This window comes from Sipha flava, unplaced genomic scaffold (assembly GCF_003268045.1).
Source record: "Sipha flava isolate LNK unplaced genomic scaffold, YSA_version1 79_pilon_pilon, whole genome shotgun sequence".
Lineage (NCBI taxonomy): Eukaryota > Metazoa > Arthropoda > Insecta > Hemiptera > Aphididae > Sipha > Sipha flava.
Window position 1 is genome coordinate 1,692,762 of NW_020273620.1, and position 63,059 is coordinate 1,755,820.

The 63,059-nt window shown below is 27.8% G+C and overlaps 5 protein-coding genes and 1 pseudogene across 7 annotated transcripts; 4 read left to right on the forward strand and 2 right to left on the reverse strand.

Moving 5' to 3' along the window:
- Positions 1-7,989: 7,989 nt before the first annotated feature.
- Positions 7,990-11,957, reverse strand: LOC112692961. The gene is made up of 2 exons (XM_025567803.1): positions 11,680-11,957; positions 7,990-8,736 (listed from the first exon to the last, which is right to left on the reverse strand). The coding sequence occupies exon 2, from the start codon at positions 8,729-8,731 to the stop codon at positions 7,997-7,999; it is 735 nt and encodes a 244-aa protein (XP_025423588.1). The 5' UTR covers positions 8,732-8,736; positions 11,680-11,957; the 3' UTR covers positions 7,990-7,996.
- Positions 11,958-12,056: 99 nt separating this feature from the next.
- Positions 12,057-17,266, forward strand: LOC112692960 (aftiphilin). 3 transcript variants are annotated; one of them, XM_025567800.1, is made up of 8 exons: positions 12,058-12,338; positions 12,395-12,529; positions 12,595-14,012; positions 14,117-14,287; positions 14,380-14,520; positions 14,614-14,674; positions 16,217-16,282; positions 16,851-17,266. In XM_025567800.1, exons 2-8 carry the CDS (start codon positions 12,400-12,402, stop codon positions 17,132-17,134), a joined length of 2,271 nt encoding a protein of 756 aa, XP_025423585.1. In that variant the 5' UTR covers positions 12,058-12,338; positions 12,395-12,399; the 3' UTR covers positions 17,135-17,266. The 3 variants fall into 3 exon arrangements, with proteins under 3 accessions (XP_025423586.1, XP_025423585.1, XP_025423587.1); XM_025567801.1 differs by having other exon boundaries at positions 12,057-12,529; XM_025567802.1 differs by lacking the exon at positions 16,217-16,282 and having other exon boundaries at positions 12,059-12,338.
- Positions 17,267-22,758: 5,492 nt separating this feature from the next.
- On the forward strand, positions 22,759-24,289 carry LOC112692933. Its single transcript, XM_025567755.1, has 2 exons — positions 22,759-22,993; positions 23,921-24,289. Exons 1-2 carry the CDS (start codon positions 22,910-22,912, stop codon positions 24,287-24,289), a joined length of 453 nt encoding a protein of 150 aa, XP_025423540.1. The 5' UTR covers positions 22,759-22,909.
- A 338-nt stretch (positions 24,290-24,627) lies between these two features.
- LOC112692934 (zinc finger MYM-type protein 1-like) lies at positions 24,628-26,430 on the forward strand. Its single transcript, XM_025567756.1, has 2 exons — positions 24,628-25,474; positions 25,607-26,430. The coding sequence occupies exons 1-2, from the start codon at positions 24,628-24,630 to the stop codon at positions 26,428-26,430; spliced, it is 1,671 nt and encodes a 556-aa protein (XP_025423541.1).
- A 7,573-nt stretch (positions 26,431-34,003) lies between these two features.
- On the reverse strand, positions 34,004-37,147 carry LOC112692935 (annotated as a pseudogene).
- Positions 37,148-49,902: 12,755 nt separating this feature from the next.
- On the forward strand, positions 49,903-50,751 carry LOC112692937 (tigger transposable element-derived protein 4-like). The gene is made up of 2 exons (XM_025567757.1): positions 49,903-50,098; positions 50,414-50,751. The coding sequence occupies exons 1-2, from the start codon at positions 49,903-49,905 to the stop codon at positions 50,749-50,751; spliced, it is 534 nt and encodes a 177-aa protein (XP_025423542.1).
- The last annotated feature ends 12,308 nt before the right edge of the window (positions 50,752-63,059 follow it).

The following is a 63,059-nucleotide window of genomic DNA, read 5'->3' on the forward strand; positions in this document are numbered from 1 at the left end:
TAATTTTTTAAAAGACCTAATAATCAATGTTCTTTTCAAACAGTATGAACTAAATCCAAAATACTTTGTTGGCCAAGCATATGATGGGGCTGCGGTAATGAGTGGCGTTCATGGAGGCCTCCAAAAAAAAATTAATGATTACTTAAAAGAGAATTGTAATAATGAAAAAGCCTATGCTCCATATATTCATTGCCCTAGTCACCAAATAAATTTAGTTTTACAAAATGTAGTGGAGGAAAAATCCAGTGCTAATGTTAAATTTTTTTTTGCTTGTCTCCAAAATATTTATGACTATTTCGCTCATTCTCATAGACAGTGGAACTTACTTTTAGAATAATCAAAATCTGCCGAAAGTTTTACAAGTTTAGTAAATGAAGATCAAAATTTATATGAACGTGAATTAGAAGACACTAATGATATTTCATTACATACTGATAGTGAAAATGAAATAGAAAATTATGACCACAAAAATGAAAATACATCAAAAATGACAAGTTTGAAAAAAAATATTTCAAATAAAGTAAAACATCCTCTTCGTTTAAAAGGTTTATGTAAAACAAGGTGGTCTGCTAGAGTTAAAGCAACTGAAGCTTTACTTTCAAATTTTCAATCCATTGTAGAATGTTTAGAAGAAGAATCTGATAATTCAGAAACTAATTCTGAAAGTGTATTCCGAGCTAGGGGTTTAATAAAATCATTAAATTGGGTATTTTTTTTAAATTTAATGTGGTGGAATAAAATACTATAAATTATTGATGTAGTATCCCGATTATTGCAGTCAAAAAGTAATGACTTATTTTTGGTGGTACAAAGTTTTCAATCTGTAGTAGACAAATTAAGTGTTTTAAGAACTCATGATCAATATAATGCTTTTGTTATAGAGGCAAAAACTGTTTGGTCAAGTTTTGATATCTTTACGGATGTTTTAGGACCATCAGAATTTCCAAAGAAGAGGACAAAAAAAATGCCATTACAAATTGATGAAAATACTAGAGGCATAATTTTAACAGAAGAAGAAAAGCATAGACAAATTTATTTTGAAACATTAGACAACATGATTGGCGAATTAAATGAGAGAATGAATGGATTTTCCAAAGTCTTAGATTTGTTTCATTTTTTAAATCCAGATGTACTGAAAAAAATAAATATAGAAGATGTGAAGAAAAAGTGCGAAGCTCTTGTGTTACAATATAGTTACTTTACTGTAAACGAATTGTCTCTTGAAATAACGTCGTTTCAGAGTTATTATTTTAATTCAAAAGAATCAGAAAGCACAAATAATAATATATTATGTTATTTGGCATTCATTATTAAACATTCATTGTCTGATGTATTGCCCCAAGTGGAAACTCTTTTAAAAAATTTTTTAACACTACCCATTGGAAGTGCGAGTGCTGAAAGAGCTATGAGCGTACTAAGAAGATTAAAAAATTATCTTCGTTCAACTATGGTTCAAAATCGAACAAGCAATCTAACCTTACTTTCAATGGAGTATGAAGCAGCACAAGACATCGATATGACTGAATTTATCGACAAGTTTTCCAAGGCAAAAGTTCGCAGAGGTTCTCAGCTATAATTTTTCTAAATTAAATTTTATATATCTATTATACATTTTGTTTTATTTGTAAAAAATAAATAAATTTTTAACATTTTCTATTACTTTTATAAAAAGAATGTTGGTTGGTCATAGTTTTCGCGAGCGAAGCGAGCGGTTTTGTAAAATAAGTTTGAGTATTATGTTACTGACATTTTTTAAGAGGCCCCTCATATGGATTTGCCTACTTTATTTGAACCCTTAAATCCGCCGCTGATTATAAATATTTTTTTTTTCTCTTTTGAATCGACGGCACCACGGGAACGGCTTTCGCATTGCTTCCGTGACGTCGCCATCTTTTATTGAGATAATAACAATTTTATACATAAGTGAATCCCATCCTCAAGCGTGCGCTGCTGGTTTACAAGGAGAAAGCTTAAAAATGGGATTCGCGACCGCGCTACAATTTTTCGTGTACGTTTGACGGTGTAAACACACACAACGGGCGTGCTTCCGTGTGTCTGGTGTGGTTCGTGGTTAATTATATATATCTACTTATAGCTATAACTAATTTAGATGTATACTGTTTAATAAAAGCAATTACCAATTTTGAAAAATAATGTTTTATTATTTTTAGTAAAAGAATATATGTACATAAATATAAGCATTTATCTTTAGGGGATCGTATAAATATATCATTATATTAAAAAAAAGTAATAAAAAGTAATAAAAAGTAATAAAAAAGTAAGAAAACTCAGAACTTTTCAGAACAAAATATAGAGGGTAATATGTGGACCAGTGTATGATAACGAAAAAGAAACATAGAGGAGAAAATATAATAAAGAACTGCAGGAAGAAATGGAAATAGTACCAGTAGTAAGTTTTATCAAGGGACAAAGGATCCAATGACTGGGCCACATGTGGCGGTGTAGTGAGGACGATATAAGCAGAGTAGTCCTGGAATGGAAGCCTACGGGAAAAAAACCTCGAGGACGACCAAGGAAAAGATGGTTAGATGTAGTGGAAGAGGACCTGTACAGAATGGGAGTTTAAGATTGGAGAGAATTAGTCCAGGATAGAGACAAATGGAGGGATTTAGTGATGGCGGTGAAAACTCTTAAAGAGTACTAGGGCCATATAAAGAAGAAGAAGAATATAAAAGTAATAAAAAATAAATATCTACAAATTAATTATAATTAAAATTTTTCCATGTATATAATTTTAAGAATTATATGAGCTCTATATCGATACTTGGCTGTTCTTAAATATTTTAATAATTCATCATCATATTGGGTAAGATTAGCCGGTACCATGGACGTAGTATGCATGGGACTGTGGGTGCTGTAGCCCCTATAGAAATTTCTGTAGCTCACTCATTTTATCTAAAATTAATAAATTCTAGTTTTTAATGTTTTTATAATTTTTATAATTTTTCCTAAAATTCATCAAGCTTTAAATATTAATAGTCTATTGTGTATTAACAATTATTGTACTAACATACATAAGACTACTTATTTTTATTACAAACATGTTTATTTATAGATCAACACTGTATTAATTTTTTGGATTTACTCTGTGCGATCGTCGGGCCATGCATTGTCGCTTCGTCCATCAATATTATAACGATAACGGATAATAATTTGTATGGAACAGACACATAATAATTATTTATTTATCGGTATTTTTCTCGAAATTGGTGACTGGTTTGTATTTGTTGTTTGCTCGTATACTGCTAATCACATACACACGCCTGTCTTATATTTTACTATAAAAAAAAAAAAAAATATATATATATTGTGTACAAGTTCCTAACAACAGAACGCTCTGGTGGACAACTTTTACACTTATTGAACGTTCAAATAATATTGTGCTGTACGGCCATTTGATGTTTTTATAAATTAAACTATTAATAAATCTTCCAATTGATGTCTGTAATTAATAATGTATTATTACAATATTTTATTATATATTTATTACTATTTTTATTAATATTAATACTTAATTATTAATATATTATACATTTTTAGATTCTGAGTTTCTCTTAAAATTGTTTACCCACTTATTGTGTTTTAAATATTTTGATTGTAACAAAGCTGTTAACATACAACACTCAATAATTATTCTTAAAGAGTCGTAGCTCGCAAGTATTTGATACTTAATAAGTAGGAATAATTTTTATAATTCTCTTTTTATACTGCAGTCTCTATTTATTACAAAACCTAATGAACAACCAAAACAAGAAGTCATGTAAAAAAATATATTGTGTTGTGGACTGTCATAGTATTTACCAAAAGGGATATAAATTATACAGTTTTCCAAATAGAAATTATGAAAAAGAACTAAAAGCTAAATGAATTAATACTAATAGGCGAATTAAGTATGTTTATATTTGTCTAATTAATTAAATAAACTTTAAAATATTTAACTTAATATGTTGATGTTAACAGTGCTGATGGATCTTCATGGCAACCTAAAACCCATAATTTTGTGTGCAGCGCTCATTTTGTTGTAAACATTTCGTATAAAAAACCCCGTAGCCCTGCCTACATTCCAACAATGTTTCCTGAGTCTTTCAATAAGACATCAATTAATGAACTTCAGCAGAATTATAGGCATAGTCGATATATGGCCAAACAGAAAAAATTAAATAGTGAACATCATTTACTATGGAATTAAATAATACAAATTTACCATCAAATAATTATTTATTTACAAACAAACATGATATAGGGACTCAAGTAGCATTTGATGTTTCTGATGCTGAATATTTTTCATTTCAATGTATATTTGATGAAATATTAAACTGAAATAATTTTTATATTTATTTCACTTTTGTAGATTAATTCTTCAATGCCTCCTGTTAAATGGGAATATTACAGTAGTGTTCAACATTGAATGCAACTCTCTAACTAAAGTTTGTCCACGATTAACAAAAAAACATTTTGAATTAAATATCATAATATAATAATTTCTCTAAAATGAAAGTAAAATATGCTGACAAGTTATGTATCTTTTAACTCAATTAAATTAAATTAATTTCTAATAAATTAATAATTAATAATTATTGCTTTCTTTTGTATTTTTATGGAGTTTAGGTTTTTAGTAGATCATTAGCAATAGGTATTGATTTTTATAAACAAAAACATTATGAATTTTTCAAAGACTCAGAAGAAACTATAAATTTAAATATATAATTAATGACATTTTTGATGTTTTAAATAGAAAATACCCATTAGAAGGAATCAAAAAAAAAAAAATAAATAAGATGTACAGGTTTTTTATGTGTTGAATGAAAATTGAGAATGTTTGTGTATTAACTTTACTGTTTGAGTGTCTATATGGTGTAATGGTGTAATTAATAACTTGTCCTGGGAGACATATGTTTTGTTTACATCTAGGTACTAAATTGTTCTGTTTTCATTTATGTATATTTAATAGCTGTATGGTATACTTAAGTATACATCTAAAAGTTTATTATTGTAAATTATAAATTAATATTTTATATATATTTTAATTATACTTTGTTTTAAAAGGTTTTGATTAATGTTGGATACAAACATTAAATGTTAATTATCCATCTGCCACTGGAGAAAATTGATTGATTTAGTTGTTCTAGGTGTTACGTCAAGCCATAGTTCGGTTAGATGAGTGGGAAAGTAATGTATCACAAGGATTAAACCATGAAAGATATTTTTTAACACGATAGACTTAGGATAACCATACAGTCGAAAATAGAGTTGGTTGAATATCTTTTGGATAAATGTGAATTTTCGTATGTTTTAACAGTCAAATGTGTTAAACTAAATGTGAAATATGTGTAAGAGGATTAAAAACACTTAACACTTCACAAGATTGTATTGGTAAGGAAGCAGATTTGACTAGAGCAAAATCCAAAGGCTACCTTACTTATCCTGACAGCTATTTATTTATAATTATTAAACACATTATTGCTTTGCAATACATGCAAATTCAATCAATGTATTTGAAGAAACTTTTAATGAATTTTTTAAACTCAATATAAAATTGAAATTTGCATGCACTAACTTTCAACATCAATCGGATATGTTAACAAATATTTTTACTTATTATATCACGATGCGTATGAGACAATACAGCTACATGCAAAATCAAAAAATTAATAAAACAAAAAAAAAAGTTATCTAAATTAGTAAAAACTTGAATTACCAATATAGTTAATAAAATAATCTGAATTAAATATTTGTAATTTTAAAATATTATACCTATTTAAATTGTAAATTATTATTATTAAACTGATTAACTCATTAGTCATTACTGTGAAATGTGAGTTGTCTGCTACTTAATTACATATATATTAATATATTTAATATTATCCATAGGTATTCTATTTCTATATTCTATAGTTAACTTAGAATTTATTCAATTTTATTGTATCATACTTATTGTACATACATTACATTAGTTATTAGTATAAAATTTTCTCGTTTGGAGCGCCTCGTTTATTTGTGGTACAGTAGGAAGTTAGTAACATATTATTCCATCATGAAACGATAGTAATATTCTTTATAAGCTGCTGCACATTTTCAAATGTTACTAATAGTAGTATTATTTTTCAAGGTATTAGGTGCAATAAGAGTTTGAGATTTGGGGGCTTATATGTCTTATACTATGGTATGACCATGGGTCAACCCCTAACCTTCCATCATAACCAAAAAAATATAAATTGTGGTTTTGTAAATGTATTACAATTGTATTTGTAAATTTACTACAACAATGAATTACATTTTCTAGTATTATATCGATATATCCGTTTTTAATATACTTATATATAATTTTTATATAAATACCTGTATAATACTATTTAATCACCGATGAATCTATTTTATATATATATTTTTTTTAAATACTTCCCATTCTGAAATTCTGCCCATGGGCCTGTATTATGGTAGACATATTATCTAAAAAATGATACAAAAGAAAAAACTTCTTGGTACCCAGTAGGTCACCATGTTTCACACTGTTTGATAGATTACATATTGAACAATTACCTTAATTGAAATTACAATTAATAACGAATATCAGTTATCACTGATAATAATTTGATAACAAAAGTAACTCAATTAAAATGGCCGCTGATTTCGTTGCCGCCGTGTTGTGCCCACCCCCTGCAGACTCTAAATATGCATGTAATATAAGGGGTTACCAACCAATATTTGAAATGTATAGGGAGAGTAAGAACTCGCAGGGGGGCAGCCGCCTACCTTGCCCCTAACGTAAACCTATAATAATCATTATAAGTACATAATAATAATAATAATCATAGAAGTATAGATAGAGTATAAAGATAGACTCATACAGACTCCATATGGCATATACATTATTATTTAATATACAAACCTTTTTATTTTATACCTAAATTAGGTTGCAATTAAATACAATCATTTTTTCCCCATTACTAATCGTTGGTGGACATGACTGCTATAGCATTCGCCAACTAAATACCATTTTTTAGATCAATGTGATTTAATATGTTCTACGTGTCCAACACTGATAAAATTTATACACAAATAATTAGTATTCAAAATAAAACCTTTTTTGAAAAAACAAACACGCGACTGTTATAGTATGCTATTGCTAACATGACTTAATTTTTTTTTTTGTTGTACATTTTTATGAATGCTATAGCATGTCATTACTTTTTTTTTACCAAATTCAGTAGTGATGAGAAACTATATTCCCTAATTTTATGAAGGAGACCCAAGATCATAGCTAGAAATATTTGAAAGGGGGAAAACCTTTTTTTTATACATAAAATTATATATTTTAAGTGAATTATGGAAATATAATAGACATTTTATGTATTAACTTACTAGCTGATAACTGTTATTTCCAACAAATAAATAGTAAAAAAAAATTTTCAAATGTTTTATAAATCAAAAATATTAATTTAATATCTTGTATCACATTTAAAGTATTCACTCTTAGTTAGACATTTTTAAGTAATTTTCTTGAAACTTTTGAAAAAAAAAAATTACTTAAGCTTCGCGGAACCCTAAAGTGATCTTCATAGAACCCTGTGGTTCCGCGGAAAACAGTTTAAGAACTATGTACCAGACAAACTAAAAATGACAACTGTTTATTGACTACAAGAAAACGTCATCTGATCACAACGATTAGCTCCAATTACCAAATTGACATCATTGTTTTTTTATATGAATTTATTTTTAATACTGTTTGACACTTGTCACTAAATACCTGTACTGTAATACTATAAGAATTCATAAATATTCTAAATGTATTAAATTATTTTATGATAATCACCTAAAAAAAAAACCCTAACTATAATACAGATTTGTAGATTATTAAATAAAAAGAAATGTAAACTCCTCAATGTTTATTGTTAAATACAGTTGAACAAATAAAAAATTAATTTTCATAAATTGTAAAACATTCAAAAGAAAATAAAAAAATTAAGAATACAATTTAATTTTCTGATCTTATTTGTTCTACAAGTAATGCAAATTTGACAACTGTCATTACAAAATCATATCCAGAGTTAAATAATTTATCTAGATATTTTGTAATTTCATTCAATCTCGTCCTTTGATTAGGATTATAATTTAAACATTCCATAATCAGTGGTTTGGAACCTTTTTTTTTTGAGTAATCATAGTCCGTCTGTAGAACACATACACAAAATTCGAAAACCCTTCGGAACGCTAAATCATACGCATCCTTGTCCCCGTATCGAGAAGTTCCATTTATCAAACATTCAAAAATGTTCAACAAATACTTCCAGAGAGACATTTCATCAAAAAGATTTTCATCATTTGGGGAGAGAAATAAATCTCTATACTCCAATTTCATATAATCAGCGCATGGAGGATGCTGCTTGAAGTTTAAATCAATTATACAATAAAACGTCTCTACCTTCTTAATGTTTTTGCAGTTTAACATATCATAAATTATACTCTTCATTGTTAATGCAGGATAATACTTTTCCGTTAATGCGATTGGTACATAAAACTTAATGTTATCTAATATTTTACTATAAGGCAATGGTTTATAGAGATCATCTACTTTTTCGGCTTTGTGAACATCTTTTGGTAAGTTATCTGAATAAATGCACTGACATTTGGTGATTACATGACGGAAACTACTTTCTCCGCCTAATGATAATTTGTATGCTTGAACTATTGGATCATTTAATAGTTGCATATTATCTGAAAAATACAACAAAGTTCATATACAATTATACATTATACAAATACTTTGAATATAACTATTTCCTATTTAAACTTTAACAATGATATGATTTAACAACTTAATGATTAATATATGTTGTAAGTCAGTGAAAGATCATCATTTGCTAAAAAGCAAGGAAATTTCAGATTCAAATACCGGTCCAACAACAACATTTTTCATAATTTATTGATTGTCTCGAACAACTTAAAATTCAGTCAATATAAGGTATAAAATAGTTTTTTTTGGATGTGATAAACTTAAAACTTTATAAAATTCTGGTCTATGGTATAATATTGAAGGTTATTATTTAATACTAATTACTAACATTTAATTTACAATTTACCTTCTTATATAATATTATTATACAATTAACAGTTTTTAAACAAAAGTAAATTTATAGTAAGATTTAAATGAGTATCTAACTTCGAGTTTTTGCTACTCGACTGTATTAATACTTTTTTAAAATAGTATTAAAGACACATACAAGCACTATTAAATCAATTGGTAGCAAAATCGTTAAACAATTTTTTCAAGCTTTTAGGTAGAGATGGTATATTAAATACACACATGAATCATAATAGTCATAAAGATGCTATAAATACAGAAAAAGATTTTTTAAAATTTTTTAAAAATCTAAAAAATAAAATTGTTAAAGTAATAGATAGTCGCTGTATGCAATTAATTAAAGAAAACTGTATTCGATTAATTCCAACTATTGAAACAATAATTTTTCTTGGTTAACAAAATATTTATTTTTGAGGCAATTGAGATAACAGCCCAATTGTTTTTAATAAAAAAGGGAATTTTTAAAGAATTGCTTAAGTACAGAATTCATGTTGGAGATACAAATTAAGAGAAACATTTACAAAATTCGTTTTTAAAGGCAATATATTTGTAAAATCAGGCAAAGTGTTTGATTAAATGTTATGGTGAAAAAATAATTAATAATATAATTAAAAGAATAAATAAATCCAAAATATATATCATAATATTTGATGAAACAACTGATTTATTATACTATTACACTCTTATTTTACAATATTTTCATTATGGTATAATTTGTGAAGACTTTTTACAATTTATAGACTTAAGGAAAGAAGTATTATATGAAACTGATGTTAGCAACAATCCAAATTGTTAATTTAGCCAACATTCCAAAGATTTTTTTATATAATTAAGATCTGAATTTTGTCTCAAAATAAATGAAATCAGAATTTAATCTTTGGAAAACTAAATGGATTCGAGAAAATGATGATGGTTTAAATATACCAAATAATGCATTAGTTTCTTTCATACATTGTGATAAAGACATCTATTATTAACTATTAAAATTCTTTTAAAAATATATACTATCTTACCTGTTTACCTGTTAGTATTACAAGTACTAAAAGATGTTTTTTCACATTACAATGACTTAAAAATTGGTTAAAGGCCTTGTCAAACACAATGCATTATTAACATCCCATTATTATTGCTATTAACGATGTTACTAACGTCACACAGAACTACAAAATGTCGCATTCTAGCGCCATGATAATCATGCCGATGATCCATATTTGACAGCTGATATAATTTGTAATTTAATACAATGTGGTGATTTATAATGCGGCATTAATAATGCTTTCTGTTTGACAAGGTCTTAAGGGCTTATTATGGTTGAAGATCAGTTGAATGGGCTTGATTAACTATATATTCATGCACATATAGGCAACAACTAAAAACTATATTAAAAGATTTTCTAATCAAAGGCCCCACTGTTTAGAATTTATTCTTTAGCTTAAATTATTGTTTACCAAATGAATACTAAATACTTAATAAAATGTTATTCTGTGAAACATAACTACTATATAATTATATATTTAACAACCTTTAATGAAAATAAAGTGTGTAAAAAGTTTTATTTATAAATACATTAAAAATAATAACAAATAAAAATGGAATAATTTATTAAAGTTTACGATGTATCTTATTTGGTTCAAGACCATCAAATTGTTTGTTTAAAAACTAAAACCCTTCCAAACTTCAGGTCTGTCACTATCTGGAACTAATTAATATGTAAATACATACAAACCTATCAAAGTATGGTGTTTAAAATTATGTTACTATTTAAAAAAAAACACATATTGTACTGTGTATGCGCATACCAGAATGATAATAATTTTGAAATTATTCTATAAATTTGTATTTATGTCATTAGCTTGTAAAAAAAAAATTGATTTATTCCAATGTAATCTAACCTTGAAATTCAGTGTTCCTAAATTGGTGAAAACACAATATAAATATATATAATGATGAATTATAAAAACATTTTTAGAAGAAAAACAATGAGAAAAAACCAGAATGGCAACGAAAAAAAATATATATATATATATATATTGCAATTACCAGCAACCATTAATAAATTGTCAAGACTATTACGTATATAGTTAATATTAAATGAGTAGAAAAGAATAGATTGTTATTTCTTGTATTGAAGAAATTTATATTAATGTCGATAAGGAAAAAGAGCTATAGAAATTGTGATTTATCCATTGTTAATGATTAAATAATTAATGTTTACGATATTGTACACAATTTCTTTACATATATAGTTTAGATCATATTAGTAATAAAATACTTATAAGTGATTCCAGAAATTTAATTATTGAAAATATAAGTACTATGTGGTAGTGTGTTTAAATATACTATTAAATTTAACTGCACAACACAACATAAAAAAAAAAAAATAAATATTTCAACTTAAAGAGCATAGTATCGCCTTATAATACTATTAAAATTGTACGACTGTAAATCAATAAATCCAATAAAATGGCTTAAACATTTTTTTTTTTTTTTGTGATAAGTATACATAAAACGTGTATTGGAATATAGTATGGTTAGGAGTTTGCGGCTAGATTATTTATTACATTTTCAATAGCTACCTGATTATCTGAGTCAGACCAGTTGTGAGGAAAAACAAAAAAATAAGCTTCGTTAAACGTAACAAGTACTTATTACTATTATCAACCAAATGTTAATTGTGTAAACAAAACATTAGTATGATAATGATAGTATTATTAACCGTGTGGCGTACTGCGGTGCATTTGCAACAGGATGAACTACACAGCGGTTAGTGACAAATGTCGAAATAAATCGAGGACTGAAAAAACTTTGTGGTTAGACCGTTAAAATATTGCTTGTTTTAATTCCGATTTACAGGGGCTTATCACGAATGCGGACGGCAATAAACAATAATCCACACCGGGTTTCCGAAGTTCCATGACCGTTTATAGAATCTCCCCATGTATGCACATAATCATTTTTATCACGTAATGATTACAATCCAATACGATAATCAAGATTAGTGCCAATAGCTGTGTCGTGACTGTCAAGTGTTTCGGGCTTGGCCGTCAACGATTGTTTATTATTTTACGATTTAGTTATTGTAATTTTTTTTTTTTTTTCATAGTAGTAGGTAGTTACAGTACCAATCGACCGAACCTTGACGTTCTCCGTTTTCGCCCAAAGCCGACCGCTCTGGGCCTTTTCCCGTTTACGCCGTCCATCACTTTTCCTTGGACATGATTGTTCTGGAATAACAGTAAGTACTGTCTTAGCTGGGACAGCAGCGGAAACATTAACTACGACATTTGTCAGGTAAGATGTCCGATGACATACCACCTCTGATACCTGAAACACCACCGCCAATGACTAAATTGGATTGGGAAGATGATGAGGATTTCATGGATTTACCTCATTTGGCCTTGGAAATGCCGTCTGAGTCTAGTCTGAGTAAGAATTCTCAACTGGTGTATATGTTAGGACTGTGTTTTAATATTGGGTCTTGTTGGATATAGGCCCTGATGGTGGATGGAATCCTATCGATGAACTGTCTTTGCCTTATGATGGAAATGCCATTGATGAACCCGGAGGTTGTATAAAATTGAATACCTCTCCGTCAGATTGGTCATCGGATATCGTGAAAACTGATCAATCTTTTAATTCAACATTATCTGAACAACAGCCTAGCTTAAATCAAGATAACCCATCCATATGGAAAGATAAGGAGAACATTGTACCACAGGAGAATATTAAGAAATTAACTTCTACTCACAGTTGTGATAGTATTAATGAAATAGACTGCAAACCAGAGATCAAATACAATGTATCATCTGAAAATGTAATAGATAGTAAGAAAAAAGTAAATGATGATGACCTGTGTGAAACTATTGAACAACATACTAGTGATGTAGAAAATACAAAAATAAACTCAACTTTACAGAATTTACCAAATTTAGAGTTACAAATAATTAACCAGGAAGTTGTTGAAAATAATGAAAGTATTCAGCCCGATATTGTTATTTCTGAAAAGTTTTCATCAATCTCATCATCTCATCAAGAAACTTTAGTCAATGGTCACCTAGAAAATGTAAATATTAAAAAATTGTCCAATCAATCCAATAGTGTTCAAAATATATTATTAGATAATTTAATAATTGATCCAAGTGATAATGATACTAAAGTCAATTCTTCTAGTGGTGTGTTTGAAATTTATAATAATGATTTATCAATTAAGAATAACAATAACAATTCTATTATTATGAAAATCGACCAAGAAGAGTATACAGATTTCTGTGACTATGAAACTTCTTCATCCAATGTTATGAATTTGCCTTTACCAGATAGGACATCCAAAGAAGTAACTGAGAATTGCCCAAACATTGAAGAAAAAATAATAAATAAACAATTTAATGATGAACAAGCTGATGTATCACATGATATTTCTATTTTTAATGAGAAAATAGAACAAAATGTTGAACCAATTAATACTAAATCAACATTAAAAAATCTAGAAAACAATATAATTAATTCTGATCAAAATTTTGATTCTGAATTTGATGAATTCAGTGATTTTCATACATTTTCAATTTCAACTACTGAAAAAAAACCTATAAGTACAACTGATAATGATGATTTCTGCGATTTTGAAACTAATGCACCATCATTTAAAAATACAATAATATCTGAAAATTCCAAGTTTCTAACCAGCAATGATAATATTGATTCAATATTTAAATCTGACAATCAAAATATTGTGAATCACAATGACAATATTGATGACAATTTCTGTGACTTTGAATCGGGTTACTCTGGATCTGATTTTAACACAAGTCGTCAAGTTTTAGATGTAAAACAAAATTATGTACCAAAGTCAGAATTTCTTATACAACTTGACTATAAAGAATTTTGTAAAGATGCTTTTCAAGGAGATTATGTAAGTGTTTCTAATGGTTTTTCTATAATTTTTATTATTTTATTATTTTTCTATTTCTTTATTTTTTAAATACTATATAATGATTATTACTAATTATTTACAAGGAGTTATCTGATGAAGTTGACTTACAAAATTTAGACCATGAATTAGATGAGTCGCAAGTGTGGCAAAATTTAAAAGATATAGAATCCAGTCCAGCTCTTAACTATAATTGGTTGAAATCTGAATCAAATAGTGTTTTTTTATCCTCACTTTCCATTGATTCCAGAAACATAGTAAGCTAATTGCAACATTTTAATTAGTGGTTTGATTGTAAATATGCTGGTACTTAAAAATTATTTATTAATATTGAATTTAAATATGGCAGTTATATGGTGCTTCTTGGAACCCAAAAATGCCTAGATTTGCAGCAAATATGTCTAACAATCCATTGGAACCACTAAAAGCTTCTAATAACGATGCAACTGATACAAAAATATCTCAATCTTTTTCCAACAGCCCATTACAGGTGAATTTAATTTCACTTTCTTTATAAACTATTATAACAAGCTAGTATCCTTTAAACGTTAAATACATTTTTATATTATAATTTATAATAAAGGATACAGTGCCAGACCCTGAATTTGATTGGAAAAGCAGTGGTTTAATAAATCCATTAGACTGTAAGTATCCGTAAATATTTAAATTTTAACAAAATAATATATTTTCTTTTTATTTAAGTTTTAAATATTTATTTTAAAATTATTTAGTTTTCATTAACCAATAATTTGTGTCTATAGTATAACATATGAAAGCATTATTTCGTAATTCTTTATAAACTGCGTTTGCAGATACCAAATTATATGGAGTTTTAAGAAATCTAAACATTTATTAATGTAAAATGTATTTTTTAAATTTTTTATTATAAAAGTAAAAAATGTTCATTTTAATAATTTTTTTAATAAATATAATAATAATTGTTTTTAATCTAATTTTTTTATATAAAATATTTTTAAATTTTTAATTTTATATATTAACTTTTTTAAATAATTAAAATATTATATTTTATGGTTTCCTAAAATCATTTTGTTGCTTTTTAGATGATTCTATATTCATTGAATATTTATCATTTTAAAAACTTGTTTTTGTTTTCTTGTTATACATATTAGACTTAGCTAAATAACTAATACTGTAGATTATTAATTGTTAGAAATTAGCAAAAACAATCCAATATTTATTTAATAATATAAATTATATTTTAAAAAAAAGTAGACACCTACTAAAGATTACTTAGGTGTTAATATTATTTTTGTAAAATATTTGAATTTAATTATTATCATGTATAAATAAATAATTATAAAAATCTAGTAACAAGTATACTCAGTTAATTATAATTATAATACTTATACTTTATTCAACAAATTTTGCTGTGATGTGGTGTCTACTATAAAATAATTAAAATGGAACATAAAAAAATAATTTCAAACATTTTATGTATATCCTTTTTCTAGCCACAAGATGTAATAGATGGAAATTAATTAATCATTCTAAATTATCAACATTGGTAAAATTGAATAATATATTAATAAATGCTTTGTTTGTTGGTGATTAAATTTATACATTTTTTGATATAGAAATTTATTTATCGATATATAGTATTCTGTTTTATTTTATTGTTTTTATTTTCTTTGAAATATTGGCTAGAGTAATTCTGTTTAAGAACAATTTTAGTTTAATTTGATAACATTTATCCTTAAATTATAACAATATGAAGGTTCTTATTGTGTAAATTAAAATGTATACTAACAAATTATTATACTTCAGTTCTGAATTTTTTATTTAAACTCTTTGTTACTCCTATGAATCAATTTTTAATTATGCCTCAAAATTTTAAATTTTTATTATTAAAACAAAAATATTTAGAATAATTTTAAATTTATTGATATATTTTACCAGTTTTAGTTATAGATAACTCTATTCCAATAAGTAAGAATAAATATTTTATAAAGTATCTCAAAAATAACGCTTAGAGAAATTGTTAATACAATTGTTTTTGCTAAGACATTAATTTATTATAAATATTAATTTGAGTAATCTTATCCTTTATTCTATAAATATGTCTTATATGTCTAACTACTGGTCTAAAATGTCCTCTTCATTATGCTTTATATTAATTTTTAACAATGGTGGAGGAGCTTAACATGCATTTATTGTGGGCTAATTAGGTAATCATACGTCGCTACTAGACCTCGAACTCCTTGATACACTTGCACCATGCTGTACAAATGCTCGTGAGTATTATTGGTTTTGCTTTAATGTAATTAATACAAATAATACTTTTATTGCATTTATTATATTGCTTTGCTGTGAAATGATGTCTTCAAATTAATAAGTTGAGGCAGTTTATCTAACAACAATATAATAATAAATAAGTTAATTATATTTTTTTTTTCAATAAAAAATTATAAACAAAGCTAAAAATATTTTAAAATATACTTAATTAGTTTTAATCCGTTATTTTTAATTATTGTAATGTAATACAAACAGTTATTAAACTGCCTCAATAATTATAAATTTATGTATATTTGTACTATATTATTATTATTATTATTATAGGATTCTATTAATGTATTTATATAACATGATAAACATACTTATTATATTATGGTTGATACAAAAAAATTATTTTTAAAACATTTAGAAAACTAATGATTTATTATGGGCTTAATACTTAATATTAATATTTGTAATATTTTTTCCATGAAAATAAAATAAATAATGGTTCATCCTTTACTCGTTGTTGGTCTTTATTTTTTGTACTTATTAATTTATTTTTTATTTTATATTAAATAATTTTAGTTCAGCCTCAAACATGGAAAACATCTGAGGTCGTAAAAGAAGAAGGAACACCAGTCCAAAGCAGTCCTGAGAGTGTAGATGTATTTGATCAGTTTTTCAATTCTTCATTAGCATCATCATCAGATAATCAATCAATAGAGACAATAGAAAGCCCAAGCACTTCAGTGGCAACAGTGAGTCTTGAAGCACAAAGAATTTTGGATAATCTGCCTAATTTTGATGTGTTAGAAAAACCTTATTTAGCAATTTTAGAAAAAGAAAGTAATAATTTCTTTTTTAACTAGTTTATATGACCTAATAATAATTACTTAATAATTGGGTTTGCTAGATAAAAAGAACTTAATATTTCATTTTACTTGTTGAAATCAAATCCACCGAGTGCAATAAGTTTAAATAATCTGTCCAAATTGTTTTTAAGTATTGTAAATTAGTTATAACAATAATTGTGATTAATTATTGTTAATTTTGTTAATTTGTTATCTTAAGTTAATATTTTCATCATAAAAAAAGCCATTATAATTCCAATACTATTAAGGAATTTTAATATTTTTAACCTCAGCTTTTTTTAAAAAAATATATATTTGTATATATTTTGTCTTCTTGACTGTCATTTATTTAAAGCTCATTAAGTAAACATACGTTTATAAATTTAAATACTATGTATGAAAATGTTATGCTTACTAAGAGTTCCAAATTGGTTAAAAATATTTTTATTGCTAGGTAATAATATTTTTTAATTTCTAGTCCATGTGTAGAATGCAAGATCTTATTTTTAAATTGTGTTACCCATTATCTATATACACAGGGAGTTTAATTAATCTATATTTATTAAAAAAAAAAAAAAATAAGCATTCTAATTGAACTGTTACAATCTAAGAATTTGATAAATTTGTTTTAAGAACCAAAAGAGCTTTGTTGAGTTAAATTTCGAATGTTGAATGATGTAGGTTTCCTCTGTTATTCTTATTAAGATTCATCTTATTAAATATTATAATATAAATTAATAAATGTATAGTTGAACAAGCTATATATCTAATTAATTAGTACAACCAGGAGAATGATAAAAGGCCATACCATCACTATGCTCATATGCTCATATATATATATATATATATATATATATATATATGTTTAGTTAAATTTTCCAATTATTTTCAAAATGAAAAATTAAAACTTATTATAAATTTAGTAATATATATTTATATACTACTATATTATAAATATATGGTTTTTGTTATAATATTTCTATTAGAAATATTGGTTTAGCCAAAATCTCAAAACTGATCATTTAATCAATTTTTATAATTATGCATCTATCAACAGATAAAAATTAATTTACAATTGAATATAAATTAACTCATTCAACTCTCTCCTAGAACTGCTCAAATATAAAATTTGGAACATCTTATAGTTGTTAACTATAATGAAGTAAGAAATGTTTATTATATATTTATATATTACTGAACATAGATTATTCAAATAATTGAATGAATTTAAAAGAAAATTATTAATAGTAAAATATATTTTGGTTTTAATAAATAAATTATTTCATTTAAATGTAGGGAAACTAATTTATTTAAATTTAAATTAAATTAATTTTACTTAAGTTTTAATTTCCTAGACAAAATTAAAAGTTTACACCTTATTTTTCTTGTTTTTTTTTTTTTTAAGTTATTGTTAGATACATACCTTTCTTTTTTATCACATATCTACCTTATGAATGTTGAATTATCATAATAGTATTATATTTACATTAATATAAAAAACTATAAAAATATGGTTTTTAGTAGTAATTAATTTATAAAAACAACTTTTTAGACATTCAGCTTTCTTATTTTTGTCGTGGATTTAGTGGCAGTTCTAACTTAAATCTAGTTATTTTCACAATATGCATTTTTTTTAAATAAATATAGCCAAAACAATATTGCATAATATATTGGTGCTTTTAACAGTAAATTAAATTGTTTAATAGTTAGAAAATATTATTTTATGTTGAGTGAAAAGTCATCTCACTTGCCTCGTCATCAAAACCGTCACTTGATTGACCTAAATACTAAATAAAAGTATATATATTATTGTATTGACTTAAGAAAACATTTTTCTATCTATTTATGTATTAAATAAATAATCTATAAAAAAAAAAAAAACAGTCAATAATAAATTATAAATATTTTTTTAAAAAATATGTTCAATTAAAAAATGCACTGTGATGAATGTTTTATTTTTATGTAATGAAATATTTTAATATTACATCAGAAATAAATGTTTGGAAACTGAAAGAATTAAATTAACAAGTTTTTTAAATAACTTAATTATTTAAAAATAAACCATACATTTAGTATTTTTAACAATTAGTATTTTTTAACAACATTTTTCATTGTTTTTAGTGATTATTTTTCTGTACCATTTTTTTTATGTTATTTTATTTTAACTTTAACTCTAACACAGTTAAGTTATTTATTAACTTATTTCTTTTTATGTCGACTCTCATATCCTGAGATAGAAATAATGCATTTAATATAATGTTGGTTAGTATGCTAACTAGACTTTTATTTTATTAAAAAGTATTAAATATTATTGAATCTTTCCTACATTTATAAATTTATATGTTTATAAATGTATAACATAGTACTTAAATTTATTCAACAGCGTTTATTTTGGTTGATGGAAATTTGTAAAATTGGATCAAGTTTGTACTTATATTGATTCACTATAAATTTAGTTCTTCTCAATCCTTCCATTTACTTTTAACCTTATTTATTTTTGATCTCTATGCTAATGTACGAAGTACTTAAATTTACAGGTTGTAAAATCCTAAATTTAGTTTTAAGTAGAATATTCTTTTTTTAAAAATGTTTTGTATTTGTGATTTCATAACTTTGACTAAATAAACATTTTTTTAGTTATACAATTTGATAGTTTTCTTTTTTAATATATTGTAAGATAGCCCAAATTGTAAAATTAAATTTCAATTCAAATTAAATGAAAAAATATAATTGAAGTTTAAACATTTGTTGAATAAATTAAGTAGATAAAATAAATAAGGAATTATTTCAGTTATTATTTAGGTAACTTTATGCTAGATAATAACCTAACCTTATTCAATCAGATATGCAGTAAATATAAATAGACTTATTATTATTGTTTGTTAAAAAATAATTAAAAAAATTAAAAATGTAATGTGCATTCAATTTGAAAATTATTGTGATTGTTATCATTCCTTGTACTTTTTAAATTAGATTTATAATATGGTAAATTATTGTTGAAATTTGCATGAAATACCGTGTGTTTAAGGTGTTCAATGTAAGTGATTACTTATTAATTATTTTTAATATTATTTTGTTGTTTAATGTTGTTTGTATGAAATATAATTATGTTTGATTTATAAGAAAAAGTATTATTCCTTTTATTTAATATATAATGTAATTTATAATCATATTTTGTGTTACGACATCCAAATTCCATGTATGACTTATGAACGAATATCTGAGTGATAATATTCAATGTTTTTAGATTATCGATTGTTTATTGGTCATAGTCATAAATTAGGCGTGAAAGTAATTAAATAATTTATTGAGTAAATAGTACAGATAAATAATGTGTTATTATGATTACAAATATTAATGAAAAGAAAACTTCAAAATCATTCATCGTACGCACATGTGAGTACTGGATATGTTAAAAGTCTTTACTTAGGAATTAAGATGTAGAAATGCGTATTACTATTTCAAATTTGAATGCAACGAACGAAAATGTTTGCATTTATAAAACGTTCCCGAACGCAAGTATTAATAAATGTAAAACCTTTTGTTAAAAATAAGCTTTATAGCTTCATCCTCGGAATTTTCTCGTCTCATCTAATTTAATCTAGGGATTTTACAATTTCATTAACAATACGATCAAATCTGTATCCAAATCGAACATGTTATTTTTAAGGGTTTTTTATCGCCTCTCAAAAAAAAAGTGTTAAACTTAAAATATGATAAAAATTTAAATAATAATTACTTATTCAGTTATTGCGAAACCACAAGCTTTTTCTTTCCAACTATCATATAACTGAATTCGTTACTAAAAAGTAAAATGTTGATTACCTATCGAAATATATTTATCTACGCTCTGCATGCATTTCAATTTTGTTTGCATGTTTTCATGAATGAAATAGTTCAACCATTAAATTGTATGTTTATCTATTGATGTATACATGTATAGTAAGATATTTTTTCACTGATCATACATTATTATCGTCGGATAAGTAAGAGTTATACGACCTAAATATTTGTATATAAATGCGACGACTTATGATTATAGTAATGGTTACGGTTGTACATTTCTAAATTATAGAATTTTTTTTAAATTTCTTTTTATTTTGTTTTAAAATTGTTGTTGACATACTTCGAATTCAAATGTATTGTAAAAGTTTTCAACTTGCATATATCCGTTTCAATATTCTATATAGTTAAATAGTTAATATTCTTTTTCTGTATAAATTACCCTACATTCACAAAAGCGCATGTATTTGCCGTTGATTAAATAAATAATAATGAACTTGGTTATTACCGAAAATTGGGATATTTGGTGTGTTGGAAATAAGTTTCATATATTAATTATACGAAATATGGCTCACGTCAAGGAGTGCCAAACACCTGTGTATGTTCTTATTTTACAAAACAATTTTGAAAACATTTGTAACAAAAATTTTCTATACTATTGTATTTTGTTGGTGCTCAAGAGTAGGTATACTGTATTAAAAAGCTGTTTTTTTTACATTTTTTTTCGGTGGTATGGTTATAAGTGCAAGCAAAAACCTAAAATAGTGTGAATCTGTAATGGTTGAAATTTGGTTGAATTTCTCATTCTCATTTTAGGAAGTTATTTTATTAGTAGTTGTGTGAAAATAAAGCTATTATGTGGTATAGTGTTTAAATAACTACGAGATCAATTTTCATACGGTAGTTGACTAATTTAATACATTTTCGATGTTCATTTATAATCGATTTATTGCCTTTATTAAAATATACGAGTGCCTACACGAAAAAATTGTGAACACTTTTGTAATCGTACGGCAAGATTTGAGACATATTTTTGGGTGTGCTAGTTGAAGTGACTCGTTGACGATCCTCGACCGTCCTCTGCCATTTATCTACTACGTTAATACTTAAATATTTAACCGTAATTAAAACCAACATGTCATTTCGTGGACGAGTGACCCGTGCCCACGCAACAGACTCACTATAATCACAATTGAAAAACGAAAAATGCATGTGTAAATTAATGTGTGAAATGATTCTTGTATATGGTATTACACTTCCCCCCCCCAACAAATTTAATACATTAAAATAATTCAAAAGATGACATTTTATTGCGGTTCAAAATCGCTAAGAGTTGCTAAATCCCTCGGATCGGCCCAGGAAATGTTTATCCCGATTTCATAGCACTCGTGTTAATTAGCTGTTTGAATAACGCAACACAGTATGTTCCATGTCCTTCCGCAGCACCAGTAAAAACGAAATAGCGGCATCCTTAGCCTGGGCCGGATTAAGCACGGAGCCTGGGAGCCCGGGCTCCAGGCACTGAAATATTAAAGGCCCCGAAGGGGCCTTTTATTTCAGGCCAAGTTCAAAATAATTTAAGTTTAAATTTTATTTTGATAAAATTTTCGTATTTTTACTATATGAATTACCATTGATTATAAATACTAGTATAATCAATGGTATTACGCAGTGTGCTAGCTACCACCTGCTTACGTGCGAGCAGTAATATCGGTTTGGAATAATAGGACCTTATGATATTATATTATACTTAATATAAAAATAGTATGATAAAATATAATTTGTTTGCATTCACCGAACCGTCTAGGACATTACGTTATTACGACAATATTTTGTTATCTGTAGATTTGATTTGAATTCATTTATGACTATATTTAGATTGTATTTCCTAGAAACATATGAGCGTCGATCGTCGACCATCATTTACGATTTAACTGTAAACAGTGTAACAATTGGCACGTAGTACGTAGATAGGTACACATTATTTGATATTTCATACTTGTTACGAAAATGTCACAAAAATGTGCTAGTGGAGCCGTTAAGCGAAAGCTTAAAAAAGAAAAAGAAGAAAATATGAAAATATTACTAAATAAGGTAAGTCTATTGGCTATTTAAAAGATATTAATTACTATCCCATGTATGATACATAATGTATCATGGCGTATCAGTAAATTGTATACTGAAATATTTATGTTTTAAGTTTTAACTCGCAGTTTTTATTTAGTCGTTAATTCGCTATCTATTACCTTTATTTAATTTTTTATTTTATCACTAAAACTAGTTTCTATATTATATGCCTAACAATTGGTGTTACAAAAAAATGAAAATATTTACTGCCAAAATTGGAAATATAATATAAATAATAACATAATTAATAAGATAATAATATAATGTATAAGAGTAAATAAAAATAATACAATAATTAATAATAATAATATATCATAATATAAATATAATATCATATTCATACGGGACTACGGGAAATTATCATCTGCATGCGGTTACGGATTTATCGACATACGTTTACTATTGTAGTTTTGTCCCGCATAATACATGTTATATAATATATATATAAATCTCTGTCTGTCAATTCACTAGACATAAAATAATATAAAACTCAAAATTAAGTACATTTAAAATTACGCTACTCAATATATTTTAAAATTTATTTTGATTGAATGAAAGTAATTAAAATTTTAACTTATTGTAAAAAATTATAATTTGAAGTATTTAGATAAATGTATTTTTTAATTCTACTACAACAAATACCTATGAAATATTAATTCAAATACTTTATTTATATATTTAAAATATCTACATTACAAGACTGGCAAATAAAAATTAAAATGTAGGTAGCACTTTTTCAGTTTTTAGATTTGATTATTATTTCTTATAAAAATAAAAGTGTGTCTATAATTTTGCTACTCCTATAATGCCAACAAGTATTAATTTATTTTAAGGTAGATATTTAGTAGTTAGTAGTTAGTACATAATATAATTTAAAATATATATTTTCTACAGGTCCCTAAATTAACTTCTTTTTTTTCGAAATCTGGTTTTGAAATGAACGAATCATGTGCACATAATCTTCAATCCGTTCAACTGAACATAAATCCTGGGCAAAACTTGGGCAATGATTCGCATCCCGGAGAAACTTCTAATGCTTATGTAAAAACATGCATTCAAAATATAGAAAATGAAAATTTGTTAAATAATATTAATAAACCAACTACGGCGATTAATTCTGAAACCTCCACACCATCTACTACTGTTACACATATAACTGATGTTAATAGTTGGTCATCCAATCCAGCTTTATGGCCCAACAAAAAAAATCAAGCTGTACAATACTGGATACATAGAAGTAGATTACTCCCAACCAAAATTTAAATAATGATTTTACCGCTTCTAGCCGTGTACAAAAACATGATAATAAAACTAGAACTTGTTCCCCAAATTTTTTTTATTTCACTACAAAAAATGGGGAAACTGTAAATAGAAAGTGGCTTATATATTCTCCATCAACTGGGAATATATTTTGGTTTTATTGTATTCTTTTTGGGAATCCTCAGGACAAGTTTAGTTCTAGATATAGTGACTGGCCTCACGGACAAAGAGATATTAATAAACACGAACGAAGTGTTATTCATTTAGAATCACTTAGAATATGGATATCACGTACCTGTACATCAAAGACGTTGACAATAGATTCACAGCATAAATTATTAATGGAGCAACAGATATTTTACTGGCGAGAAGTTTTACGTAGAGTATTTGAAACGTTAAGATATCTTTGTGGAAGAGGTCTCGCATTAAGAGGTGATAGTGAAAATTTCGGCGATGAGCAAAATGGAAATTTTTTAGTTACTCTTGAGTACTTATCAAAATTTGACCCATTTATAGCTAAACATTTAAATGAAAATTCAAATAAAGGTAGAGGTAAAAAATCTTATTTATCTTCAACGATTTATGAAGAATGTGTTTTAATAATGGGAAATAAGCTTTTGAAGATGATAACAAAAGAAGTAAAATGTGCTAAATATTTTTCTATAGTTGTTGACTCATCTCGTGACACTTCTCATATTGATCAACTAGCTATTATTTTACGATACGTCAAGATATATGATTCCGTAGAAGTTCATGAACGTTTCTTATGTGTTGAACCTGCTGTTGGTCATTCTGGAAAAAATATTGCTCAAGCTATTTTGAAAAAACTTGAAGAACTTGATTTGAATATATTGGATGCAAGGGGCCAATCGTATGACAATGCTTCAAATATGTCTGGGAAGTTTGAAGGAGTACAGGTGCATTTGAAGAAGTCTAATAAGTATATGGATTTTATTCCATGTACTGCACATTCGTTAAATTTAGTTGGAAACAATGCAGTTGACAATTGTTCAGCTGCATCCGTATTTTTTGAGTTTGTTCAACATTTATATACATTTTGTTCAGCCTCTACATATCGATGGGAAACAATTTGTGGTGATTTAAAAAGAATTGATGGGAGAACTGTAGTCTTAAAGAGTTTGAGTGAAACACGATGGTCATCTAGAGCACACTCTACTAAAGTACTTTGTGAGAATTATAATATCATACTTAATCGTTTAAAATATTTAAGTGAAAATACGGAAATAAAAAAAGATGCACGAAACGAAGCACAAAATATAATTAACAAAATGACATTACTTGATATTGCTTTCATGACAGTACTATGGAACAGAATTTTAGAAAGATTTGACAAAACTAGTGTTAAATTACAAGAGAAGTCACTTGATTTATCAGTCGCTGTTAAGCTTTTAAAATTTTTACGGGAGTATATTGGTTCAATAAGAAACAATTTCAATGATATAGAAAAAGTGGCATTATCTCTTTCTAAAGTTATTTCTAAAAAGTATAATACTGAAAAAAAAAGAAAAATAATTCGTAAATTAACTCCAGATGAAATGATTCGAAACGAAGAAGAGACCACTTTTTCTGGGCAGGAGAAGTTTAGAGTTGAAACATTTATAGTTATAATGGACAAATTAGATATATGCCTGCTAAAAAGACTTGAACAATATAACGATTTAGATAGAAAGTTTGGATTTCTTACTTATTTTAAATCTATGACTGAGAAAGAAATCGTAGATATGGCAAAAAATCTTGGTAAAATATATCCAGACGACCTTGATTGTGACATTTTTCCCGAAGAAATGATACATTTTACCAAATTAGTTGATGAGCAAGATGAAGAAGGAAAAATTAAAATGCCATCAGCACTAAAATGTCTTCAAATTATACACGATAATAAACTCAATTCAGTGTTTCCCAATGTGGAAGTAGCGTATAGATTGTATTTATGTCTTCCAGTTGCCAATTGCAGCGCAGAAAGAGCATTTTCAAAATTGAAAAGAGTGAAGAACGAATTGAGGTCTACCATGAAAAATCCACGCTTGAACGCTTTATCATTAATGGCCATTGAGAGGTCTCTACTTAAAGAAATAAATACAGATGAAATAATTGTGGAGTTTCAAAAAAAGAAAAGAAAATAAGGTACCTAATAAAGTTAATTTTAAAATATTTTATTTTTATTTTGACATTTAAACAATAATGTTGTATATTTGTATGTAACGAAAATTAACTAATATTTAAAGATTAAAAAAGATATATCTGTACCTACAATCAATTAATTTGTATCATTTTTTTAAAGAAATAAAATTCAGTTATTGGTAATTAATAGTGTATGAATTAAGGGCCCTTTGGACTACTGGGCTCCAGGCCCGATAAACTCTTAATCCGGTCCTGTCCTTAGCGACACTCCCATCCTTCGGTGTAGTTACGTCACTGATGCAAGGGTACAATGTACACACCGCGTAAATATTTTATGCTGTTCTCATACACGCGTCGCGTTACAATTGTGTGATGTAGGTTAAACTGACACGTGAAAAATGTGAAGTTCGATTAAAAAGCCTCCGCGTCAACTTAAGTAATGTTTATTTCTAAGTACAACGTCGTACCTACCAGGGCCTAAAATGTTCTGTTTTTCGTAAACTAAATGTTATGTAAATGTTCGTAGCTATGACGTACTTGGTAGCAGTGGTGCCGAACACGTACTTTTATGGGGCAGTTCGCCCCTTAATTTAACTATGGTGGTGGGTGTCTGGAGTTTGGGTGGGTATGGGGTGGGTTAGGTAGATACATTTACACTCTAGTTAGTAAATCTTAGGAATGTACAAATTAAGTGACACTCGATCTGTAGATGGTAGTATACTATGATGCGATTGAGCAATTCGCCCATCAATGCATGTCTTTATACCATATCAAGTATAAATACATACATTGTCATTTATATCTACTTTGCACACATGATGAAACTAAACGTCTTTCGGTTCTCAGTGTTTAAAAGTGATTATACAACATGCGAATACATATTTTAAACATTTTAAGATAGTTACTTAAATTATCAATAGCCCCGTGAAAATTTTTTGAAAAATCTTTTTAAATTAAAGTTGTTTAAAAAATAAAATAAACTGTTTTTTTGTTTTACATTTCTTTAATTTTAATAACGTATTTAATATTTAAATAATTAAACCTATATTTATACACGCTTCAAATTGATATTAAATGTTTTTTTCTTAAACCACTATGAAGTAGGTAAGCAATAAGTAAGGTAAATGTGTAATAATTAATATTTATTTTATAATTATCATTTTCAGTCTGTATGATTATTGATTTATTATAAAATATCAGGCATTTTACTCGATTATAATTTATATTATTATTATTATGTGCTGTTTTAAGCGGCACATTTATCAATAAATACAACCGTATTCTAAAATAGACTTAGCAGTGCGAGCTGTCGGTTATAACCTCCTACCCTCCTCTTGATACGTCACTGCTGAATAGTACCTATTTAATAGATGAAATTGGAGTGATAAATTGCGAGCGAAGCGAGCGACTTTATGATGATTAAATTTACAATATAATCATTCAATCATGTAACTTGTCATTATTTTACTCTAATTTTTTGGTGGTGGCATTAACAAATATTTATACTCTTCCCCATTAAATAAAATACAAGTCGGCGCCATTGCTTGGTAGTTGTTTGAGTGAGGTCCTGAGTCCAAAATTGATCGGGGTGACCACGCGTCAACTGGCGCCGGATATAAAATATTAAAAAAAAAATAAATGTGGATTGTATTAATTACAAAATTATATTATACTCAAAAAAAAAAAAACGCGGCAACAACCAATGTAATAACTAGGGAGTGAATGTTTATGCTCTAAAAAATCGAAAAATATACTTAGACTGTAATTAACGGCGCTTTCCATTACCGCACAAACATAACCCAATACCGCATACAGAAATAGGTAGTACGGAACTATTCAAAATATGCATAAATAAAAATTTAGTTACGATATCGCAATAATATGTTAAGGGGGCCACACGCTACGATGAAACATTACGGTTTTCATGGTCACAGTTAAACAGGTAGGTTTTCATAGTTACGTTTACATCGTAGTGTATCGTCTATTGGTTGAATTTGTTTTAAAATCGAGTCGTACTTCAGTTTTTATTAAGTTTATTTCATCTTAGATATTGCAATTTTTTTTTTTTTGTACGTCATAAGTTCGACGCAATTGATAGCAGTGACTGTGGTAAGTGCTGTTTTATCAAAGATAAATACTATGGAATGTTCCGTTTAGAGCGGTTGTTAAAAAGAGAAAAGATTTCTCATATCAATTTATTGAACGAGCTGAAGTTAGATTCCGGAGATTGGTTTAATTTTTTAAGAATGGATTAGCATACTCGCTTTGAGTGATTGAACTTGGTAACTCCTTAAAGAAAAATACCGTTAAGGGAAGCAATTTCTCCCCATGAAAATAAACATATCGGTTTTATATCGGGAAACTCACACATTACAATTTGAAATGACAAAAGGTAAACCCACCGTGTTTAAAATCAAGGCTCGATAGAAATAAAAACCTTCGTGTTTCAACGTCAGATTTTTCTCTCACACTTCCGTTCTGACCGACCGTTTTTACTGTGAAAATGAAAACCTTATTGTTTGGGCACCTTTATTCATGGTACTTATTAGTTCAAATTAGTGATGGGAATTTTACCGTAGAAAATATTCGGCAAATTTTACGGAAATTTACTTAAATTTTTATAATAGTGTATACTTTTTTTTTTACTAATTTATTACGATCATAATAACATGTTTATAACTCGGCTAACCAGTACTACCACTGGACACTTATCCATAGAATCTCAAATATTATAGTTAAATATGTATAAGTATGAGTAGTATGTTTAATAAAATATGAAAATTGATTGGATGTATAGTCATGTTATAACGTTCATCAATCTTATTTAGCAATATTGTTTCTTCCATTTCAAGTACCTAATGGGGAAATTGGAATATGAGTTATAAACACAGACTTCTATACTAACTATACAAGGTATTGTCGATATTTACTGAAGCTTGGCTTATCAGTTTCCGCCATTTTGTCAGTTGGCAAAACATTGAACGTTACATTTAGTCCTGTGCAGCATTATATTGAATATTCTTTTAAAATTGATTATTTATTATTTAATAGAAAATTGTTTTTCACTCGTACAAATATATTTTAAGCTATAAATTTTCTCAGGACCATTTAGATATATTTTTCTCTAAAATTCGTCAGCGTTTTGGTAATAATAATAACCCTAATGTAATAGAATTTAAATCATCTATGAAACAGTTGTTTTTTAAAAATTCCATCTCTTCATCTTACGCTGCTAACTGTATTGAAATGCACAATAGTAGTGTTGAAAGTATATTTGAACTATGCTGGTCAAAAAGAAATTCTGATGATTTATTAAACACTGAATATGAAGAAGAATCAAATCTTTCAGATTTTTTGATAGATGAGACTGACCAATCCAGAATTATTAAGGATAATATTTTTTATTATATTACTGGTTTTATTGTTAGAAAGTCACTTAAAATAATTGATTGTTCAACATGTGTAGACAATCTTATAGAACAATCAAGTGAACATAACTATAGTCATAAACATGTCTATTCTGTATTGACTGGTGTGAAAAATGGAGGTGGGTTATTAAAGAGTTAAAAAAATGTTATGAAATTAATTAAATATATTGGAAATTCTTTAATCAAACTAACTAACAATTTTACTTCTTATATATCTGGTTTATCTGCAAAAATAATGATTTCAACCAAAAATTATGATTATAATTTCAATATCTTACAATGACATGTTCCGATCATTCATTTTTAGAAAATCATAGATTAGATTTAGTAACACTAATCTGTAAGGAATATTTAAAAATATGTCTACATCATGTTGCCAAATCAAAAACGTCTTCTATTGTTAGTAAACGGCGACAATTGACCAAATTAGTATTATTTAGTAATATGTGATTGTATATGTGTATACTGTGTATACTGTGTATATTGTGTACTGTGTATGTTTTAATAATAAACTAATATGTATATATTTGTGATAAACATTGTTTTCTTTTTTCTTAATTATATTTGGTTTAATCCTTAAATTTTCACATTATTTAAATCTGATTTAATAAAGAAATATCAAGGAAATAAGTGTTTGATGCATATAGAATAATAGATTTTGTTGCCAACCGACAAAATGGCGGCTGTTCACTTTATCAGCTTCACTCATAGCCATGTAAATTATATAGTAGTTACTTATCTAGTGTAGTATAGAAGTCTGTGGTTATAAAATGTTGTTTGATTTCATTCAAAGCTTCTGGTGCTACAGAAAGTCTTGACGTATCACTTTTAAGAATTGTAATCTAATTAACTATTAGACGAACAAGAGTGATAAAATATTCAACATAGTTTCAATATTGATCTGATAATATCTTGCGTTTCACTGTTTTGTTTAACTTTTCTATTATCGTAACAAAAATAAACATGGACAATAAATATGTTTAATAATATAATATTATTTAATATATATATAATTAATAATAAATTTAAATATTTTTTCAATTTACTAACATTTATATAATCAGAAACTGCCAAATTCTAATTTGCTTCTAAGTTGCTAACTTTTTAGCCTCATTTAGACTTTTTTTAAGTTATTTTTAACTTTGGTTTTTTAGGACTCTAAACCCTGAAATTGTTAAATCCTAATTACGCCCATGTTTACCATTAATTTTGAATAAATACCACAGTTTAAATTTTAATAAGTAACTGGAATGGCTAATATCGACTTGAAGTTTACCAAGCCATAATTTAAATGGTTTGAATAATTACAAATAAGATTTTTGACATTTTTCATTTATGCTATGTGTAGGTATACATAATATAAGGTAAATAAATGAACAATTTTTTCAGTTTTATATACAAATTAAACTTTTATTGATGCCACAAGTACAATTAAATAAATAGGTAATATATCAACTATATATTAATATAAATATGCAAAACAATACATTATAGTTAAAATATACAGATAGGTAAAAATTTATTGTGATTAATACATAATACATAATAAATTATAATACATATTTTAATGATACAAAGAGAGTTCCATTAGCTAAAGTTCTAATAACAGTAAGAGTTGGATCTGGTAAATTAGTTAAGTAACTACCAAAAAGTTACAATCCAGAATTTAATTCTACTTGATAAGCATGAAAATGCCTGTCTAAACCAATAGTTATTAATGGAATAAATATTATATATGGTATCATTGATGTACCTACCTATTACAATTTTTATTATTTTTTCAAATATACAATTGTCTAATGTTACTCCTAATACTAAAACTATACCAACTCTATAGAATCACCTTTAAAAACCATCCATGATACAAATGATTTTAATTCAATAGGTAATTGCTTTAAAAAACTAGACTGTATTTTAACAGTTGTGGAAATAATACAACTTTGACCTAATTTTAAATCTAGTCTTAAACCAGTTTGTGTAAAATATCGATTCATCATTTGCAATTGAAGCTTATTTGTAAGGGTATAACCAAGGTTAATTCGACATGGTATTGAATTTGAAAAAGCTTTTAAAATATTATATTTTGCTTCAAAGCGTATTGAAGAAGTCAATATCAAAGGCCCGTTTTTAATTAAAAGACTGCCATAATGGGTTAGAAAGTGAAATTTTTGTTTTAGAGTACTTTGAAATAATAATAAATATAGCTGATTATATTCAGCAACTATATTGTTTCATAAATAAGAACATTCTGGTTAAATTTTTTTCGGACAGCAAATATCAACTATTTGGCGTAACATTAAATATAATTCCCAAATTTCAGTTTTAACGGGAATCAGCTTACCAGCAATTAATTCGAAATATCGAACTAGACAAAGCATCTCTGAAGATGACATAATTATACAACCATTATTCAAATTATTTTGGTTAATTGCAAGTAGTGAATTTTTTTTTTCAGAGAAACCATATTCAAATAACATAATAAGATTATTTAAACATTCTAAAGTAAAATATTTATCTTTTATTAGGTGTGTTAATTTATTTTTATGATTAAAGCTATATCATAACGAGCGACTTCTTCTGTAATATCATGCATAAAATCACATAGGTACACTATTCACAGTAACGTGATAATTGGGAATTTTATTGAATACACAAAGTTCACATATACCTGTTTCAGAAACATTGGCTTTTAGGAGATCTAATTTATAATTTTCGGCATTTCTAAGATATTCAGTTCTTTCATAGAGCATTTTTGGAAGGCTTGTTTTATTATATACAATAATAATTTGCTAAAAAGTTTTCTACAAAACCAAGGATAGAATTGAGACCAAAGTTATCCCTCAACACTAATTCAAGAATAAAATATACCTGAATATTCACTGAATTTACTGAAATAAATATTCAGTTTTCTTGAAAATCTATTAATACTTTAATTAGAGAAGCAAAAATAGTTTTATTATTAAACTTTGAACTTCCTCGGTCAGAAGAATGAAATAAAAAGGCGGGAAATATGTTATCCAAGGACGATAAATATTCTAGTGGAAAAGCAGGTACCGTATAGTATACACATCCCATTTTATGAACTTCTGAATGTGATCCTAATGAATTTCCCATTTCAGCGTCGTTGTAGTAAAGGAGAATAGGAATAACTATTTTATCAAAAAAATTACACTTAATCGACTTTCAAGTACTACTATTTAAAAATGATGTAAGAATATATTTTTGTTTCGTAGCATTTTCAGTATACTCTAAGGCTGTATTATAAACTCCCGGAAGTTCAAAGAACGGTTTTAAATTTTGTTTAATGGGTAATAAATTCCATTGGACTGGTACTATTATTTGTTTATTTATGCCTGAAACATTTTTTTTTTCAGGAGTAAAGCCCAATATTATTGTTTTAGATTTAAAAATTAAATTATTAGACTCAAAATATTTTATTCGTTGATACTCCATTTTAAAGTTTAAAAAAGGATTTTCCAAATTATTAAACATTGACATAATTTTTATTTGAAGCACTGCACACTTCTAAAAGAGACATGACTTTGTTTTTTAAATGTAAAATAAGCTCACCGGAAAATAACAAGGATACTCCCTCTCTTATTTGTTGTAGATATTAGGATTTCTGTTACAGTTGGTTTTGTGTACAAACTGGTTATAAATTCTAATACACAATTAATAATTATATCATTATAAGTCATACTAGAAGTTATATTAGCTGTACTAAAAATATGATTTGATTCATGCTCGAATGAAGATTTATTTAAATCATTGGTTAATTGTAATACTGGAATATCCAGATTAATTGTTTCAATATTCTGGGAATGAACTACCATTAAATGCTTTTTAAATTTTTCAGACCTTGAAAATCTCTCACACATCCTTCTTGATTACATGTGTATATTGAGTATTAAATGTTTAATGGATTTTCAAATACAAAATAAATTCATTAATCAATGAACATTTTGAATTACATAACGAGCAGCAATACATTTTTAATTTTACTTTTATTAATTTAAATCTCAAAATGTAATAAATATAATGTTTAAAGTAAATATTTTTCTGTCATTGTTATTATATAATTAGTACTTTATAATTACGTATGTTAATATTACAGTTAATTAATTAATAAATGAAAATGTTTTATTTTCTATAATGATTGTAGCTTACTGATAACTGAAGTTGTAGTTGATCTATCATAAACAGTTACAAGTTTAAATAACTCTTGTTGAATCACTATCCAAGGGTCATAACATTCCTTGGGATAGGAACAATTGAAAACAAAATAAGATTTAAAACAAACCTCTAAAACTTTAACGGAACAATCGAACGACCATAACTTTTGATTTACCCTAATATAATATGTATCAATTGAGTTATAATCTTTCCCACAAATGGTTATGTAAGATTGTATAGTGGATCCTTGTTGACTGTACTTTGAACGCCTTTTTTCAATGCCTTCTTGAAGTTCAATGAGATTATATTCAAATTGAAAGTTATTATTAGAATAAATTAATGTAAAATTGTATAGAACAACTATACTGACTGTAAAAAAATAAGAAAATGCTGAAGCAGATTCCAATAAGGATGGCTTTCAAGATTTATTTTTTCCGTTTAGGGTTATATTGCATGTAAGAGTTTTGGTTATAATTAAATAGGGAAGCAAAAGTAATTTGAAAGAATTTGTTGTTTTTACATCTAAAAAACAAATAAAATTCAATGTAATGAGTAAAACATAGTTTGGTAAGTAATTATAAATACATACAATAATAAAATTTTGTTATTTTTGATTGGGCCTTCAAGATTTTATTGATAATTCAATTTCATAGAACCAACATACAAATAGTAAATTATTATTAAATATAAAAATATGTATGTAAAACTAGAGTAGCTGGTATTTGTATACATTTTGTATAGTAGTACACTTACATTCTACAGTAGTATAATTTTATATTTCAGATAAGAAATGTTCAGAAAATACAAAATTAGAAATTTGAGCTGAAGTTGTAAAAAATCAGTTGTGGTTTAATATAAATAAATTGTTATACATACTTCCATTTAGTTCAGCAAAATCTAATACCAATAAGAGATTACGGACATATTTGTCTTTGATAGAACTTCTCCTAACTTTTAAAAGCTTAGCAGTAAATATATTCCAACTATTCAAGAAACAGTTCGAATCTTTAAATTGTTCATGCGAAGAAGTGTTCGAGTAACATAATTCAAAGTCATTAATAATCTGGAAATAAACATTTTTTTTTTTTTATATTTATTATAAAAAAATTTCTTATTCTAGGTAATTTATATCTTCTTATTTAAGAATAAATAAAAATAGATAAACATACCAATTCTCTTGGACCTTGAAGAACAGGCCACGATTCAAAAATATCTGATAATCATTGACTGTTGGAATTCAAAATTTTATTTTTTCTCAACTCTGATGTATGTTACCACTTAGATAAAACAACTTCAAAACTAGCAGTTAACCCATAATTTGCCAATCATTACTTAGCAGCATGAATATCTTCTATGAAAAAGAAAAAGAAAAATGGTGACCAAAGAAACAGTGTTCAATCTAAATCAATTATTTTAATTTTACTAGTTTACTTCAAAAAAATTTACCAAAAAATGAAATTATTGGTTGTGGAGCTTAATGTTGCAATTTTTTTTTACTATAGATAAAATACCAACCGATCGTAGTCGCCTAGTCACATTTTTCCATCATTTGATTAATTTTCCTTTAGTACGTGCTTGATGTGCACCTTCTGTTTTGGCCGGTATAAAGTAAATGTTCTAAAAATAATATTATTAATTTATTTTACTAAGAATTAATTAAAAATAATGATTAATATTTATAAATTTGTAATTTGAAGAACTATTTTAATATTATAATATTTATACCTTTTGCTCCTTAGGAAATACTTCAACTATTAAATTGGCAATTTTTCTAAAATATAGATCAGTGCCTCTGTAATAACAAACAATACAACTTATGATTATATATATTATACCCATATTGTGGTCATATGTCTTTCTTTACTGGAAGTATAGAAAATAATTATAGCCCATAGACGTGTGCAGAATTAAGTATTGGATTCAGCACAAGATTTAGTATTATTAAATATGTGATTTTTATATCACTTTACTATTTTTTATTCTTAGTAAATAAAAAGTTATAAAACTATATTCTACTTTTAATGTTCAATTTATATTACATTATCACAGCATATTTAATTTAAATAGGTATATTAGTATTAGGTATGTTTCCAATTTGATGAAATCAGTGTTTCTATATACAAAAATTAACCCTTTTTTAGCTCTAAATATTATAATCAAATATAATCTTGTGTTGTTCCAATTTTATTAACAGCAACATGATTTATAGCCCTTAGAAAACATTCAAGTACCTACAGTATTTGATTCTCATGTGTGCAGTGCGCACGCCTATGTAACTAGGTATATTATACACCCCAACCCCGATAAAAAAAATTGTCCATGAACTAATTGTTATGAAAAATATTCTTACTTGCTATTGTCTTGAAACAGATGATTTATCAAAAAATGTGTAAGTAAATTCTGAGAATCATCAGATAAGGATCCATCATTTTGTTGAGCATCAGCTAAAATATATCTGCCATCATTGGTTGTATATATTAAAACTAATAATGTCTATAAAGAAAATGGAAAGCCTTTAAAATATGTAAGGTATTTTATGTAAATAGTTATATATGAGCCTGGGAAAGTTATTTAAAATGTAAAGTACTTAATTAAGTTAGTAAATTAATAATAAAAATTAGCTTATAATATTTTATTTATGTTACATTCAAGTGTCTTTGTAAACCCTAAAGATAAAGTTTTAATTAAATTAAAAGCTAACTATTTTTAATTGATTTAACTAAAAAAATATATAACTTATCTGATGTGTGAATTTAAATAAGAAACTTACTTCAAGCGTCCATCCCATTGGTTTATAAAAATCATATTTCTTATGTTCCAATGGCGATGGTCTTTCTCTTAAACCGTTTTTAGACGTTGATGTAGCCGTTGTAGGCGTAGATAGGATTGTATAATAATTATTTGAAATATCTTGAATTTCAGTACTTTCAAAATGTTTTCCAATAGACTGCTGCATTACTGTAGATGTCTGCGGTGCGAATGAATTCGGATATAGAAACTATATTACAGGATACCAAGTATTCGTTTAAAACACCATTCAATTACACTATAATAATTGAATTCTTTTAAAATATATTATAGTTAATTTAACACATACTTTTTCTCGAAATAAATCCATATTCGTATTTATAATAGATATAAATGTATAGAAATTAACAAAAAAAACAAATTTACATTATTTTGTTTATTGATCACTGATATACACTTACAACATATATGTAGTTGAGACTATCGCAAAAAACGCGTAGACAAATTAATTGAAAATTTTAAATAACATCGGTTAGGTACTTAATATAGTGCACATCAAACGTAATAAAACTATTTAATACAAAGAAACTACCTATATAAAACACACGCATGAACGTCGAACAATGATACACAAACGGCAGTTATAAATATTGAATATCTTGGAAAATGACGACAGCGGGAAATTGTTGCTAAATGTAGACATCCAGTAAATTTTTCACCTTATTGCACGTCGTTGACTTAATATCATTGTAGTTATCAAATGCATTTTTTTTAAAATATATTATGCTGGTCAAAATGACATTCATGACTGTTGATTCAACCAGAGATTATTGTTCAAATTAATAATATTAAAATGTCATATTAATATATTTTTTTATTATTATAAGTTAATTATACATACATTTAAGCATAGCGTATATTTAAAATAATATAAGTTATGAGTAATTTAAACATTTGTGTTGTTGACCCTTTCGGTCATACATTTTTATTTTTAGAAAACCATTTTTTTTTAACAATTTTAAATTAAACTTAATTTTTAAAAAATTTAAAGTTGGTCCCAAACTGATCGGACAGCCAGATCCTGAAATATAATACGTCCACTCAAGAGAACAAGATGACATAAAGGTATCTATCTAAGTAAAATAAAAAAAATACGACATTATTTAAATGCTTATAATAATTTAAGAATGTTTTATTAAGAAAATGTTTAAATTGTTAGTTAAAAATTAATGAAATTAAAATTATAATACATTACAATATTACATGAACAACATTTAAATAAATATATTTAAAAGCATATTTTATTTAGAATGAAATGATTCAAAACAATTTTGCTTACGTGCTATTCATAGATTGACGTTGCATTTTTTACAGCTTATATACGTTTTAGATTTACAACCTAAATTCTTACATCTTCCAGCTTCTTTCTTATCCAGGAATACTGGTGTGTCCCCTACATCATCGAATTTCACTTCGTTAATTGATCTTAGCTGTTTAGTTTTTGGTGTTGAAGTAGACGGGGACGGACTATTACTAGGATGGCCTCTTTTTTTTTTTATAAATGATTTACCTGATAATATTAATGCTTCAGACAGGTACTGTCGAAATTCAAGAATTTTGCTTCTTTTTTGTACTCCACTCACGAATTAACTGCAGCTATATCAATCCCATGCGTTATAAGGCATAATGTCTACTTCTACCTTCAAATAATCTCAAATCCTTATGACAATAAGTATCATCCAAATCATCTTCATTAGCTAATTCCTCAATATCAGAGTCATCTTCATTTTCCAGTAAATTTAAAATATCACTGTCTAATAATTAAAGTCGATATTTACGAATAATATTAAAATATTGAGAAGACGTAAAACGGATACTCCGTAGCATCGCGATGTCCTCTACAGAGTACGTATAAGTATTATTAATGAAGTATAACTTGCGTTCGAATGAAACTTTTTCGTATCTGACTCGTTGATTGAATTCAGAAATATATATTTTATTATGAAAAAAATGCAATATCACTCAGTAAATACCAAAATTAGGATAAACGATGAAACCACAATGAGTAAACATTGAATATTTATTCGCGCCAGAAGAACGAAATTTAACATTAAAAATTTAGTTAAAAAATATAATTATAGATGGCGTAACTGGTAAAATAAGAAATATCTACTAGTCCTTTGGAGAGTACACTATGACTGAATATAGTTACATCATAACGTTTTCCGTAAAGCTAGTGAAATTAAAGTGTCCTCTACAAAGGACGGGGTGACAGAAAGGTAACATAATGTTACTTAATTTAACGAGTCAATGTCGTCATGTATAATACAAATATTTCTTAATTGAACTTATTTATTTTCAACATCTTAATAATTTCTAAATAAACACCGATACTTCTATGTGTGTACTTGGTAAATTTACTGAGCTACCATCTATAGTCCAAATATATATTATACACTACTATCAAGTATCATGTCTGCAGGTTATTCCCGTTTTGTAAAAATAATCGTCATACATTATTGGTCAGGAATATTTGACGTTCTGTATTACGAAAAACCTCATGTATGCACTAAAAGCCTGGCGAGTGTAAAAATATGATCAAAAAAGTAAAAATCGAACAAATATACAAAATGAAATTAGTTATTTGAATTCTTCAAGTAATAAAACACATTTCTATTCTACTAATAAAACTAATAAAATCGCACAACCGATTAAAATGAACTGTATCTACACTGGGTCATGACGGCGTGAATTCATGGCTTGTCGTCATCAGGTTAAAGGGCAGATAAAGCGATGGGTCAGTTCTAAAATAATCCAGACAATAAGATAAGAAGACATACCTGTCCGTCTCAATTATTCTAAAAAAGTTGAGATTATTCTCATCATTTATCGAACTGTACCCAACAGTAGTTAAATATGACCCTATACTTTCTCTAAATCGATTTAAATGTATCATAAAAATTATGTTTTTTTTTTTTTTTATTTAGTGTAAACCGATTCTACAATATTAGTTATACCTACCTATAACTTTATAAGTAACTGTTTATATTGCTTCAATCAGTGACGCAGTGAACTCAAATATTTTCAGAGTCAAGTATTTTTTTCCAACATCCATCTATCAACCGACGTACCTACGAATCGTGCTTACGATCTGTCGGTTATTATAAATGAACATTTAATATTGAGTTTTTATTACTTTTTTAAAAATGTCATACGAGCAGTCTTAAATTTAATGACTAAATAATTAAAATAACATCCATTAGCTATTAGATACCCACTCTCGGCCGGTTATCATCTTCAAAAGAAAAGTCAGAGGCAACTGCCTCTCGATGACCCTCTTCGCCACGCCACTGATTTCAATGAATTTATTACACATTTTCAAATGTCGTAAACAACACTCAACTTTTTGTACTAACTAATGTAATGATTCATTACATTAGCTAGTTACTAAATGAATTAAAAAGTTTAGGCTTGTAGTAGTTACTGTGGGAAATATTTATATGTCTTTTTAAATCATTACTTATTATATTATAAATATTTAATATTACTTCTCCGATGATTGTGTTGACCTGCTTGTTGTAAATCATGGTTGACGATTGAGGAATATGATAAGGTAACCAATTTGTACTTTAAAATAAAAAAACTTTTTTTTTTTACTCACTTTTAATAATTTAATTTAAACTTATTTTTACACATATTAATACACGTATTTTAAATTGTTACGGAACGTTTACAATTAATTGTGTTCTTTTGCATAGACAATCTGCGTAGTCTTTAATACTCGCCTTAGATCATTTATACAAAATGATAACAAGAACGCGTCTCTTCTTGTAAATAAAAACTATGCTCCATATATATGATATGTGTGTGTGTGTAATATCTTATCTTTAATACTTACGACTTATTCTTATACTTAATGACTATCAATTATTATAATTATTTTGTTATACATTACATTTTAAAAATATATAATTTCTAAGGTGCATATCATTACACTAAGTTTAGTTTGCATTTACAAACTAAGACGGTGGTTTTCAACCTTTTTTGGATCGCCATCCCTCCATTTTATATTTTTGTGTAATACGACCCCTTCAAAAAAAAAATTTGTTTTATTCATCAAAAATTGATTTAATTTCCGATAAAATATTTACATGATAAATAATTTTGATTAATTAACACTTAAAAATTTCAAAAATAAATAATTTACTTAGTTTTTTTTTAAATAATATGAAAAAATCATTTCATCCATTATTTTTGGCGACCCTCAGGTTGAAAACCACTGCACTAAGGACACAAAATGTGTCGTAGTACACGCGACTTTACGCCTTGATATAGACTCGAAACACTACGCATTACTTCTGTTTTTGCGAAGCCGCTCGTAAAACGGTCGACTTACGGAGCGAATGTACGTGATATTGCTTTTTTCAAATAGGTTTCAGTATTTAATTTTTTTTATCTGTGTCAATACAGTACGTGTGCAATACACTCAACGTATTCCGCTATATTTGCAGTCGACAAATACAACAACAATAATAATAATTTCGTTCACCGGCTATGTAGATAACGAGAAAATGTTTTTTTATTTTTTCTCCGACAAGTGCGAATGCAGGGGAGATTAGGAGTTGAACCCCGCTTCCCCTAGTATCAGAAGAAAATTTTAAAAAAATGATCTAACTTACTAGTTTAATTTATTTCAAAGTTTCCCATGATACTTACAAATAAAAAATATATATATATATATATTTATTAAATAATCAGTAATAATGCATGCTATCAACATTTTTCATATTTTACACTCTCTCTCTCCTCACAAACATTTTTTCCTGCGTTCACCTTTGTTTTCGGGTAAAAATGTACAAACCAGAAAACCGTATACGGTTGCGCAGTGCTCTTAACAACCATATTTGGATACAACACCAGACGACAAGACCAAACAAGTTTAGGAAAAGTATTCCTTACAACTATTTGTTTCGGTGACGTACACTCACATGCACTCACATGCCAACGCGGCTTGCACTTAGTGTAACATGATACGTACAAAAGGATTAAAGATATAACGTAACGTCATTAGCTGTGCATATAGTTATCAAGGATAGAACATATTTTAAGTAATTTTCACTAGGTAGTACTTCAATAAAATTGTCTACTAGTTCATAGACATGGTATTCTCCTGCAGAGGAATATATAGGAAAAATCAATTCCTGTCACTACGGTCGTTATAAGAATGTGTTGGTTGGTGGTACGATCACCCACCAATGGGTGGCATTCAATCAGTGGCGTACATACGGGGAGTGTTTCCGGGTTCAAACCCATCCAAGGGCCAAAAAAAAAAATTGTTTTATTATTGATGACGTGTAATATATTCGTAGTTTCATTATTACGCTTTGAACTTAAAAAATACAACTATACAAATATTATGATAATTAAATAATTATATTGATAGGTGTTTGAAAAGTTTTGTTAAGTATGCTGTTTTTATATTCCAATAGCTATTAATCTACTGTAATGTAAAAGTAAACTGTAAATTGGTGAAAAAGTTGTATAAAATAATAACTGTTTATAGTAGTGGTGTGAAATAAATCCGGATTCTCCGAAAATCCGAAAAATCCGGATTTCGGATTTCGGATTTTAAGCTGTAAAATCCGGATTTCGGATTTTCAAATCCAAATTTCGAATTTTCGGATTTCAAATCCGAATTTCGAATTTTCGGATTTGAAAATCCGAATATTTGGGTTTCACATTGTAGATTTCTGTATTCTAAAGCAGAAAATAAAAATTTGTCGTTATAAATTCTAATATAAAAAAAACGAACATTTTCTATTTTAAATAAAAAACATTCATCGTTCCACTCAGAATCTAAAATTATTTGAACTTTAAAATTGTAATACATATTTTTGCGCTTCACTTTGTGAACAGTATTAAGTTTTAGTTATTAAAAAATAAAAATTATAGTACCATAAAAATGGTAGTAAATTAAGATTGTAGACTTTGATAGTATACTTCCACTGTACTGTAAAGTTTTCCTATAAATATATTAATTTTTTACAAAAAAAAAAAAATCTGTATTTATCAAGGCTTTAATATAAGGAATCCATAAAAAAATATTAATTTAATGCTTCAAAATCCGAAATCCGGATTTCGAATTTCATGAATCCGGATTTTCGAACTTCGGTAAATCCGGATTTTTCCCAACACTAGTTTATAGCAGTTATTTATCTTATTTATCTGTACAACGAAAAAAAAAAGATAATGATTATTTTTGTTAACCCCCTCCCCTCCCCCAGAGTAAGATCGAATGTACGCCACTGCATTCAATTATCTATGGAGGACACTAATGCCACGTACTTTGTATGTTAACATATCCTTTAATCAAAGAAGTCAGACGTATTACATTTCATATTTTCTGTGATAATAGGTTTATGTGATATAAAACAATAAAAGTATAATTATATGTTTCTGTATCATAGGATAAATAATATTATGTATTAATATATAATAAACATTAATAAATTTTAAGAAAGTTTTCAATATATAAAACGTCATTTACTAACAATAAAATTGCCTTTGTACCGTTAATGAGTTTTTGCTCCAAGCCGATTTTCTAGTATCTCTATTACTATATCTACTTTAATTTAAAATAGGTATCAAAAAAAAAAAAAAAAAAATTACTATAGGTATTAGTATGTATTACATTTTACAAATTAAAAATGCCAAAAAATTATTTAATAGAAAATATTATAGTTGTTTCAGTCGCGGTAGAGCTACATAATAATAACATTAATTACCTATACGTGCATAGAAGCCTAACAATATCGAGTAATACATTCCCGAAGGTACACTTAGTGTCGGTGGAATACCTTTCAGAACCGAGGGCAAGGTCGAGTAATTGCATTTGGTCGTAATGCACTTGGGTTGAAAATATTCGAACTGCACTCGGTCCATGGAAAACGTTCGAAACAATCAAAATGTGATTCAAAAGTATGAACTATAATCGCTAACGTTTTCCGAAAAAGAGAAATCAAAGGAAATCTAACGATGTCGCCGTATTCGTCGTGAAGGTATTAATTCGTTATATATTTTTTTTTCTGCCCAAGTGCGGTTCGATCGTTACCCGTAATTGACCGGGGCGCATTTCGATTATTCTAATGTAATGCATCGGAGTGCAATGATGTTCCGACTGTTCCCAAAACCGCGGATTGCGCGAAAGCTGCGAGCAATTATTTAGCCGTAAAGTGCCACCGATGTGTCAGCATCATCGCCGCGGAACCCACGTCCGGTGGCGGTTAGCGGTGAGACGAACGTCGTAACAGGAGCGCACAGCGATTCCTATTCGTTCGTGTTCAGGTTCATTACTCTTATACTCTCAACGCGCGGTATAATGGTGCTCGGCTGCACTTCCCAACCAGGACCAAAACGTTCGTAGCACATGAAATTAATGTTCGTCTTATTCGAACAGAATATTCGTATCATATTTTTTTTTAACTTTCTATCGATCTGATAATATAATCCAAAAATGCGTCACTTTTGATCATTCTATGAATATGCTGTCAATCTAGTTTATATTTATTATTCATAGTATATTAATGATTAATAATAGAATATTAAAGATATATACAAAATCGAATTACCATAGAATAATAATAATAATAATAATAATAATACTAATAATATGATCAGATTCATCAAATCAATGTACCTACTAAAAATATTCATTTCATATGTGAAAGTGTGTGAATATATATATAAAATATACCTTATACATTTATTTACTGTATTATTACACATTTTTATACGATTTATGTCCAGCTTTTATTAGTCTTTTAGATGATCTAACCATAGACTTTTATATAATTATTACGTTAGTTGTTTATGTTGGTTGAACAGGAGGTGTGAATCCAAGGGAACAGGTGGTGTCCGTTGTCCGTTGTTCCTCTTGATTTGATAAGTGGGGGGGGGGGCAATTCATCGATACTCGATGATCAGTTTTCACGCAAAACAATTATCATACATCGGTACACTTATATCACGTAATTTATATTATGCGAGCGCAGCGACCAATTCATTTTTATCCTAAGTGAGTATTGAATACCTTCTTTTATTTTGCATCCCTCTCATTCCTTCCTCGATAACTCCAAATAGCTCGTTTCTCTAGGTTGAACCATTTTTGAACACGGAAATCGATAATTTAGTACATAATAACATTGATTCTAACTTCTTCTTGATAATATGTAAATACTACAAATACAGAAATTTGTTAGTAGGGCTCGAAAGTTTTTGTACTAAAATGCATTAAAACTAACTGCAATATTGCAGTAAAAATATCCAAAATTGTACTTAAAAATTACATTTTTATTGTAAAAATACTCAAAGCTGCACTTGAAAATAGCAATAAAATGGTTTATTTACCAATATTATACGAATATAACCTATATCTAACCTACTTAGCAATATACCTGAACAATAGAAAAAAAAGTTTCAAATGCAACAACTTCATATTACATATTAACCTACTTATTAAGCATCTATACCGTCTTCTAATGTATACAATTTTGTTCAGTTTTCTGTATTTATAATGGTATAAAATGATCTCACGGTATCCGTGCTCGTGTAAGTAGGCAACGGTTTTCGCGACCCCACGGATGAGACTGTATCATAAACTTTAAACCCATCGTAGTACCTACATAAAGTGTGCCGCGTGATACACATGGTTTTAGATACTGAATAACATAATAATTTGTGATACCTGCGTGCGTTGTTTGTAGTTTCGACTTGCGAACAAACGCTCGACGAACTTTGAGGTAGCCCTTTCTAGGAGCGTACGTGTATTAATAGTTTAAAGGTTTCTAATCCTTTTGATTGCGAGTACATACAATTTAAACGCTATCACCGCCGTCGGGTTTTCCCGACGCCATGTCTATGCGTGCTCATAAAACCATTACAGTGAACCGCGTGATAGCACACCCACAGACACACGCTTTAAATACATCGTCGCTGTTTCAGATATCCATCTCCTACGGCCCTGCTTCCGTCATCCCTACAATGAACCAAGCGGATAAATGGCCTATATAGCCTATATTATAATGGCCGAGGGCTATACCAACAATCCCGTTGCTCTCGGATAAACGTAAATCGCGCCCGATTAAGGGAAAAAGTCATAGATTGCATTCAGTATAAAATTATTATACTAAGCTGTCTTTAAGGTTGGTCAAGTTAACACGTTTTTGTAACTCTTTCAGTTTAAAATTTGTCTAGAGAAAAGCGTATTAAGTTTTAAGTTAAAAGTTACTTATTTGTTTTATTAACTAAAGGTTCATCAGAAAATGAAGTTACTTAATTTAGTTAAAAATAATTTACTATTTTGGGTTGAAATTGATATTTAAACATACCATATAGTAATTATATTCATTACTTTGATGTTCATTATATTATGTGTAGAAGTTGAATGCACTATTCAACACTTCCTTATACTCGTAATTCCGATTATTTTTACTAAAAACAAATATTTTTACAAAAAGTATATTTTTAATCTTTGGAATTTAGATTAGGAGAAAAATCAATTTAACGTCACTATAAAATTCATTAACTGATTAGGAGCTGCATATTGATCTCAAATTGGTAAAAGGCGTAAGCGAAATTTTTGGCCAAAATGATATTTTTTTTATAAAAAATTCAGAAAAATCAGATTTATCAACGTTTAAAATTACTACTTTATTCGAAATGAGTAATTTTTCCTCTATAAATTTAAGTGTAAATGCCATGAAATAAATTTGTTAATGGCATAACTGGTGTAAGCGACATTGTTGATTGGCATAAGCGACAGTCTACTAGAGCGAAAAAAGTTGTAAAAGAAAGTTATATTTTGTTTACGTCATTCCAAACAGTGATATTTAGTTTTCAAAGTCCAAATTTTATTATTTATGTTAAAAAACAAGTTGAATCACGTATTTACGTATACGATTTCCAAGAATAATGAACATTAGGTTTTGAGAGCATACAAATTATAGGAAATATGCATATACATATACACTTAAAATAACCAAAATATGCAACTAAATGTTTTTATAATATGAATTTAAATTAAAAAAAAAAAAAATTAAATTAAAATTTTAGTAAATTTTAGCATTTAAGTATTATATAAAATGTAAAAATAATGGTAACCTATAGAATATATTTACTTCAATTAAAAAATAAAAATGAGTAAATATGATTTAAATAACAATTCAATTGTAAAAATCTGTCTAATATGCATATTGTTTAAAAAATGGAAAATTATGCAAAAATATGAAATTCAAATTTTAGTATTTCAGTCCATTAAGTCTTAAAACAAATTTATATTTTACTTAGATTATTCTATAGTAATTAAAAAAATAAATATGTGATTGCAACAAGTCCCGAACTCTAATAATAATAGTATATTAAACTTATTAAATATCCATATTGATAAAAATAGTTGTTTTACTTGTTATTGTTATAATTTCTCATTAATTAAGAAAAAAATGTGAATTGTGAATAATTATTTACCTATCGTAAATCACGTAAGTAAATAGTTTTTATTATTAAATACTTTTTACTTTTTTTTAGTTATTTAAAAAATACAAGAATTTTTAATTTTTTTATTTATACTTTTATAAAATTATTATTAAGTAACTTATTTAGTTAATATAAAGACTGTTTGTTGAATTTCAAATTTAAAATTAATAATATAAAAGCCAAAAATCAATATTTATAAATAATACTATTTTCAACTAAGTTTTTATAACGATATACGAGATAAATTCTTCACATGTTTTTATATTACATGGTCACAAACTTATTCATCTGAAGTGGTTGAGGTTTTTATTTCTAAAATTTGCAATTTTTCTTTTAGCTAAAAGAAATTCAAAAATGCTGGTTGAAATTTACAAAGCTCTTTTTACCATCCGTTCACTAAGGATGTATTTATAATTTAATCATATTATCTAATAGAAGTAAATGGTTGGACGGCCGTACCGTACCGTAGCGGATTCCTATTTATAAGTATGTTACTGCCGCACAAGAATATAACTATTCCCCGCCTTTAATATAACTTAATAAAATTAAATTGATTAAGACATTATAATAATAGTGTGTTTATCATTAAAATAATTTTTGTGATATTTATTAATTAATGAACCGTTTTAATATTACTCAATGAAATTATTTCTTATATTGTGTTGAATCTTGAACAGTAATAATACAATTTAATATTTCTTTCTAGTCCTTCATAAAATTCTCTATGATATTTTAATTGAATTCCATGTAATTGGTTTGAGAACTTAAATGTTTAACTAGGTCATACGGACTAATAATACGGTTATAATCCTGTAAAATTTGTTCAAAGAGTTATTGCTTCCCGTATTTATTTCGGGCGGATTTGTCTGTTTCGGTATTAGCATTTGTAGTCTTAGCACGGTTGTTTATTTGAATATTAAAAGTTTCTCTGGTTGTAAACATGTGCAGATGTTGGTCGTAAAAATTATAATTATTGTAATTCATGCAAAAACAACGCTTGCACAGTTGCACAAGGCCTTACTGCGATATTATACGCGTGTAATCAAATTGTAACCTTTATTGTAACAACCGAAAATGAAACGTAGTTTGTCACAAACCGAAAATCAGAATATCACTATTTTAATTTATTACATTCAGTAAAGACTTATATGTTTCACGGCGAGTTATTTCGAATTTAAGGACCTTTTCTCTGACGTTTGATACTTGAGGGCTTCACAATCAGCGGTTTGTTAATATTAACAACAAAGTGCTGTGAAAATGCGTTTTCTTCCAGTTCTTGCAGACATATGGTATATTTCAGCTGGTCGTATCCTTATGACAACTATATCGTTAAAATAGTATAGAACTGCGTCTTCAATTGTTGTTTATATGTTATGGGTAGAGTACGAAAAACCGAGAAATGTACATATCACCCGGATAATATGAACAATACTTAGGTATATTGAATGAATTAAAAATATTTGTAAAATGATTATTTTGTAGGTACATTAAAGGGGTGATTTGGGTATTATCTATCTTTGAGTGGATAAAGTGTTTTCATAAAATAAAATACGAAAAAATATCAATTGTAGATAATATTAATAAAATTACACATTTTGATAAATTGTGTGCATTGATATTGTATAATAATTTTAAACTACTTTTAAACTTAAAATAAATCCGGAGCCCACAATTTGTCAAGTTAGAATAGTTAAATATATTTAGGTTTAATTGTACTGCATTTGCCTAGCGCCTCGTAAAAGCTTGTGATGGCACTGTTTTCATATGAACAAGGTGTACTTTACCCGAGTATTGTGTAAAACACCAATTATCGAACTTTACCCGTAACACATGCATAGTAGTGATATGGAGGTCGTGTAAATGTATAATGCGGTATGTTAACGTCTATACAACTAAGTACAGAAGAAATCACTACAACGAGCACCGCTTAGAATGAGATATTGTTTAAAATGAGAAAAACACTAGGTCCCGGCATAAGCCCATATGGTTGTATATTAAAATATACGTTTACAATGAGTATAATTATAACGAGATATCGGCTATAACAAGAAAAATAAAACGAACTTGACCTACTGGTTACTATGAACAGGGACCTGCAACATAAGAACTTTTGGCCATAATTAATTGATATTATGATGGTAATCATTCACATATTATCTTTAGACCTTTATTTTTGTAGATAATAGATATGGATTAGGTACTAATTAATAATCCATATGATTTCTACAAATTCTGGTGTTCTCAATAAAAATTACAAATAGCGTCAGTTGTGTGAAGACGTCCACCATGTCACGTCGTCAATTTACGTTGGACGAAAAAATAGGTATAATCGGTCGTTTAAAAAATAGTGAGAAAAACAGCGTAATCGCAAAAGAATTTGGCACCTCTTCGTTGACGATTTCAACAATATGGAATAATCGGGATACGTTGAAAAATATGTTTTAAACCACGTTACTTAAAACAAAACGACTGCGCACTGCACAGCATTAGGACCTCGAAGAAGCTGTAATAGTATGGTTCAAATAACAACGGTGCCCAAATGTGCCTATAAGAGGTCCTATTTTACAAGCAAAAATTGACCAACTGGCTGAAAAAATGAAAATAGAAAATTTCAAATGCTCTGCATCTTGGATTCAGCGTTTCCGACAGCGGTACAACATTGTTTTTAGAAAGATCTCAGGTGATTCATTTGCAGTTAATACTGAAATATATTCTAATTGGCTGGCTAAGGTTTGGCCATCCCTTCGAGCAGGTTACTGTGATAATGAAATTTATAATGCCGATGAAGCCGGTATTTTTTTTTAATTAAATCTCGATAAAACTCTTCGCTTCAAAGGGGAAAAATGCTCGGGTGAAAAATTATCCAAAGATAGAATAACAGTTTTAGTGGCAGCCAACATGACCGGAACTGATAAAAGAAAACTCCGTTATCGGTAAGTTGAAAAGCTCTCAGTGTTTTAAAGGAGTTTCATCACTTCCAGTACATTATGAAAATAACACCAAAGCTTGGACGACCTCAGCAATTTTTGAAAAAACTCTTAATTATTGGGATGATGAGTTACGCCGTAAGAAAAAAAAAATCTACTGTTGATGAACAACTGTCCAGCACAACCATCATTGGATTTGAAATTTATTAAACTTGTATTTTTGCCCGCCAATACAACTATTGTACTTCAACCGATGGACCAGGGCGTTATAAGGAACATTAAAAATCATTGCCGGAATCAGTTGGTACTCAAAATGATTGAGGATATTGAGAATCAAGTAGAATCAAAAATAACTGTTTTGGATGCTATAATAATGCTGAACAAAGCTTGGTGTAATGTAACATCGACGGGGATTGCTAATTGCTTTCATCATACAGGTTTTTGTGACGTTACTACACAGCTACAAACAGACAACGGATTGATTAATGACATCGATGAGGACTTACGTCCAGATTGATGACGACCTCATAACGTCAGAAATTTCAACGGCTGAAGATATAGTCAAAAAAGCTTACGTTACGTCGGTGGTTGCCACGTAATATGTATCGTCGGCTGTTGCAGTGGCGCAGTACGTGGTAATATTTTTGTATTATTCATTTATTGATATAAAAATTATTATTATATTTATATGATATAATTATTCATTTATTATTTTATTTCATTTTATTCTTATTACCATGTTTTATTTATTAATATATTATAACTTTGCTTGATTGTATTTTATATTAAAAATATACATATACATAAGAAAGTTTTACACATACAGTCCACTCTTTTTTATCGGAGATCGAATACCCCGAGCAAATAGACTTGTTCGGGACCTCGCTCACACATAGTTTCTTGTAGCACCGCTAAACTCGGTGGTTACTACCTGCCCGAAAGTGTTGGCGCCCAGAGGCCACCGACAGGACCGGAGAGCTACACGAGAGAGTGAATGCTGTGCTCGGGGCGTCGAAATATTACGATGTCCTACAGCGCTTGCACGTGGTACCGCATTGGTTTTCGTAGTGCAGACGCATGTTTTTACATAACGTTTTCAAATCGTTCATCGGACGTTCGTGCCGCGACGCAAGTCGCTTCCGCGTACCGCGAGTACTGCGGTATTCTCGAGCACAGCGGAGAGGGACGACGCGTTGGTGCATTTGAATCGCCGATAGGAAAAAAGACGCGTAACACCGTGTGTCCAGCACAAAAGTTTCGGAAACGAGAATGCGAGACGCAACGTTGAACCGTAACCCGGTCCGCGGTACGCTGCACGCGGGGTAACATCGTGTACCGCAACTACTACCACCATTACCACTACTATTGCTGTCACTGTTCTACAGTATAATAATAATAATATATGTAATTATTGCGGTGCACACGACGTAATGTACGCCGTGTACGAGCGCGCCGACTGTTCGGCAACTTCCGGTGGCGAGCAAAACTTTTCGGCGCTCCGTCCTCGGCTTCACCGCCGGCACGGTATTTACGGTATTTAACCGCGAAACGCGGTCCGTCTCGGTTTCGTCGCCCGCGTCCCGATCCGGAAACGGTGCGCGCACGCGCCGGAAGTGGATGATGTTCCGCGACGTTCCGACGTTTCAACAATACTCGTCTCCGTCGGTCCCGACGTCCGGTACGGTTTCCGTTCGCGGCCGGCCCGCTCAGTCCGCCCGAATAGACGTCACAGCCCGCGGCGTTTTCCTATTCTCCAAATCGGATACTGACCGAAACGAGACGGTTAAAAGAACACGCACACCGCGGTGTGCGTTTTATTTTAATTTTATTTTTTTTCGTCCGACCAAAAACATTGTTCCGAATCTAGTGGCGTATACAACGAGAGGGGTATGTGGAGGTCGGATCCCTCCCCTAGGCCATTTTTTGAATGTTGTAAAATAATATTCTTATATGAGGGCGTTAGAAACGTAAAAAAATAATAAAAAAAAATAATGATCTGTTTGCAAATGATCCCCCTCCACGTACAAAAGTTATGTATACGCCACTGTTCCGAATGAAAAGTAAAACATAGGAAATAGGTTCTGGTTAGTACTTTCGCGGGAGTGGTGTGAATATTTGAATTTATCAACAGTTGACGTCTGACCAACTGAGAAAAACGGAGAAAAAATCGTAAGAAACTTCAAACTTCAACCGAGATTCGAACCCTCACCACTAATGATCACCCATTATATATTTTTCTAAAGTCTGTGTACGTGAATTCGATCAAAAGGGTAGTGCCGATTATCACAACCACAAGAAATGTTGTCCACTTGGTATAGCGAAATATTTATAAGAAATTACAATTTTCGTGTTTTCTAAGCTTTTTTTTTTCGAAAACCAAAAAAATAATTTTAGTTAGACAAAATTTCAACTTAATATTATGTTTTTCATACATATATATTTCTGATTAATAAAAAAAATTAGCCAAGTTTCAAAAAAAAAAAAAATACGAGCGGTTATACGAGTATATCAAATTTTGACAAAACGATAAAAATCACAAATATGTATCTGTTACATTTTTGTACTTGGAAATCATAAAATTTTAAATTCTTCATTTATTATCAATCTTTTTTTAAGAGTAATTATGTATCGGTTTGAAGTATAAAAGATCAATACAGAAATATCAGTCATTAATTTCTATATCTCATCCGACAACGGAGTCTCACCAGACCTGGGCGTTTCACTCCATTTCGTTTTTCGTTTTAATTTCATACCGACATATCAAACATTGTTTCGGAATAATTTTTATCCCGAGCTTCAGAACGTTTTTTTTTTACCACTGTTTAAAATATGTTTCAAAATGCGGCCGATATTATACGTCTATTACCAAAGCCTTCACATTCTAACTTTGTTTTTTTAATTTTATTTTTAGAGCGATCGCTGTATAGGCCCCGGAAGTAGATGCATGCTTTTTCACGTTGGGTTTTCTCTAGAAACGACCGTAGAGTTTTTGTTCAACACACGCATAAAATATATTTGACGTACACGCGATTCGTGATGTTTCAAAGATTTTTCATAACACGAACAAATAATGTTGTAAACGCTTGCGCAATATTAACGTCTTACCGATATCTTAGGTTGTGCAATACTTGAAAACCCAATCCTTGCGTTGAGTTGAAAACATCTGCGGTCGAGTGCGTGGTTTTTTTTTTCTACCAGCTATACGATTGCGTGCGACCGGATTTCATGTTTTTCAATCGACTTCGGTCGGGTGATCGTAAACGATTATATTAAATGTCTTCCACCCGGGAAAGGAAAACTCTTCGATTTGAATAGACACATATTATACCCCAGCTGCCTCATAATATAATATATACAACAGACGTACTTGTGAATTCTGTCCCAAAATAAATTACCGGACAAAATAGTTCTTTCGTAAGTGACATTTTTCTTTCCGTTTCAGTGCTCTGTGATATCCGACTGTCAACATTTTAATTATTACATTAAACGGTCAACGCACTGTCATCTGTCGGGTGAAAATATCTCTGTCAAGCCAAATAGTGGAAGCAAAATCGACTAGTATATTTGACTTAAAATAATATTTAAAAAATTAAACCGGTAAAGAGGTACCTTTTTTAAGTCACGTGTTATTTACTGTTTTTAAATGTTCCATTAATTTACATAAAATATTGTGCTTACCAGATATTAGTACTTTTATTTTATTATTTATATCTCATTAATACTTTGTAATTTTTATTTTGTATAATTTTTACAAATCAATTATTTCCTTCGTGTTTAGAAAGTAGTGCGGTGTTATGTTGTCAGTGGAGTAATAATCGTAATTTTTCATTAAAGTAAAAGTAAAATAAAAAAATTAAAATATAATTTTACGTGGTCATTCAAACAACGTACATAATATTTTTACAATACATTTTCCACTCGTTCTGGATAACGCTGCACGAAATGTTATTTGTTAATATAATTTAATAATGCATTTTTAAATCATTGTATTATAAAATACACAAGATTAGGAATACCAGTCCATTTTTGTACAATTCAAACGAACTATCGAACAACATAGCAAATAAAAAAAATCTTTGTTGTTATTTTGTTCACAGTATAAATGTTTGTGTCTTATTTCGTATATGGAAATGCAAAGCTATCCTTTCGATTCGTTTATTTTATGAGTCGTATTAAAAAAAGTATTAATTTTTAAAATAATTTAAATTTTTTTAATGTTATTTTTTTGTTCAATCGATTTATATTCTAAAGGTTTTTATTACTTACCACTTAGTCATGAGGGGAAATTTGGTTTAGGTCATTATAGCTGGCTTTTAATGAATAGAAAACGAAATAAAATTATAACGTTAAGTAAATTTTAATCAAGTTGCGAGATGAGTTAATTATTTGTGTTATCAACTTTTAATTTAATCTTTTATTATTATCTTCTTTATTTGTGTTACTAAGATTTAATAATATTATAAAAAGTAATTTAAATTAAATTTCAATCAAACATTAAGTAGCATTATTTTATACTTTAAGTTATTTAAATTAAAAGTTCGCAGTGATCATAATTTAAAAATAATTTAGTGAAGACGAATAACTATAATAATACATAGATTAGTGGTTCTCAAACTATGTTCCGTAGAGCCCTAGAGCTTAGTAAAAGAAGTCTAGTGGCTCTATAGGCACATCTGAATTAATTAAATTCAAAGAGTATATTTTTTAGTTATTGAGTTAGTAAATATGTTCGAGAACCACAAATTATAAAATTTTGTATCCGTATCACCCCAGCAAGCGTATAACTGACATATTATAATATTGATAATTATTGCCGAATATACTTTTTTTTTATTCTTTTTTTTTTTTTTTTGTATAATAACATTAACATAAATATTAAAAAGACAATTTGAACAAAAATTAAATTGATTCAAATGGATTTTTTTCCATATTACTATACTGTTCGAGTGAAAAAATAAAAATTTAACTTATTCATCCTTGATGATTGTACTAATCACTCACAATGGCGTATTTAAAACTCAATCGAGACGAAACCCGACCACCGATGAAATTGTGGGATTCTGTTAAGTATTCGATTTGTAATAATCTAAAAACGTGGGCTGGGTATCATTATAACTGCTAATTTATAATGCTTCCAAAGTTAAACCATAAAAATATTATCGTTAAAGTCCACTCATCAAATCTATATCATATGTGCTAATGATCGTTCCATGTTGTGGAGGTGAAGTCATAATATACTAGCACAACTGCTGAGTGCAACAAATTAATTGCATGTTGTAACCTTTAATAATAATAATAACAACAAAAACAATACGCTGTACCAGAAAACAAAGAAAAAACTAACGATAATAATAATAAAAATAAAAATAAAATGAACAAAAATTAATATTAAGCTCTTAGATCATTAGTATGCACTGCGTTAGCTCACGTTTGATAGTAGTAGTTATAATTGTTATGGGCTCAAAGTGTGTACCATGCAAGAATGGGACGAGGAGCGATCATCGCGGTTTTTTTGATCATTAAACACGGGTACACGCGGTGGTGACATTGAGATATGATACGCAGAATATCGGTGACCCGTGAGAGGGTTTGCCGATCGAGAATGCCGGGGAAACGGATCGCGATCGCGGTTTATAATACATATTATAGCGGTCGATCATCACAGCACCATTATAGTTGCTTTCGATCCTTGTCAAGACCATTAGCGAAATATTTCATGATTTACTAACGGATTTTTACCACTCGTGTACAAAAGTATCCTTCTTTGAAAGACTGGAAATGGTTACTCACTTCAATAATGATGCAAGAGGTCGTATTTACATCATATATTAGTATCTAAAATCTATACCCGGACAACAGATTTAAAACAAATTTAAATCCAACGTTTGTTTACTTTTTAACCACGTACACATATGTAATAATATATGTACATGCAGTGGTGTGAAAATGGAAGGAGAAGTTTCGGGACAAATCCTACCCCCAAGGACTAAAAAAAAAATCCACTTTTGGAAAGGTTGAATTGAAAAATACGCACATCATGAATATTTTAACGCGTGTACAAAATGTAGTATTTGTCAGTTATGATAGAATGACAAAAAAACATTAATACTTCGTCCGAGAAGGTATAGAAATAAATGTTTGATATATTTTTATTGACATAATAACTATGTACATAAAAAAAATCTCTTCATCCCCCATAAGAAAATTTAATGTGCGCCACTATTATGTATAACTATATATATATATATATATATATATAAAATATAATGTAGTAAACCGTCTCTATGCATCGAGTCTTTGTGCATGTTTTCAAACGTACTTGTGATTGCTGATTGCAATATACGCGCACATGATTTATGATTATATAATTATAATACTACGCTTATGGATCATCGTGCGTTATTTTTTTAATATCGTCCGTGCTCGATGATAATTTATTACATTAATCTTTTACAATATAATATTGACACACATTCGTATTGATCCAAGTAAATATTTTTACCAGTGCAATCGCGATTGTGGCGAACTAAATGTATCACTTTTTCAACACCGATCATCGTCAAATATTATAATATATCTTTTCAGACGCCATTTACATGTTTAATGTATACAAAGCGCCGTACTCGAGGTCGTATTTTAAAAATATATCTGGCTGCAATTCACAAAAGTATTTGAAAATAGGATATGGATTCGTGCATATTTTAATAGCAGCGACCTTTCTTTTCGGAAAACACGCGCATGACGTGTGTATGTATGTGTATGTGTGTGTGTGTGTGTGTGTGTGTGTGTATTCGTGCTCAAATCCAGTCGATAATATCGTCAAGTCGTTTGTTTCAAAAACGATATTATCGCGGTGTATCGACAGCAGCAGCAGCAGCAGCAGCAACAGTAAAACTGAACCGTTCCATCGAGATAATCGTATTCACGCAACGGATTACGAAATGGGGTCGACCACTGTATAGCCGACCGTAATAAATATTAGTAGTAACAAATTTAAGTATGATCAAATAGATGGACAGACTACAAGACCGGCGATCAATATGCCGAATATGTTATAGTTTTTTTTTTTTAAAAACAAAACAACAATTATAAAAAAAATTATAAAAAATTCATACTTAGTATGTATAATATATTATATATATTATAAATGCCAAATAGAAAAATTTAATGTACATCGTATACAATTTAAAATTATTAAGATATAAAATAATGTAGGATGTTTATAATTTAAAATTGATTTTACTTATTTTTTATTCGTAATAATTTAATATAATTATTGTTTTCTCAGATGGATGGTTATGCATTGAAGTAGTTCCGTGAATATCATGTATACAATCATTTCGTTTATTGTAGCTTTAATATCGCAACAATTTTATTTACCATAACTTTAATAACCTCCAGTTATAATTTTATACTTGAATTATCGATAATTTCTATCGTCCGACAGGTTATTTTAGCTGATTATTTACATTGACTTATACAGGTTATTAGAAAATTACAGACGTACATGTTGGACATATTAACTAACAACGTAAAAATTATAAAAAATACATAATTAGGTCTGTCCACTTGTTGACGATTTCATGTATTATTGGCTTATCTACGTAATACTGTCGGCCCATTAATTGTTGGGCCAAATTGACCTTTTCATTTTACGCGAACGTAAGCCGTACTTTCGTTTTGAGTTTTCCGTTTTTGGTCAAAATAAATGGATAATTATATATAAAGTATATCGTGTCTTTTCCCAAACTGTTGTGAAATTAAGTTGTAACCTTTTCACATCCAGGGACGTGCTGTTTATGACGAAAAGGTTGGTCGTAAATTATTTATTAAAGGTGTTGCTACGACAGTATTCAACGCGTTAGCTAAGCCCTTAAAATAAACCGTATAAATGGGACTTGTATTTAACAATGATGTGATGATAGTAAAAGATAATAAAAAAAGAAAAACAGTTGTATGTCTGTAGAGTTTTAAAGTTACTTGAATCACATCAATTTCCATCGTTTGCGTAATCCCCCAAAGGCCGAGGGAAAAATAACACACAATGTCGGTTCCCCGTTCAACTGTGTCATACGAGTTCAGCATTCTATTTTGGAACTTAACACTTTGTGCAACCATGCTATGTTTATAAGTGTTTTTCCGTCAACGTGTACTATTCTCATAATATAAATAATAATATTAGTTTATTAATGTATACATCCACAAATTTTGAGTTCAGAACAGTTGACTTTCAAATTGATACAAGTAAAGATAATACAAATACAAAACAACACGTGCTTATCTCAATTTTAAATAAGTACCGTTTACAATTGAATTAATGATTTTAATCGGGTTATACGAATGTAAAATGTAAATGTAATATAAAAAAAAAATCATAGAAATTTCAATCAATAATGCTGACTAAGTCATGTACGTGATCATTATTTGCTCCTGGGCCGATACTGCCCAGGAGCAAATAATGTTTGCTCCCTTCCTCTCAAAGAAATAAAGATAGGTACCTAATAGAATAATTAATCTAATTAAACTAAAAAGTATAAATAGATATATGTTTAATGTCACAGAATAGTTTTGCAAATAATTTTTTTAAAATAATGGAAAATACAATTATAATATTAATAAATTGGTTTAAAATATACAGATAATAATTAAAGTAATTTTTAATATTAACGTAAATTAAAAAAAAAAAAAAAACTGTAACAATATAAATATATATTATACATTATTTATTTTTGTTTAAATATATTTTTTTATGGATTTAACAGTTTATTTTAAGTTTTTATGTTAGTTCTCATTTCATTTCCTCAACCAAATCAGATTCTAAGCATAAAATTGATAAATCGGACATTTTTTCTTGTATTAATGATGATTTTAAATCTTTTTTTTTGAGGCAATTTTATTCATGCCACCCCACTAAATTTGCCGTCCTGGAGCAAACGCTCCTTTTGCACCTAGATTAGTCCGGCCCTGTACGTGATTGACGCACGTTTAAATAAAAGCTTGAATTTAAACGTGTCACATACAATTATGTGCATGCGGTTAATTAAATCGTTATTGTCGTGATTCCATTTGAATATTATGTGCATAACGAAACATTTCGTTTAAGAGATGACGTATATGTTAACGATTTATTACATTTCAAAATATTCCCATCCCTCTAGAATTTTTTATCACAATTACATTTTTGATACATCATCATACCCATTAAATGGGTAACGTTTTATTTTATTTATATTCATGATACAATGTTTAATTCATCGCAAACCATAACTGTATAATAAACATAAACAATATGAATAACTTATTCCGACAAAAATTTTTAAAAACCGCAACGATGTAGTGTGACATAAATAACTATGAATACGGCTTTTCTTACGGGGTAACTATACTATACTAACTATTCTAATGTCATTAAAGCTTGAATTCGGCAAAAGCCGATGTATTATGTATTATTTTATTTTGATTTGTGTAATGATAATATTTATATTAAGTTTATTAGTTTATTTGTTAAAATAAAAATTGCAGATAATGAATACGTATCAAGAGATTTTTCATTTTTGTTTTTAAGAATAATGTATTCTTGAGCTTCATAAAGACGAGAAAATAAATAACCATACAATTTAATCTTTATAATGATTTTTTATTCAACACAATTCTAAAACTAAAATAAAATTTAATGTAAAACTTTTGACCTAAACTAAACTGAAATTCATACTTTCAACTATGCTTGGATTATTTAGATATTTATTTTGAAAATATTGTCCATAGTGTATGAACACGATAAGAGAATAATTTTTAAAAAGGATAAATTTAATTTTAGTCCACGTTGTCATAACGTATTAGTATATAAAAAATAATGGAAAGGTCAAAGGGTTCTTTAGTGTAAATCATTTTTGAGATATATGTCTGTTAAAAAGGGTCTCTTGATCCGAATAAAAATTTAATTGGTACCCGAAAAATGGTTTTTTGAAACCTCGGAAGGTATACATATAGGTACATTAGTATTTTATTATTTTTATATAATTATTCGTTATTTGTTTATTTTTAACAAAAAAATGTATTCTTATATAAAAAAAAAACTCGTTTGAAATCAAAAGGATGTTAAAGAAACACAAATTATTTGGATACAAAGAAAAAATAATAATTCGTTGTACAAAAAACCTTAAAAAAAATATGTTGATAAACCTAAAATAAAGAATATTATAAATAAAAAATATTGATGAAGACGATGTATTATTTTTCACATATATTAATTAAAAGCTATTATTTTATAGGCTATAGGCCTATCAAGTGAATTATAATTTTACGTGAGTACATAAATATTTTTGTTCAATTTCACCTTTAACTTTTTAATTATATTTTCGTTACGAAAACAACAACAATTATATAACTATGTTATTCCTGGAAAAATATTTGTTGTTTCATTTAATAAAATTAAAAATGTAATTGTTTGAAGTTTATGGAAACATTTCTTAAAGTTACTCGAAGTTACTTCACGCATTTAACTTTCCATTTTTCACCATGGGGCCAATTTTATAATACATTCTTGTAGATAGATAAAAGCACTCGAAAAGTTTACTATTATAATCTAAATACGATAAACAGTTAATCTTGCATTCCTGTGTGTTACTAATTGTTATATTTTATGTTAGGAATATATATATATATTATAACATATTATAGAATGTAGAATCGAGAGTATAATATCACTGTTTTATACGATTGGAAAGTTTTCTCATAATTTAAAGTTCACATGTAGCAAGCGAAGAGTAAAGTCAGCATAATTTCGCATAGCATAAAATGATTATCTTAACGCAAATTCGATAATATATAAAGAAAAGTACAGGTACCTACTTAAAAAAAAACCGATTAAAATCTATATCCTTAATTTTCTTATCAGGAAAGGATTTACAATTACATTTTTGGATAAAATGTAGATTATTAGACTACAAGTATATGATTTTTTTTTTTATGTGACTATCCTTTTTTATATTTAAATTATGCATTTATTAAAATTTTGATATTTGAAGAATTTTTATAACATACTTCAATACTTAAATTAATTTCTGATGTAATGATTTTTTGTATCTCATTTAAGGACTATTTTGGGGCAATATCAATTTATAATTTCCGAATCGAATTACCTTTTTTTATACGTAAACATTGATTCAATTATTATTTTTCATTTTAACATTTGTACTAATAATTATGGAATAATTCAATTTTAAAATTGTGCGTGAAATGTGTAAATTAATTAGAATGTTGATAATTTTTCTTTTGTCGATAGAACTCTAAGATTACAAAATTAATCTTGTATAATGAGTAACTTGGTGAGAATGTATGTAAAAAATATAAACAGGGTATTTCTAAAACGGATAACAATTACCTAAATACTAATAATTAATATTTATTAGATTGTTTTGTAAATTATTTATATTTAATTAATTTCTATAAAATAAAAAATTTAGTGTACATTTTTGGTGTCGAAACACTTTATTAGACAAATTATCAGCTATATTAAACGGCGAGGGTTTTATTATTTTCACAAGAAATAATGTATGTTAGATGCAGTTCGATAATAATTACATTATAATTTCCCTCACCGAGTTATTGATAGAAGAGCTGGAAAGAGTGTATAATGCATAATATGGTTATCTCAATTTTGACTCATGCGACTTTTTCATTAAGAAAGAAGAGGATTTATAAAACAACAATGACAAAAAATAAATAGTTGGTATATATTTTTGATATAGACTAAAAATATAGTCGATATAATTTGTCAAAAACCAAATTTTTTGGAGTTGTAGGAGTTTGTTACATTGATAAATGAAAAAGTGCACCGAAGAAAATTGTTATATTAAACAGTTTTTGCAGAAAAAATTAATTAAAAAAAAATTTATTTAAATGTAATGATTATTTTACAATGTTAAAACTGTGTTAATTATTTTGATGTGGTAAATAATAACGAATCATTTTTATCATCTATTATCTTGTAGTATTCTCATAAAAATTAATATATCATATCACATATTTGAATGTGGTAACTTAGTCATGAAAAACGCATTCAAAAACAATGTTACGTATCGATTCATGTAAGACATTTTTCAAGAAATATCATCTAATTATTAACTGTGACGTTTAAGATAATATTCTAAAGTTTAATAAGATAAAATTAAGGTTTTGAATAAAGTGAAACATTTCAAAAAAATCTTCATTGGATCGCCCCAGCGAAATCGCTTATTACTTATACTTTTTTTGAAATACTCTGTATAAGTCAAAATATAACAAAAAGGATGAGAGTTCTAAGAATGATATTGATATAATTGGCATTTAACTTTGAAAGCATTGTAAACTGAAAGCACGATTCTGAGCAAAATAGGTTGGGTGTATCAAATTTTAATAAATATAGTTGATTTAGAAATAGAACCAAATTTCTTAAAAAGTTAGGTTAATCCATTGTAATGAAAAAAAAAATAAATAAGAAAACGCCTAAAAAGGTAAGTGACATAAGGTAATATGATATTAAAATTCTATTATATACGCTTGTGTTATCACACTAGAACCAACTTGTAACCCCCAAAATCGGGAAAAATATATATTAAAAATCAATAATTTTATTAATTAAGAAATTTTTTTTTTTTTTTTCAAATATGAGGGAAAGAATATAATTTGTATTTTTATTCATATAAGAAAATAGTAGTCTTAGATTTAAATTAATGTATAATATTACTTACTATTATCTTAATTCATTATCAATCAGTGACTGCAATGTTATAAAGAATATCCCATGGAAAACATTTTTCACCCCCCCCCCCCCCCCCCCCCCCC

Excerpts from the sequence above, each read along its gene's own strand:
- LOC112692960 (XM_025567801.1), top strand. The coding sequence starts at position 12,400 with ATGTCCGATGACATACCACCTCTGATACCTGAAACACCACCGCCAATG. Across the intron at positions 14,521-14,613 it reads TTTCCAACAGCCCATTACAG|GATACAGTGCCAGACCCTGA; the intron begins GTGAATTTAATT and ends TTTATAATAAAG. Across the intron at positions 16,283-16,850 it reads ACCATGCTGTACAAATGCTC|TTCAGCCTCAAACATGGAAA; the intron begins GTGAGTATTATT and ends AAATAATTTTAG.
- LOC112692933 (XM_025567755.1), top strand. The coding sequence starts at position 22,910 with ATGTCACAAAAATGTGCTAGTGGAGCCGTTAAGCGAAAGCTTAAAAAA. Across the intron at positions 22,994-23,920 it reads TGAAAATATTACTAAATAAG|GTCCCTAAATTAACTTCTTT; the intron begins GTAAGTCTATTG and ends TATTTTCTACAG.
- LOC112692934 (XM_025567756.1), top strand. The coding sequence starts at position 24,628 with ATGGAGCAACAGATATTTTACTGGCGAGAAGTTTTACGTAGAGTATTT. Across the intron at positions 25,475-25,606 it reads ACACTCTACTAAAGTACTTT|TACTATGGAACAGAATTTTA; the intron begins GTGAGAATTATA and ends CTTTCATGACAG.
- LOC112692961 (XM_025567803.1), bottom strand. The coding sequence starts at position 8,731 with ATGCAACTATTAAATGATCCAATAGTTCAAGCATACAAATTATCATTA.
- LOC112692937 (XM_025567757.1), top strand. The coding sequence starts at position 49,903 with ATGAAAATAGAAAATTTCAAATGCTCTGCATCTTGGATTCAGCGTTTC. Across the intron at positions 50,099-50,413 it reads TTATAATGCCGATGAAGCCG|CACAACCATCATTGGATTTG; the intron begins GTATTTTTTTTT and ends ACAACTGTCCAG.